Here is a 72089-nt window from a genome sequence, read left to right as displayed (position 1 = left end):
ACTCAAGTGTTGCTGCAGCGCTGCTTAAAACGACGTAACATCTCACTGACTCAAATGTTGCTGCAGTGCCACTTAAATCCTCGTCCTAACTCACTCAAGTGTTGCTGTAGTGCTGCTTAAAACGTCGTCACACCTCACTCACTCATGTCTTCCTGCAGTGCCACTTACAACCTCGTCCTACCTCACTCAGTTGTTCCTGCAGCGCTGCTTAAAACGACGTCGCACCTCACTCACTCAATTGTTCCTGCAGCGCTGCTTAAAACGACGTAACACCTCACTCACTCAAGTGTTGCTGCAGCGCTGCTTAAAACAACGTCACATCTCACTCACTCAAGTGTTGCTGCAGCGCTGCTTAAAACGACGTCGCACCTCACTCACTCAAGTGTTGCTGCAGCGCTGCTTAAAACAACGTCACATCTCACTCACTCAAGTGTTGCTGCAGCGCTGCTTAAAACGACGTCGCACCTCACTCACTCAAGTGTTGCTGCAGCGCTGCTTAAAACGACGAAACACCTCACTCACTCAAGTGTTCCTGCAGTGTTGCTTTAAACGACATCACACTTCACTCACTAACTCACGTCGGCACCATGTATCAAAATGATGATGCGTGTCATGTACGATGTTCGGCGTATCACAGTGCAATTATTACGAAGACTTTGAACCAAGTTTCTTTACGGCATGTTCGTCACGAACACTCAGAAGATGTGTGTGTTCCATATACTGGACCCGAACATCAGTCACATCAAGACGTTCACACAAACACACTTCAGCTGCATTTCGCGGCCATCATTTTGCTTCTGGCACTTTGTCCTTGGTTCTTTTCCACCTCACACCTGGGGGGCTGGGGGTGGGGTGGGGTTAGGAGATTGATGATGGTGTGTACAGACCCTCCAATCCCATCAAACACCACCCCTTTTAATTCATACGTCGCTGCAATTTATCAGTAAATTAGGACATTTTTTTCAGTTTTAGTTTTATTAACGTGTCATGCATTGTATGCAAAAATTTGCTTCGTAGCTCGGGTAGATGTATACAGTGCCCGGCAGTATGACCTATGAGACACTAAAGTCACTAAAATGCGTAAAACATTTATAGATTAAAAGAAAACACTATAAGTGAGTAAAAGATGAAACAAAAATCCCGTCGGTTTGTGAACAAACGATTCCTGGTCAGGAAAACGAGTGATCGACAGCATGGACAACGCACTATGAGGACAACACTGTAACACTCAGATCCTCGTCAATCAGCTCTTCCGCCTCTGGGAATTGAGGTCCTAACTTGTAAAGACATCCCCACTGAAGAATATTTTTGGTGGTGAGTCGGTGGGGTAGCCTAGTGGTTAAAGCGTTCGATCGTCACGCCGAAGACCCGGGTTCGATTCCCAACATGGGTACAATGTGTGAAGCCCTTTTCTGATATCCCCCTCCGTGAATTTGCTGGAATATTGCTAACAGCAGCGTAAAACCATACTCACTCACTAACCTATCCTGCAACGACATCCCCACGGAAGATGTTTATTTTTATCAAAAAGGGATTCTTGGAGGTGAGTCGGTGTGGTAGCCTAGTGGTTAAAGCGTTTGCTCGTCACGCCGAAGACCCGAGTTCAGGTTCCATCATGAGTGCATATTAGTCGTCATGTTTTATAGAAACACATGTGCGGCATATAGCCGCCAATATCAGTCACAGATGTTGACTAAATCTTTACACACGTTTCCGTCGTCATGTTTTATAGGAAAAACAAGTGCGGAATATGAACCTCTATATCAGTCACAGCGATTACAGTCAGACGGGCTGCACTGGAACAATATTTACCCGTTTGTTCGCGTATATAGCGAACTATATTCAGTCCGTCCAATCACCGGCTTCCTATTGAAACTGACACGTGGTACAATGTTGTAAAGGGACAAACCAAGTGTACATTTATACTAAATTTACAACAAGCACAACAAACGTCCTAACTTTAACAACCTGCACCAATGCTATGACAACGGTACATATTCACTACATCGTCAAATTACGGGGGGAACCGCCAACATGTGAACACACGGACTGAGCAAATGAGATGGGATTATGATGTTGGCGAATCAGGAATTCGAACTTATGACCAACCGTTCCTGCACAGCTGAAGAACGTTGCTCTCACAGCGAGTGTTTGTGACTTTAGCATCTCCAGTGATGCTATAACATTTGAAATTAAATAATCTAAATTAAGTATCTCTCAGACAACTGGTTTGATTCATCAGTGACCAAAGTTATGTCCGATGCTATTCCCTATTTAACTTGTACTACATGTTCCCTTTGTTTTTTAGACGAAAACTTGACTTGTCTACGCATGTGTTTGTGACAGGTGCCACCGATGGGCAGGATACGCTCACCATTTTGATAACACCAGGTATCATCGCTGTTTTGTTGTGATTCAAAAAACACATCTCATGATGTAGTCAGAATCGTACAATAGACTCTGCTTTCAGAGAGATTTCTTCTCATTATGGAAATGGTTCTGTCGCTTTTAGTCACCTACACGTGTTATACACCTTGCAATAGTTAACGCTTCCTAGTCACTGCAAAATGCAAACAGGTCTATTCTGTTACGAATATTGAAGACCAGCTGCTGCATCAGGAATCAAGAAACATATATAACGTGTCATATATATATTACACATGTCTCCCGTCAGTATATAACCGGGTATATATGTTACATCAAGGATACAATATCCTATTTATTATTTTTTCACATATTTTCGGCGAAGGATGTCCACAAAATAGTGAAACGCGGATCAGATGATCAACATGGCATTATGGTATGGAAATCACCTGTAAACACTACATAAAAGACATCCGGTAGGTTTAAACATGGCTGTTTTAGCGTGGCGTCATTCTCGAGGCTTGGGTCGAATCTCCTACTGATGGTGTCTTCCATCCAAACCAGTCTCACGCAGGTGTCATTTAGTAGATTTATTGACTGAATATGGCGTCCAAATATATAATCCTAGGTAAGTACGGATTATTTTGCTTAATCCACCCTCTTACCACTAACCGACTGGTATGACACTTGAAATGGCGCGCACCGAAAAGTGGCCCCTTCACTAAGCGCTTCAGGCGACAAGACACGCCCTAAGATGACAAGGGCCTCAATTGAGCTCTTCCAGTCAATGGCGCAGATGTGTGCATTTAGAAAGCACTTTTAGGTTTATAAAAGTCTGCGAGAACAAACAGTCTAACTATGTGTGTAACATATTCGTCTCACCAGTAAACTAAGAAACACAGAGACAATGGAAACTAAAATGGCGCTGTCCAGTACGTGGAATGAACATGTCGCCATTTTGAAGTTTCTTTTGCTTTCTCAGTGTGCGAGATCTTCCGAGATTCTGCGTTGTTTCGCTTTCTGGTCTAAAAAGTGCTTGTAACGAATGGTTGTCTCTACATTTCTTGATAATATATGTTTAGTGGGAATAAAATAAAGTAACAGACGAGAAAAAAGGTTTACCTCCTCAGTCAATAACAGAAGTTTGAAATGTATTGAGCGAAATGCTGCACTTTGAGAAACAACGGACGGACTCAACATCGTGTCAAATATACTTCCTTTACTGTATGTTCCCTTTTTTCTTTCCCTCAGTATTTACTACTCAAACGATTTTTTAAAAACAACGAATGTTTCATATGACTAGAGTTAATCTATCATGACGAAACAGATTTGCTTAAGTCATATGACAACATCAGGATTTCTTTAACTTGTTTTGAGTAATATTTATAAATGTATATATGTATGAGCATATTCTAGTAGTGTGACCATGCAACACAAGAACTTACTTACTTAAGATAATTTGAGAAACATCTCACAGAAGTTAACAGTCGGTAGTACACAAGGACTTTCTTAACACAACTTGAGAAACATCCCACAGAACTTAACAGTCGGTAGTACACAAGGACTTACTTAACACAACTTGAGAAACATTCCACAGAACTTAACAGTCGTTAGTTAACAAGGACTTACTTAACACAACTTGAGAAACATTCCACAGAACGTAACAGTCGGTAGTACACAAAGCTTACTTAACTTAACACAACTTGAGAAACATCCCACAGAATTTAACAGTCGGTAGTACACAAAGACTTACTTAACACAACTTGAGAAACATCCGACAGAACTTGACAGTCGGTAGTACACAAAGACTTACTTAACACAACTTGAGAAACATCCCACAGAACTTAACAGTCGGTAGTACACAAGGACTTACTTAACACAACTTGAGAAACATCCCACAGAACTTAACAGTCGTTAGTTAACAAGGACCTACTTAACACAACTTGAGAAACATTCGACAGAACTTAACAGTCGGTAGTACACAAAGCTTACTTAACTTAACACAACTTGAGAAACATCCCACAGAACTTAACAGTCGGTAGTACACAAAGACTTACTTAACACAACTTGAGAAACATCCCACAGAACTTAACAGTCGGTAGTACACAAGGACTTTCTTAACACAACTTGAGAAACATCCCACAGAACTTAACAGTCGGTAGTACACAAAGACTTACTTAACACAACTTGAGAAACATCCCACAGCACTTAACAGTCGGTAGTACACAAGGCTTACTTAACACAACTTGAGAAACATCAAATCAAAACAACAAAAAATCCTCAAAACAGTCGGTTGAAGGTCAAACCCTATTGTATGTCGATGTGACGAGGCAGGGGTGTGTGTGTGTGTGTGTGGGGGGGGGGGGGGGGGGGGGGGGTAGATGGTGTTGGGTCTGGAAGGGGATAGAGACAGATTAGCGCGGTGTCATCAAACACCTGTCCACTTGACCCGAGGCGACTTATGGCCGTCAAATTGTTGGCGACACGCGTCCTCCGGGGTTCCAGCTGGCGACGCGGAGACATTTGGCGGTCTGCACCCTCAGATAAATACATAGATAATTGCAATCATTGTCATCTGTTATGCGGGCTTAACACATGTTGCGTTTGAAACCGGGCCGCTCATTGATTAACTACTGACGCTGTTGAATTTCGTAATTTCCACGCCGTACAACTAACAGGCGGCGGATGAAACAAGTCTTCATCATCAGCATAGAAACGGACAAGGCATCTTTTGTAAAGTTATGCCGACTGATATTTGTATTTCTTGAGATATTTAATTCGTAGGCGTTGCGATCACATGCTTTCCTTGCTATTTCATCAACTTTAGAATTTTCATATATAATCAAATGAAAAATATATACGAAAATTCAGACAAATAATATATAGCGTCTACACCAGAGGATAATCAGTGTGGATTATTTGCCGAGGCGGATTTCATTGGGCGTAAAAGGCAAAGTAAGGGTGAAAATTATATGAATGGATCACATTGATGACGCCAGGTGTTCGCGAAAAGGGGTACATTAAGTCAAGGGAAATATGAAGACGGGCCATGAGATATCGTTCATATGAGGCTTCATGTCTGTAATGTAGCCAGAATGAATGGGGTCTTTGTGTCGGATATTGGCGTGTAGGCTTCGAGTGATATACTTTACCGTCGTTCAACAAGTCCATGGTAAAAAGATGGCAATAAAAAGTAGACTTGCACGCGTATTTAAGGCAATAATTATTAGTTTAAATCATAATTTCTAGATTATATAAACAATTGTATATGTCCACATAAAAGGCTGACGTCCTTGTACTTTATCTAGACTAGTATAATGATGGAGTGAGTGAGTGAGTATGGTTTTACGCCGCTTTTAGCAATATTCCAGCAATATCACGGCGGGGGACACCAGAAATGGACTTCACACATTGTACCCATGTCGGGAATCGAACCCGGATCTTCGGCGTGACGAGCGAACGCTTTAACCACTAGGCTGTCCCACCGCCCTTTATAAGGATGGAATTAAATGTACATAGACTAAATGTCCAAGGACTTATCTTTCAGAGCAGTCTTGGAACAAGGGTAAATAAAAGGTTGTAGACGTTTCAAGATGTGATATTATATTACTAATAATCAGGAATGCAACGATAAAGCTATTGTGAGGGGTCGACGTGTGGGTGGAGTTAAAAGGTGAAGCATTAGGTTGGGGGATGTATGTAAGGGGTGGGGGTGTCAGATAGAGCAGAGGTCAGATCAGGTGCAGGGGCGCTTGGAGTGAGTTGGGTATAACGCCGCTTTTAACAGTATTCCAGTTATATCACGGCGTGTCAGCTTAATGTGGGAGGAAAACCCGAAGTGATGCAGGTCTCAGACGTTTACCACTTCTTTGAAACCCACTAGCACGGGTATGGTGCTGACAAACTTAGAACATAATTGGGGCGAACGGGGATTCGAAGGGGCGATTGGAAGAAAAGTTACAAGAAAAAAGTTGCAGAAAGAAATTAGAGATATGGGTAGGAGAATAAGATTCAGGAAAAAATGTACAGGAAAAAGGTTACAAACTCAAATTATTTAAGGCATTGATACACATTCTTTTATTTACAAAGCACCGTATAGCCTGCCAAGCAAAGTTTGGCACCGCCCCTGTTGGTAGTGAGGATCACCGTGATTACTATGACTTCCATTTTTACTGAAAACATATATAGAAAAGCGGATTCAATGCAGAAACTACCCAAATATATGAATTAGGTGAGAGGGTTCTCTAGTTGTCTCCGGCGACCATACTGTCCCTTAAAGTCACAGAGGGGCGGTTGGGTAGCCTAGTGGTTAAAGCGTTTGCGCGTCACGCCAAAGACCCGGGTTCGAATCCCGACATGGGTACAATGTGTGAAGCCCATTTCTGGTGTCCTCCGCCGTGATATTGTTGGAATATTGCTAAAAGCGGCGTAAAATCAAACTCACTCACTCACTAAAGTCATACATTAACTGGGTGAGAGGCTTCCCTTGTTATTTATTTCATACATTTATCAATACAATTATTATTTTCTGTAACCTTTTTTCCTGTGTCGGTGCAGGCGTCAGATGGGGCGAATGTGTTGGTGAATTCGCTGGGTTAGTTGAAGATGAAGATTATTGTTGTTTAACGCCGCACTCAGCAATACTCCAGCTGTATGACGGCGTTCTGTAAATAGATCACACAACCCAGTGATTAATATCATGAACATCGGTCTACACAATAGGGATACGGTGATATGCATCAACCAAGTCAGCGAGCCTGACCACCCGATCCCGTTTAGTCGCCTCTTCCGACATGCATAGTTGCCTTTTACGGTAAGTTTGGTTTGCTGAAGACCTATTCTAACCCGGATTTTCACGGGTCAAAACCGGCAGTAGTTCGGACTGGTAGACAAGACCACGCTCCAGCCGGGGTTCGGTTTAAACAAGAATTGCAGTTAGATCCGCTGTCTATCGTAGATCGCCTAAAGCCAAGAGATGCAATAGTGAAGGCCAAACCTACTCTATTTCTGAGCGATGGACAGATACTCGAACGTATATAAACAGAGCAGCCAAAATATAATATGAAATCATATCAATATATAAAAAGAGAAATTTTATCAAAGCTCACAATAAGACAGAAGGCGACCTATTAAACACTTAAAGCAACAACACGACTGGTACAAGCAGCCACACACGCGCACACACGTGCATGCACGTCGCTTTATAAGTGCAAAAAAAACTGAAAGCGACGTTAAACCCCATTTCTCCTCAGCTCACAAAAGAACATTATGAAATTTAGAAATTTAAATGGTGCCATTCGTTCAAAACTATATTAACGAAAACAAGAGACACTTCAGTAAATAATGGAATTTATTTTCTCGCCCAGACTATTTACATGCAAAGCTGAACCGATGTTCAGCATCCTCAAATTGCAAACGCCAGTGCACTTAGACCACGCGAGATCTCGATGTCCTTAAGGTGTAATAATCTACCCATAATGTTGGCGTGTGTATATTAACACCGTTACCGTACAGCCTTGCGTACACAATATACAAGCCACAACGCTCTCATCTCAAGGCGCCAGGGTTATACACGTCGGTTTGTCGGGGCATAAATCTAGCACTAACCCCCCGACAGCTAGGCGAGTAATCTTATAATTTATAGGCTCTTGGTTAAAGTTAAAAACTTTAAAAAGGGTGAAATAATATTCAAAATCCGCAAGGCGCCAACTAATCCTAGTTTTCGACTGTTGATGGCTTTCTGGGATCTTCAAAACGAGAACTCTAATTAACAGCGAAAAGAATAAATCGGTATAGAGGAGACGGATTAAGACCTATTGTTTTTGGTTAATTATTTTCATTGCTAATTAACCTCCTGTCTCGAGCATAGGTCAAACAGAACCTGAAGAGACGAGCATGGAAACTTGTCTGCTGCGTGGAGACTTTTGTCTGGAACATTTATTTAGCTAACATTTGTGGAGTCGGAAACCGATCGCTGTTAATCATGAAAGTAATAATTTTCTGCGCAATGGATTATTAAAAAAATGGAAGGAAGTATCATTTCAAATCATTCGGAAAACACACATTGGAATTACAGACCGCCTATTAATTTTGGTGATATAAATGACTAGCGTGGAGCTAGAATATGGAGAGTATCATTAACAGAAACAATAGCATCAATACAGGTTGACATGTTAGCAATGGACAGTTTTTGAGTTATATTAGGACGCATGGTACTGACAAAGCTAGAAACATTATCAGGGGAAATCGGGATTCGAACCCCCGGTCACAGGATTCCCCTCACGCAGAAGCGGTAGTCGTACGTGGTTGTGCTGGCTTTTGTAGTTGTCCATTTAGAAGTCGTGTTTGTTGGGTTTTTGTTTAACGCCGCCAGCTATATTCGAGTTTGGACCAGAAAATCCGGTGATCGATATTGTGAGCATCGATCCACGTAGGGGTAGGATGCATAGGTTGCAGGGAAACTTTTACATGAGGGATTCTCACGTGTAATTCGTACGAAGGATACATAGACCAAGCTTGGCAATAATCTGGTTTAAATAATGGTCAATTCGATCTTGATACAGAACAGTAAGTAGGGGATTGTCATGGGATTTACGCCACTTTTAGAGTTAAAGAAGAAGAAGAAGAAGAAGAAAAGAAGAAGATTATGATGATGATGATGATTATTATTATTATTATTATTATTATTACTGTATATTAATCTTTTGGGCATGTTATTTTTGCTCTGACAGATATATATATTTTGGGCCAAAGTCTTTTTACTGAGTGAATTGTTTGTCTGACAATATGACATAAAAAGAACTGATGGAATAACATTACAAAACTTATGCTATCACTGTGAGAAAGCGGATTGACCAGCAGTCCCGGCCTTTATGAATACCTCTTCACGTGTTAAGATGTTACTTTAACAAAATAATTCTTTACCTTTCGTTACACGTGTGGAAAAGAGTGAATTAAGGCCATAATCAATATTCCAACTATATCCAATGGCCTGTAAGTAATCGTGTCTGACCAGACAAACCAGTGACTGACAGCATGAACAACGATCAACACCCTCGGTATACACTGACAGATCCGAGCAAGGACCTGGCCCTTCTGTCCCCGATAGCGTCGCCCCTTACGACAAGCATGAGATACTGGGGACCACTTCTGACCCGGGATTTTTATTGAGATTAGATATTGCTCAGCTACAGCTACAAAACCACATGTTTTATTTAAAACTAAGAGCCTGATTTTTTTAAAGATAAACACCAGCAATGAAATTTTTATGGCATGCATTTTTTTCTTCAACAGTCCGAACCGTTATTATTTTGGGGAACAATTTATTTTTTTCGACATGAAAAAGTGCAACTTAGGTATGGAAATAACACTTAAAGTGCGGGAATAGATCAAGATTTAGCATGCCATACAATCTATAAACGAATGCGACAGAGCCATTTCCTTATTCATAAGAAATCTCTGCCAGATTGTGTTTATGACGTAACATATACCAGGTTATATACTGACGGGAGACATGTATAATATATGTATGACACGTTATATATGTTTCTTGATTCCTGATGCAGCAGCTGGTCTTCAATATTCGTAACAGAATAGACCTTTTTGTATTTTGCAGTGACTAGGAAGCGTTAACTATTGCAAGGTGTATAACACGTGTAGGTGACTCAAAGCGACAGAACCATTTCCATAATGAGAAGAAATCTCTCTGAAAGCAGAGTCTAGTGTACGATTCTGACATCATCATGAGATGTGTTTATGAATCACAACAAAACAGTGATGATACCTGGTGTTATCGAAATGGTGAGCGTATCCTGCCCACCGGTGGCACCTGTCACAAACACACGCGTAGACAGGTCAATTATTCACATGAAAACACCCCACACAGGAACATATAGGACAAGTCAAGATAGGGAACGGACATAATTTTGGTCAGTGTTGCGTCATATTTGGAAATGTCCCCTACATGTCTACTATAAAACCTTTGGAAGCTTTACTGAGGCCCTGTTACTAGAATGTCAAGACCATGCCCCAGCCCGGGCTAGGTTAAAACAAGAATTGCAGTTAGATCCGCTATCTGTCATAGATCTCCTAAAGCCAAGAGATGCAATAGCGAAGGCCAAACTAACTCTATTTCTGAGAGATGGACAGCTGCTCGAACGTATATAAACAGAGCAGCCAAGGATAAAAATGAAATCATGTCAATAAAAGAAAATAGAAATCATATCAATGCAAAAACAGAAATTATGTGAACACCGAACTCACAATAGATATGTGAACCCTTCTCACACACAGGAGTCCCAAAGAGGGACAGGTCAGCCGAAATTGCCTAGGCAGAAGGCGACCTCTTAAACACCTAATGCAACAACAACTGAGGCCTTGAATGTTGTAACTTTGTTCTGCTTGTCGTACGGGGCGATTAACAGGATCGGGTGGTCAGGCTCGCTGACTTGGTTGATGCATGTCATCGTAACCCAATTGCGTGGATCAATGCTCATGATATCAGTCACTGGATTGTCTGGTCCAGACTGAATTATGTACAGACCGCCGTCGTATAGCTGGAATATTGCTGACTGCGGCGTTAAACAACAAACACACGATATAATCTTAATCAAACATCTTTTGAGCAAGAGTTGTATGTTACTTTTCCAAATATTGATAGAAAGAGCATGCTCGTCTGCACTTCAAAAGTAGACACCGAGACTAGAGGTGCAGGAATATTGCTCGACGTGAAGGGAAAGTTGGCAATTGGAAGTCATCCCTCTTGTCATACAGTCTTGTGGAGAGTGTTTTGTCACTCTGAATCTTTATTCATACATGCAAACATGAAACAGATGAAACAGCCTCACTGGTCTCCTTCACAAGCCAATGTTGTGCAATTCAACCCTTATAATCGGCATCTTCCTTCACACTCGTTACGATCAACTGAGGGGAACTATACAATTTATCAACATATACATAACTTAATTCAGTTAACTCATAACAGTTATTCTTCCTTAAGCATATGAAGGCTTCGTACGTCATTTTCTATGTCTATATATTTTGACGTATGTTTTGATAAAGGGTGCTGCAACTGTTTCCATATCTACACGAATGCAGCCACAACAGTATGGTTATATTCAATAAATATACGAATACTGCAAAAGAGTAAATAAGTAAAATCGTTGAAGTATATCATTGAGTTATCAGATGAGTATAAGTTCCAAGCACACGAATTAAAAAAAAATAAGCATAAAGCAACGATACACCATGAATAGCAACAATGTCCATCGCAATCGTTCATTAAAACTCGTTTGAAACACAATTTATTTTCTTTAAAGTATCTGTTTTTAAATGTAAACACATTTAGAAAAAAAAACTACGCGTCTTGTTATAATGGCGCCGCCATGACCTGGGATCACGTCGTAAAAAGTTAGACAAAACATTAGCTCTCCTTTAAACAGCAGGTACGCAAACAAGCAAGCACCGTCCCCCCAGCACCTAAGTAGGTTAATGAACACAACAACACGATAAAGGTAATTGATAAACACACTAATTAAAAAGTCGATCAAGTGATCTTTCGTCAGTGAAGCTTTCTGTCTATACTGTCTCGCTCACTGAGATCACAACAGCTTTGTCTAGCCATGCGTTTAAGTAATAATTAGTATACTGTGAAGGATCATTTAACAATTAACCCGAAGGAATGAACTTGAGGGAGCCTGACTGTTACGGCGACTTGTGCAAGCTTGAAAGAGAACAAACAATCAGATTAACAGTAACAACAACGAATGATAGCAACACATTTGACAAACATTAAAAGAACCCACTAAAGTAAATTTCCCCTTCGTAATCAAATAAAATAATAAACGAAGTTTTAACTAAAATTTTAATTTCTAATTTAAATATGAAAACCGCCATTATCAATTAAGACGGAATAGAAAAATATGATGATATCATCGTATATTACTCTGACGAACACATACGCGATAGCAACAGCGACATTTATACACCCTTTTTTCACCGGTGGTGTCACATGAGCAATACAATTAATTCACAATTATTTATCAAACATATGACACTGAAAGATGACAAATCTATGAACACTATGGATCTATCTTCAACAAAAATGAGTATTCAGGAATACGATGAACTATAGTGTCTCGATGACGGATATATGTTTGGTGTTCAATAGTTTTGTAAACTTAAACAATGTTTGTCCAATTGCAAGTTTTAAAAGATTGCTCGTTTTATTGGATATAATGTTATTGCATGTCAAACATTTATGTAAAGTCAAACAGTCATAGAAAGACGCTGAAATCATAATGTTCTGCTATAGAGCAAAATTACGTGAAGGCAAAACTCATTATTTGTATGTACCGCTAATGAAAACAGGGACAGTTGAAAGTGACACCAGAACGGCGATCACTTCAGACAAAAAGTCACCTATTGATCACCTAACCGTTAATCAAGTTCTATCATCTACACGCGGTACTATTATCTTTTCAAGCCTGCCTTTCTGGCCCTATCTCGGACACAATGGAACAAAGGCAAGCCATGGCCGATATGCATCTACCAACATCGCCGCAACCACTAACATTACATGTGTTCCTAGAGAAGGATAACTTCGCTTATCTAAACATCTTTTTTTAATAAAACCGGTCTGGGATTTAACCGTCGTCTGTATGTCGCTTGAAGTCATTCATTTCCCTCTCACAATAACAGGCGCGAGACACAGGCCGCATCTGACAGCTCGTTTGAGTGTCTGGCTCGCTGATTGTCAGAAAACTTGGCGCCGAATCGGCCGTCTGGCTGTCTGGCGCGCCGGCGACCACGAGCAGCGCTCGCCTATTTATCTAACCCGAATGGCGCCGCATGCAGAGTCGAGCCCAACTCACTTCGATTTTCGGCTTGAAGCATATCAGATAAACGCTTCGAGGTCGGCAATAGTTGACAAGGGTCTGGAGAAAGGAATAAAATTTCATTCAGACGGGACTTGGATCACATCTAAACAAGTTGCCAGCGACAGTGTGCTGTGCAGCGATCTATATATATTCAGTGTCGCTACCAACTCCATATCGCCCCAGTCACTACAGGAGATACTCTAGGATATACACTTGTGTCACTTCACCAGAGGATATTCATATACTGGTAAGTACAACCGCGAAGAAAATCTCAGATCTTTCGCTTCATCTTATCTCAATCACCAGGTTGCTGTCTGTTCAGCAAGACAACGTTCTCTTATGTCTTGCATTGATATATGACATCTTTATTGAATTCCTTTCAAACATGTATTGATATATGTTGAAATGGATTAATAGTGAAATAATAACTCAGATATATATTGTGTACTTACATTCATTCATAATTCACGTCAATCGCGATGGTGTATTCACTTGACGATTGATATATTGGACTCATAAAGTGAGCGTTACCGTATATTTGAGCTGACTTGTTGCATTCAAACAATCTGCACTCGTGTTGCATCACTGTTGCAAATTGATCGATGCAACGAGCGCCAACATTTTATCGGTTTTACCACGCTTGTTCGCTTCCTACTTTTTTACCACTTTAACTGAAAAAGCAACTGGAATTTATTTATATTCATCAGTTTTCCCGGATTGAATTTCATTTACTTGATCGACAAGTGTGCTGTCGAAGCGAATTGTATGTTTGTATGCGGAAAGAGTTGAGATAATATTTGCGATTTGTCAGTTTCGTGAGTATATTGTGGAAACATGTAATCAGCTTGAAGAAAACAACATCTACGGAAACATCGTGGTGTTGTAGATATATCGATCTGTATTGTAATGAAAGATGAAATATATATTTCTGCTAACAAGAAACCACGTTAATTCACCCCGGATATTTAACAGATTGATTCCTGTTGATAGGTTGTGTATATGTTTTGTTATCTTCATTTATCAAAAATGAAAAATATTTAAACATAAATTTGACAAATGTACATCCGAGAGATCTAATTCAATGCAATTAGACTGGTTCTTAAATTAAGTATGGGATGACATATATCAATATAGGTATACATATTGTACATATGTTGGTCGCATGGAGCATCACATTAGACATGCAGTTCTGATTTGTTCTCAGCAGCTCCTCTGACAAAAGCTCAAGGCCTGTCTATCAAATGTCTATTTCTACTCGGAGTTACTTCCGCACGCTCGAGACACCTGCTTCGGATAACAAAGAAAACCCCTAGGGACAATCGCCAGCAGGGTAGCGGGTCAACAAATGGGGGTACGGGACAGACGCTTACAGCGGGGGATAATACACACCCACAGCGTGGGGGCATATCAAAGGAGAGGACAGCATTCTCAGAAAATTGGATCTGTGATTTATTTTTATGTTCACCGAATTCATTCAATAGTTATATTTGGTATCGTAAATAGGTTGTTGGTTTCGTGTGTCTAACCCAATATTCGTTGATATAAGTTATAATATAAGTTTCGTGTGTCTAACCCAATATTCGTTGATATAAGTTATAATATTAGTTTCGTGTATATAACCCGATATTCGTTGATATAAGTTATAATATTAGTTTCGTGTATATAACCCGATATTCGTTGATATTAGTTATAATATTAGTTTCGTATATCTGACCCAATATTCGTTGATATAAGTTATAATATAAGTTTCGAGTATTAAACCCAATACTGGTTGACAGGTTTCGTGTTTTTCATCCAATACTGGTTGATACGTTTCAAGCATTCAACCAAACACTGGATGATCTGATTGACAGTTATATATATTTGCTAATATATCTGTAAACAAAGCAAGTGTCCCATGGTTACGCTTATGGTATTGATCAAAACAGGTGCCCCGGGTCAGTGTAGCCTCTTAGGCTCATACTGCAGGTGCCATTAAATGTATGTAAAAGAGGACACACCAACAAAGGGACTTAACCCATTCCCTTGGTTTCCACCACTGCCCTGTTTGAGCTGATCTCCATACAATGAATGTGTATGAATGTAACTCACATTGACCCCACTGCTCGCTGCTTATAACGTCGACGTAAAGAATAATAACTACATTACTCCTCCAATATTACCAAGACGCAACGAAACACATAGATTCGTCTTTGCAGGATATGTTTTATATAACCTCATTTATACCGCACAACATGATATTTTTGTTATGAAAACAATGAATACACTTGTATAACTACATCAGCTCTTAATATTATTTTTCTTTCAATTCGCAGACTGACTGTCACCAGGCGAGACTAAACCGTTGCCTGAAATCTATTAAAGGTGTTCGGTGCTATGTGGGATATTTAGTGGAATCTTCACATTATTGAGATGATGTCAGACGCGATGGCCGGCATGTGCCAGACAGTCTGCAACTCCAGCCCGACGGACGTGGCTTACTCTGGCGCCAATACTCAAGCGAACCACGAACAGCGCTCCCCGAGCTCTAGCCAGGAACTATCGTGGAAGACGACGCCCATGAGGTCCGGGGCTGAGGAATCTGATAGTAGCGGTGAATCAAAAACATCAGATCTGTTTCCTGACGAGAGTATACTCGGAAACGACTTTAGGAGTTGTGAGGAAAATCTCATGCGGTTTGCCGAGATTCTGTACAAGTGTACCCTGTGTACTAGCTTGCCTTCAATATTGACTTCAAAAGGCAGTTTCCTCGCTCATGTCACCAGTCAACATCTGACGAAACAGGCAAGCTTTCAAGATTGTAGCCAGTGTGACTTGAAATTCGGTACTGATGAAGATCTACGGTCTCACATTGATTGCGCTCACGCTAAGCTCTGTGGGGAGAGGGTAGAGGCAGACAAACTCTCCGACACGGAGTCTGTGGACGAGGCTGCAACGCCGTCTTCAGGCATGGAGGAGCGTCTGTCAACCCCCAAGCCGCCGTTGTATGTTGCAAACTCCGGCAACAAACCCAGACTGGAGTCCCCGAACCAAAGCAAGAAAGACTTTCCTTGCAACAAGTATCAGCTTGTGAAACAGACAGCTCCCGTGGTTAAGGTGAATGACCTTCCAAAAAGTGAAAACATTTCCAAAATCCAGAAACTCACAGACCAGATCGTTCAAGCTCAAACGCCGGGAAGTCAAGCCAATTTGTTGCAATCTTGGTCTTCAATGTCCAGTTTTACTCCCGAGTTTGGACGATATACAAAGCTTGTGAGAGAAGGTGGGAACATTGTGTATTTCTGTCAGGTTTGTAATTGGAAATGTCAAGTCAAAGCTGCATTTCAAGCTCACTGCAATGGTCCTCATCACAACAACAAGGTCCGAATAGCAGATCAGAATAATCCACATCGCAAGAGAGGGGGTTCATCTAATGTGCCCGCGTCTACCTCCCCTGGTCTAGCTGGTGGATCACCAAGTAATTGTAGATCTCCCACAGGGCTGCTGACATTCGTCAACAAGCCAGAGGTCGAAGCGTTTAGAACAGACACTCCTTGTGATAGCCAGAATGGCGGTACTATGGACATGAAAAGGTCAGATGGCGTGCCTATGCCAGGCAATGGAGTACACATGGGGCAAGGCATGTCTGACATGCCATTCCTACAGGGCCTCTTGTCGAGTCACAGAACTGACGAGAAGAGGGAGTCCGGCTCTAACTTTGTGTTCCAGAAGCGATGGGAGAATGATTCCACTCATGAAAACAATCATCAAGATTCGCAGTTTGAGAGGACAACCAGAACTGGTTCACCTAGTTTTATGAATCCCGGCAGCGGAGAACATTCCCCAACAGAGAAAGACCCCAATTCCACACCAAGAAACAAGAGGAAGAGACCAGCTCCCGTGTGTCTCCGTAATCAGATTGGATCAGGGAACAGCTGGTCTGATTCCGATTCCGATGAATGTGCAGACAGGGAGAAGAATTGTGAATCTAGTTCCGATTCTGACCAACCAGACGCAAAGAAGCAAAAACATGCCGAGTCCTCACCGGTCCTTAGGGATGACTTTCACAGCCGACTGATGAAGAAAGCTTTGTCTGGCCATGCAAACGTAGAAAAAACATTGGTTAACGCTCACCCTCTTGTTCCAGCAGAACATACGACGCCGTATTTTCAAAATTCTTTCAGGAATAGATTATTCGCGAGTGCTTTTGGTGCTAGCTTTGGACCGATGTATGGGTGGTTTGGACAACCCAATCCTTTGTTTCAGTCCCCAGTGTGTTCAAATGATGAAAACGTTTCGAGGGAGAAAGGACCCATTGACCCTTATGACAATCTCGTTCACTATGGATCCAAATTATTCCAAAACTGTTTCACCCCGTTCAACTACACTGGGAAACATCGTCAGGTGAGCGAGGCTCTTGCTTCTCGAAATGACACTCGCCCTCAAAGTGACACTTCCGATAAGGGGGACAACTCTCCAAAATCGGACGACGCATCTTGTGACAACAGGACAGTGTTTAAGCAGGAACCGGGTGATGGAGATGAGGCAGTGTTTCGTTGTTCAATGTGCGAGTTCACGTGTCAAGACATTGTTGACTATCGCCATCATTTCATGGCGGAACATGGTGTAGACGGGGCAGACAGTCTACTGGGAGAGAGTCAGTTTAGTACTATGAATGAGGGCTGGAAGATGTCCAAGATCAGGGACACTTTGCCAGGTGAGCTTTCCATCCAAATACCCGGTAGCAACACATTTCACTACCGAGCGTACCAGTGCTTCTAACATTAAAACATCCCGGTGGGTTTACCCATGGACAATAAGACATTACTAGTCGAAAATATTCCCAAAATGTAGTACATTACAAGTATTAATGGTCTCTCAGAGGGATATTTTGACCGGGTGCTACTTCGACATAGAAAGGTCGAGTAAACGATAGGGTTTTTTAGTATTTTCGTCTTTCACGATTTCCCGGTTGTAAATGTCCTGGAAGCTCTGGTATTTCGGAGTTCTTAGAATGAAATGTGATATATGTGTGTGTGTACATGCTTAATGTGTTGTCTACGCTTAGAAACTATCAACCCAACAACGTTTGAACTCTGTCTCCCGCGATCTCATGTATAATTGTTTTGTATATAGAGCTATGGATACGTCCATGTGAGTCCGCATGTATTGTGTTGTGTTTACTCAAAACATTGTCCAACATTATTATTTATTTCTTGTACCCAAAGCGACCATTATTACCGAGTGCTTGTCACCTCAATGTATGTTATGAAATATTCATATCTCAGACGTTACCAATATGCATATGTTCTACACACAACCCATAATAATTTCCTATCAGTTTGTATTATTTTATTGCTATTTATTTTTATCATTTGTCATTTTGCCATTTATGATACTCACGAATAAACTATTTAAATCTAACATTCTTTTATAATTTGTATAAAATTTCATTTATTCGTAAATGACATTCTCTTTGAGAATTCTTCGTGTCTTTTTGTTCGAGTTTCGGCCTGGGACATGAACAATAACAGACAGGGCATATGGTTAGAATTTGTCGATGGGGAGGGGTTGGTCGGGGATGGGGGAAGGGTGTGCATTCAATAAAAGGGTTAGTTTGTGTGTCGTATACCTGGTCGTATTATAGGGTATCCGATTTCTCTGTCATTTTAAATTGGAACATATTCTGGCTGAGAATAGAGAGAGAGAATGCATTGTTCGACGACACAGTTATATCTGATTGCGAGTTAACGTTATGCTATATGACCCTCGATGAAACAGTATATTCACCATGTCGAACTGATGTGACAAAAGGTCACCCATTATTTGTTCTAACTGAATTCTGATTAAAAAAAGTGTTCATAATGTTCAGTATTTAGACATAACCAGATGGTATGAATCACCAACTTCTATATTGCAATTGTAGAAACGTTTCGGTGTAGATCGTAATGGCCTGGTCACACTACAACGAATAGCAGTAACCATGGTCTCTGCAGTAACGTATGGCGACGTATGAGACTTTTGCCAAAACGCCGACAACGCTGAAATACGCTATGGATAAGTTAGGTGTAAGTTGTATACGTTAAAAGCACGCCGGTATATGTTGTAGGTAGTACGCCGAGGCTTAAAAACATTTTTGTGTATGCACAACATTTTCGGCGTATGGGAACGTATAAACTTTTTACATATCTAGACTGCTTTCGCTTTTGGTGGTAATTTGATGAATGGGTGTACACTACCAGTTACTCGTATACTACCGCAGGGCCCGTGTTGGCACCTTTCCCCTACGCTGAGCGCGCTAGTCATATGTATAAGTCAGTGATACGCTACTATTTCTTTAGACATGCGTTACATATACGATGAACTCGTTATCTATACGCTATGAATACACCCAAATCATGTTTTTTTCGATGAAAGCTCGACGTATGACAGCACACTAACTGTCTTTTACACGCTAGGTGCAAGTTACTCTAAAACGTTGTAGTGTGACAGGGCCATAACGCCGTCATCAACCAAGCGCTGCTGTACATACGCCTCAATCGTGTCATGGGTTCTGTATCCATCCTGTCAGTGCCACTAAACGATCTGGGACCATTATTTTAGCCAATTTAATATTGTCGACAGGAATATCCTCGTGTCATGTGATCAATATCTGCCAACTCCACCAGTGTTTTCCGAAATCATTCAAATCATGATAATAATGTGCGACAGGAAATCAACGGACTGTGATCATGAGTATTACGTGAAGGTGCTTGTAGTTTAGCTTTGCGTGTTCATATACAGGTGCATGGGTGTTGACGTGGCGAGTTGGCAATTAACAAGTGTTGCGAGTCATTCAGTCGCGGGCGTTTAGTGGGTGTCGTATGTGCCCGCCTTTTTGTGCGTGCGTGCGTGCGTGCGTGCGTGCGTGCGTGCGTGCGTGCGTGCGTGCGTGCGTGTGTGTGTGTGTGTGTGTGTGTGTGTGTGAGGAAACCTTGTATATCACACTGTAGCACGGCCTTACACATCTCAACACACAAGTGTACACAACGCCACATACTTGTGCACACACTATTGCACATATAGCCACATTCTATTGCACACACTGCCACACACTATTGCACACAGTGCCACACACTATTGCAAACACTGCCGCACACAGCCACACACAGCCACACACTATTGCACGCACTGCCACACACTATTGCACACACAGTCACACACTATTGCACGCACAGCCACACACTATAGCACGCACTGCCACACACTATTGCACGCACAGCCACACACTATTGCACGCACAGCCACACACTATTGCACGCACAGCCACACACTATAGCACGCACTGCCACACACTATTGCACGCACAGCCACACACTATTGCACGCACAGCCACACACTATTGCACGCACAGCCACACACTATAGCACGCACTGCCACACACTATTGCACGCACAGCCACACACTATTGCACGCACAGCCACACACTATTGCACGCACTGCCACACACTATTGCACACACAGTCACACACTATTGCACGCACAGCCACACACTATAGCACGCACTGCCACACACTATTGCACGCACAGCCACACACTATTGCACGCACAGCCACACACTATTGCTCGCACTGCCACACACTATTGCACGCAATGTCACACACTATTGCACACACTGGCACACACTATTGCACACACTGGCACACACTATTGCACGCCCTGCCATACACTATTGCACACACTGGCACACACTATTGCACGCCCTGCCATACACTATAGCACACACTGCCACACACTTGTGTTTACTGTATAACGCACCCCAAATGCAGTGGGGTGTTGGGGTAGCCTTGTGGTTACAGTGTTCGCTTGTCACGCCGAAGGCCAGGGTTCGCTTCCCCACAGAAGAATATGTGAAGCCCATGATGGTGTCAAGCGTCGTGTTATTGCTGGAAGACACTCCAATGAAAGACCCAGTGTCAGTCATTATGACGTACAATGACGTACACCGCACACGATGACGTACACCATACACAATGATGTACACCATATACGATGACGTACACAAAACACAATGACGTACACCACACACAATGACGTACACCATACACAATGACGTACGTCACAAATGATGACGTACACCACACACGATGACCTATACTCCACAGTAATCTATATCAAAACATAATGACCTATACAACATACATCAATCTATAGCAACAAACGATGATGTATACCAACAAACACTTGCCTGGTCCTTATCCATCTGTGCTAACACAATGGCATATTCCAGCACACAATGACCTATGTCAACACATGACGTATTCCAACATACAAAGACTAAATTCCAACACACAGTGACTTAATCCAACACACAATGACGTATTCCGACACACAATGACGAATTCCGACACACAGTGACGTATTCCAACACTCAAAGACGTATTCCAACACACAATGACTAAATCAAAAACACAGTGACGTATTCCAACACACAATGACGTATGCTAACGCACAATAACGTATTCTAACACATAATGGCGTATTCCAACACACAGTGACTTGTGGCATCACAACGGCGTATTCCAACACACAGTGACTTGTGGCATCACAACGGCGTTTTCCAAAACACAATGACGTATTCCAACACACAATGGCGTATGTTAACACACACTTATTCCATCACACAATAAACTATTCCAACGCACAATGATGTATTCCAACACACAATGCCTTTTAAGAAGACACAACGCAATGAGATACTATCGCAAACGCTGATCTATGACTTACATATTTATTTGCGCTCACTGACCTATACCAGAATACACAGCATGACCTGTACTGAAAATGAGAAAGACCTGAATACATGCACACAAATACCTTTAATGGCGCACCTAGTGGCATACATACACATTTACAGTAACCCATATTAACACATCATACAATGTCATGTGTAGTACCCAATGTAAAACGCCATCACACACAATGCCAGACGCTTTCAGGGAATTACACAATGTAATACAATATCACAAACACTGCCATACGCCATCTCAAACAATGCCATACACTTTCACCGAATTTCACAATGTAATACAATATCACAAACACTTCCATACGCCATCACACAGCTGCATTATGTATTGTCTTGTTGTGCACATTGTCAAACACTATAACCAAACATACACAGCTACGCATTCACTGTCACACAGTCATTCTCTGTCACATAATGCCATACACTGTCACACAAAGCCATACAATGTCACACAGTCATTCACTGTCACACCCCCCATTCACTGTCACACACTCATTCACTGTCACACAGTCTTCTCTGTCACATAATGCCATACACTGTCACACAAAGCCGTACACTGTCACACAGTCATTCACTGTCACACACTCATTCACTGTCACACAGTCTTTCTGTGTCACATAATGCCATACACTGTCACACAAAGCCATACACTGTCACATAATGCCATACACTGTCACACAGTCATTCACTGTCACACAGTCATTCACTGTCACACAAAGCCATACACTGTCACACACTCATTCACTGTCACACACTCATTCTCTGTCACATAATGCCATACACTGTCACACAAAGCCATACACTGTCACACAGTCATTCACTGTCACACACTCATTCACTGTCACACACTCATTCTCTGTCACACAAAGCCATACACTGTCACACAGTCATTCACTGTCACACAGTCTTTCTGTGTCACATAATGCCATACACTGTCACACAAAGCCATACACTGTCACACACTCATTCACTGTCACACACTCATTCACTGTCACATAATGCCATACACTGTCACACAGTCATTCACTGTCACACACTCATTCACTGTCACACAGTCTTTCTGTGTCACATAATGCCATACACTGTCACACAAAGCCATACACTGTCACACACTCATTCACTGTCACACACTCATTCACTGTCACATAATGCCATACACTGTCACACAGTCATTCACTGTCACACACTCATTCACTGTCACACACTCATTCTCTGTCACATAATGCCATACACTGTCACACAAAGCCGTACCATGTCACACAGTCATTCACTGCCACACAGTCATTTACTGTCACACAGTCTTTCTGTGTCACACACTCATTCACTGTCACACAGTCATTCACTGTCACACAGTCTTTCTGTGTCACATAATGTCATACACTATCACACACTCATTCACTGTCACACACTCATTCACTCTCACACACTCATTCACTCTCACACAAAGCCATACACTGTCACACAGTCATTCACTGTCACACACTCATTCACTCTCACACACTCATTCACTGTCACACAGTCATTCACTGTCACACAGTCTTTCTGTGTCACATAATGCCATACACTGTCACACAAAGCCCTACACTGTCACACAAAGCCATACACTATCACACACTCATTCACTGTCACACAGTCATTCACTGTCACACAGTCATTCACTGTCACACAAAGCCATACACTGTCACACACTCATTCACTGTCACACACTCATTCACTGTCACACAAAGCCATACACTGTCACACACTCATTCACTGTCACACAGTCATTCACTCTCACACAAAGCCATACACTGTCACACACTCATTCACTGTCACACAGTCATTCCCTGTCACACAAAGCCATACACTGTCACACACTCATTCACTGTCACACAGTCATTCCCTGTCACACAAAGCCATACACTGTCACACACTCATTCACTCTCACACAAAGCCATACACTGTCACACACTCATTCACTCTCACACAGTCATTCCCTGTCACACAAAGCCATACACTATCACACACTCATTCACTGTCACGCAGTCATTCACTGTCACACAGTCATTCACTGTCACACAGTCTTTCTGTGTCACATAATGTCATACACTGTCATACAAAGCCATACACTGTCACACACTCATTCACTGTCACACAGTCATTCCCTGTCACACAAAGCCATACACTGTCACACACTCATTCACTGTCACACATTCATTCCCTGTCACACAAAGCCATACACTGTCACACACTCATTCACTCTCACACACTCATTCACTGTCACACAAAGCCATACACTGTCACACACTCATTCACTGTCACACAGTCATTCACTCTCACACAAAGCCATACACTGTCACACACTCATTCACTGTCACACAGTCATTCCCTGTCACACAAAGCCATACACTGTCACACACTCATTCACTCTCACACACTCATTCACTGTCACACAAAGCCATACACTGTCACACACTCATTCTTTCTCACAAAAAGCCATACACTGTCTCACAATGCCATTCACTGTCACACAGTCATTCACTGTCACACAGTCATTCACTTTCTCACAATACCATTCACTGTCACACAAAGGCATACACTGTCACACAAAGCCATATAATCAATCACTGACTCACAGCTACTCAATGCAAAGCAGTTTCACATCAATTCCCTACACCATCACACACAATGTCACACAAGGCCACTCACTGCCACGCATTATACAATATTACACAATTTTACCCACAAGGGTAGAGAGGTCAGCGTAACTGCCTTCCGATATTTGCACATGCCTTCTAGCGATTTTAGCTGATGTGTTTCATTGTTAAGACCAATACGATATGACTTCATCCACTTTACGCGACGACACAAATTAATGATACTACGCCACCCGAACAATTGAAGATGCTCTGCAGCGTTGTAATGTCGTACAGTTTTGTTCATCTTCTTCCTTACACTGATATACACGTATTTATGTAGATTACTTCAATATAAGTATTCTCACTGCTGTCAACAACAAAATAATGTTGCATATCTCTTCAGTGTTTATCTTTCTGGCGATGGTTTCAGGGTGATGGTGTGTACACTTTTTGAACCTTTTTAACAAATCAGAAAGAAGAAAAGAATGGCATTTAGAACACAGCGTCGCCAAGCTGAAGAATGTACACACACCCTGAGTTGCAGTTCAATGCTCTGCTTACGCAGGCAGCAGATATATACATACCACTAAAGCTCAACGCTCTGCTATCATAGGCAGCACATATATACATACCATTAAAGCTCAACGCTCTGCTATCATAGGCAACACATATATACATACCATTGAAGCTCATCGCTCTGCTTCCATAGGCAGCACATATATACATACCATTAAAGCTCAACGCTCTGCTATCATAGGCAGCACATATATACATACCATTAAAGCTCAACGCTCTGCTATCATAGGCAGCACATATATACATACCATTAAAGCTCAACGCTCTGCTATCATAGGCAGCACATATATACATACCATTAAAGCTCAACGCTCTGCTTCCATAGGCAGCACATATATACATACCATTGAAGTTCAACGCTCTGCTTCCATAGGCAGCACATATATACATACCATTGAAGCTCAACGCTCTGCTTTCATAGGCAGCCCATATATACATACCATTGAAGCTCAACGCTCTGCTTACATAGGCAGCAGATATATACATACCATTGAAGCTCAAAGCTCTGCTTCCATAGGCAGCACATACGTAGTAAGATTGACATAACAACTCAACGCTCTGTTTACAGAGGCAGCACATACTGTAAGGAATGGCATATCAACTCAACGTTCTGTTTACAAAGTCAGCACGTGCTATAAGGAATGACATAGCAGCTCAACGCTCTGTTACATAGGCAACACATGCAATGTGGAATGACAAAGCAGCTCAACGCTCTGTTTACAAAGGTAGCACATACTATAGGAATGACACAGCAGCCCAACGCTCTGCACATGCTATAAGGAATGACTCAGCAGCCAAACGCTCTGTTTACATAGGTAGCACATACTATAGGAATGACACAGCAGCCCAACGCTCTGCACATGCTATAAGGAATGACATAGCAGCACAACGCTCTGTTTACATAGGTAGCAAATACTATAAGGAATGACATAGCAACTCAACGCTCTGCACATGCTATAAGGAATGACATAGCAGCTCAACGCTCTGTTTACATTGGTAGCACATACTATAAGGAATGACAAAGCAGCTCAACGCTCTGTTTACATTGGTAGCACATACTATAAGGAATGACAAAGCAGCTCAACGCTCTGTTTACATTGGTAGCACATACTATGAGGAATGACATAGCAGCTCAACGCTCTGTTTACATAGGTAGCACATACTATAGGAATGACACAGCAGCCCAACGCTCTGCACATGCTATAAGGAATGACATAGCAGCTTAACGCTCTGTTTACATAGGTAGCAAATACTATAAGGAATGACATAGCAATTCAACGCTCTGCACATGCTATAAGGAATGACTCAGCAGCCAAACGCTCTGCACATGCTATAAGGAATGACTCAGCAGCCAAACGCTCTGCACATGCTATAAGGAATGACATAGCAGCACAACGCTGTTTACATAGGTAGCAAATACTATAAGGAATGACATAGCAACTCAACGCTCTGCACATGCTATAAGGAATGACATAGCAGCTCAACGCTCTGTTTACATTGGTAGCACATACTATAAGGAATGACATAGCAGCTCAACGCTCTGTTTACATTGGTAGCACATACTATAAGGAATGACATAGCAGCTCAACGCTCTGTTTACATTGGTAGCACATACTATAAGGAATGACATAGCAGCTCAACGCTCTGTTTACATTGGTAGCACATACTATAAGGAATGACATAGCAGCTCAACGCTCTGTTTACATTGGTAGCACATACTATAAGGAATGACATAGCAGCTCAACGCTCTGTTTACATTGGTAGCACATACTATAAGGAATGACATATCAGCTCAACGCTCTGTTTACATTGGTAGCACATACTATAAGGAATGACATAGCAGCTCAACGCTCTGTTTACATAGGTAGCACATACTATAAGGAATGACATAGCAGCTCAACGCTCTGTTTACATAGGTAGCACATACTATAAGGAATGACATAGCAGCTCAACGCTCCGCTTACGTAGGAGGCACATACTATAAGGAATGACATAGCAGCTCAACGTTCTGTTTACATTGGTAGCACATACTATAAGGAATGACATAGCAGCTCAACGCTCCGCTTACGTAGGAGGCACATACTAGAAGGAATGACACAGCAACTCAACGCTCTGTTTACATAGGTAGCACATACTATAAGGAATGACATAGCAGAATGAGCGAGTATGGTTTTACGCCTCTTTTAGCAAAGAGATTGGCTTAACTCTTTGTACCCATGAGGGGGGTCGAACCCGGGTCTTCGGCGTAACAAAAGAACGCTTTTATCACTGGGCTACTCTATGGCCCATATATGACAAGAAGTATCATGGCCCACGCCGCTCTGCTTACAACGCCAGAGAATAATTTGTCTACATTATCCGCCGATTATCCATTCGGCATAAAAGGCAGAATCGCACTGAAACTTTTATGAATGGAACACTAAAATTAGTGAGGTGAGGTGAGGTGAAATGGGCTGAACGTCGCGTCCAAGATTATTGCACTTTTATAGTGAAGTGCATGCACGTGTGTGTGTGGCTGCTTGTACTAGTCCGGACCGATGCCGATTTTATAGTGCTAGCACACTGAGATACCATGCCGCATTTTAACACGAATATCCCACTCAGACACAGTATAATGACTCCGAGCCCCACTCCTTGTTTAAGCCCCTTAATGCTGAGCGCCAGGCAGGGTAAAAACAAGTACCATCTTTTAACGCCTTTTGGTATGACCATTCTCCGGGCGGACGCTCTACCATTAGACCACGGAGGCGGTGAAAATAAATGATAACACCGGGTGTTCGTGAAAAGGGAAAGCAAGTCCTGCCCTACCGGTAGCACCCGCCACTCACATAATTTGCATAAAAATGGGAGTTGCTTGTTGCCTGACCCCGCCCAACACCACTCCTCAATTTATGGAGCCAGCGCCACCATAGCGCATTTACTGAATTTGTTGAAACTAAACACGAGATTGTTTTGAACATTCGGTGAGAATGAACACTCTTTACATAAGGGAGAGTCTCGTCCAATATACACCCGCATGACTGTGGCATCCATTTGTGTAATCTAAAACCTGTGTGAAATGTCAGGCACTTTTTAAAGTATTTGATGTGCGGTTCCGCCGATCCAAATTTTCACAAATGTTGAATTAAATTAAAATTGTGAGCATTTTTGTTCTCTTCATGGCAAATCTGTTAACTAATTTCATGAAAATAAAAGCGACAAATCTATTTCGACATTCATAAGAAAAAACACCTTTTAAAGGTCATGTAGGTAAAAAGGGAAGCGAAGTAACAATTTGATTGTCATTGTTTTCCATTATTTTTCCTTTCCTTTTCCTTTTATTTCCCTTCTTCATTTCGTCTGACCGACAATTATTATCTTGTTTTGAAAAACATTTGAAAGTGTATTATATTTTTCCAACGACCATCGACATTTCGGTTTAAAAGATTTTCCATCAACACGAGAACACAGGCCTGTGATGACAATGTACACATGTGCAGACAGTCAGCCTGAGAGTAATCTAGGTTGGACTTGCTGACCACACCATCACCAAGTGCACATTGCAGCATCCAGCATCCCACTTGGAACGTTATGTCTGTGGTGGATGGTATTGTGCACTAATTGTAGTCAGAGAATCTGCAATGAATGAGGTGATTGAAGTATTTTGAAGTTCCACTCATTGTAAGAGTTAGATGTGATGTTAACTGTACATGTGTGTTACATTCCATTCTAATCCAACTTTTGACCCCAGGCTCGGTTCACAGTCCTTCAAACGGGCACGTACATCATTGATTGTACATAATGTGATACTCACTCATTCACTCACTCACTCACCCACACACTCACTCACTCACTCACTCACTCACTCACTCACTCACTCACACCCACCCACCCACGGGCACGTACATCATTGATTGTACATAATGTGATACTCACTCACTCACTCACTCACTCACTCACTCACTCACTCACTCAGGACATAAGGGATCTCGCTGTCAATACTGGGAAGACAAGGGGACATTGAGGATCAGTGCCCACATAGGGACGCTACACAACGAGGATGTCATCGGATGTCATCGTATCCCAATTGCAAGGATCGATGCTCATGATATCAATCACTGGATCGCCTGTACTATCACGATCATTTACAAACCGCCGTTACATAGCTGCAATATTGCTGAGAGCGGCGCCAAACAACAAACAAGCGGACAAAACAAAAAGTAAGGACACGAACTACCCAGACACCAAGAAGCCATCCCGTCGAGGGGGGGGGGGGGGGGGGGGGGGGGGAGAGAGAGAGGGGGACTCTTGGAGATAATGGCCATTTGTACCGGGAAAATGGCAGACACATGTAACCAGGGAGGCAGCGATGTAGATGCTGATGGACACCATCTTGTTAGACGGATCACCACGGGTAACCTGAGTTGTACCTGCGGGTCGAAATCGCTCCAACTCTTGTCAGTGATTACCAAGAATTTGCACGTTGAATTCAGGTCTAGACACTGTCTAGACGGCGTGCGGCGCGGAACAGACACAATTCTCCCGACACAAATGAAGTGAGTTCGCGGTCAGTTCAATGTCGACCTAAACCAAACTCTATCACGTATATCCCCTGGTCCTTGTACATTCTACAGAATATTGTTAACTGCATTTGAAACGGCGTCAGCTAACCGATGTGTCGCCCACTCCTGCATTTATGACATGACCTGCGCAGAGCGAGAGTGTCAGCCATTGTGTGGAATTGTCCCTTGGGATACACGACTTGCCGCAGAAACCAGAGTGGCGTCGTTTAAGATATACATTGTGCTGAAGTAAATTGTATTCGTATGGGTATTACTCGTGCAAATCGTCACTCTACAATCTGACATTCACCCACGCGGAGCGGTTGTCGTTATTCGGAAACACGGAAATATCTCCGCATTACATAACAAAGCTAATCTTCCCATGTTCAATCTGTTGTGCTGTCGCCGCGCCACGTCACGTGACTGATCGTAGCGAAGGAGACATGTGTTCTTATGACGTCATAGAGAAAGTGCAGCGGCGTGTGCCGAAAAAATCACTCTTCGCTTTATGTGTCGGTGAATATCATTGTTCGGATTTAGATTTGTATGGTAAACTGTTGAACATTGTCATGAATGTGCAGACCACACTTTTGTTTCTGTGGCTGCCACTGCCACAACTACAGCTGCTGCTACCAATACAACAGTTTATAATAATAATAGAATTGCTGCTACTACCACTACTACAGTTTATAATAATAATAGTATTGCTGCTACTACCACTACTACAGTTTATAATAATAATAGTATTGCTGCTACCAATACTACAGTTTATAATAATAATAATATTGCTGCTACCAATACTACAGTTTATAATAATAATAATATTGCTGCTACTACCACTACTACAGTTTATAATAATAATAGTATTGCTGCTACCAATACTACAGTTTATAATAATAATAGTATTACTGCTACTACCACTACTACAGTTTATAATAATAATAGTATGGCTGCTACCAATACTACAGTTTATAATAATAATAGTATTACTGCTGCTACCACTACTACAGTTTATAATAATAATAGTATGGCTGCTACCAATACTACAGTTTATAATAATAATAGTATTACTGCTACTACCACTACTACAGTTTATAATAATAATAGTATTGCTGCTACCAATACTACAGTTTATAATAATAATAGTATTACTGCTACTACCACTACTACAGTTTATAATAATAATAGTATTGCTGCTACCAATACTACAGTTTATAATAATAATAGTATTGCTGCTACCAATACTACAGTTTATAATAATAATAGTATTGCTGCTACCAATACTACAGTTTATAATAATAATAGTATTAATGCTTCTACAACTACAACAGTTTATAATAATAATAGTATTGCTGCTGCTACCACTACTACAGTTTATAATAATAATAGTATTGCTGCTACCAATACTACAGTTTATAATAATAATAGTATTAATGCTACTACCACTACTACAGTTTATAATAATAATAGTATTGCTGCTACCAATACTACAGTTTATAATAATAAAAGTATTACTGCTGCTGCTACCACTACTACAGTTTATAATGATAATAAAAGTATTGCTGCTACTACCACAACTACAGTTTATAATAATAATAGTATTGCTGCTACTACCACTACTACAGTTAATAATAATAATAGTATTGCTGCTACCAATACTACAGTTTATAATAATAATAGTATTGCTGCTACTACCACTACTACAGTTTATAATAATAATAGTATTGCTGCTACCAATACTACAGTTTATAATAATAATAATAGTATTACTGCTGCTACCAATACTACAGCTTATAAGAACAAAAATGTTACTACTGCTACTACAACTACAGCTTATAATAATAATATTAGTAGTATTGCTACCACCAGCTATCGGACATAAGAACTACCTTTATAACGACCATGTCAATACACCGTGTCACAAACGCCCAGCTATCGGACGTAAGAACTACTTTTCGTCCTTCTTACCCCATGTCAAAACACTGTGTCACAAACACCCAACTATTGGACGTAAGAACTACTTTTCGTCCCACTAACCCCTATTTAAGTACACGGAAGCACAAACACCTAACTTTCGGACATAAGAACTATTTTTTGTCCTATTAACCTTATATCAGAACAGTGTCCCAAACACCCAACTATCGGACATTGGAACTACTTTTCGTCCTACTAACCTCCAAACGTCCTACGAAGCACCACTTCACAGCTACCAGTGTGCACGAGCGACCAAAGACACGTGACCGTCCATCCTTACATGACTTTCCTCAATAACCTTTCTTCATCGGTTTTAAAAGATTAAAGAGCTCGTGACCGAACAAAATCAATCGTGGTACCTACAAATATTTGATTTGTCGTGATCTTAATGTTTTCTACGAGATTAAGTTCCTGTAATCGGGACGCTTGTCATGATGTACTGGCCCTGCTTGGCGGTGAACTCCAACAATTAAAACTGTATTTGACATGACAAGATGCACCGTGATTTAAACCCATAGGCCATGTCGATTAGTTCAACGGGCAGATGAACTACCGTTCCTATCTTCACGTACGAGATCATATTGCATTCTTTAGTTCTTATCTACACAATATTAATCACAATATTAAAGTGAAAAAACAGAGGGAGGGAAGAAACGAGATATAATATAATAATGCAAAATTTGGAAAAACACATAGATACTGTCTCTTTCCTGTCTGGTATTTTCAGCCCCCGACTTCGTTTTGTCTATAATAAAGCTTATCCGAATTATATGCTCAGTCAATGAATTGTCTGTTGTCCTCCGTTGTCTGATTTGCCACAATGATACTTTGTTGTATCCTGGTTAGCCTTTGCATGGAGGGGGAGGGGGATGTGGTAGGGGAGGGGATGTGGGACGGGGAGGAGGGAAGGCCCCTTGATAACGACCAACGGACAGACTCGCAATTTCCGACAGTTTGTGAAGATAATGATTGTTCAAGAGACAAGATTATATATATTCTCTTTCATCCGCATGCCAATGTCAGACTGACATAGTTCGAACTATCATGAGAATGCGGAGTTTAGGTTTTATTGAAGAGTTGTAGGACGTATTGCGTGGATAAAACAGCAGTATTGGATAAGATATGCAAGATACCAGTTTAATGGCTTAACTGCAATTGTATGGAAATTCAGCGGTTGCTATTTACTTTACGTGCGCGTTTTGTTTTCATTTAAGCGCTTCCAGAATGGATTTATAACACTAAGCAGATAAGATATTCTATTAATCAGTTGGAACAGCCTGGGTTCTCAACCAGACCGACAAATAAAAACATTTACGAGAAGGACAGATGAGGAGAATGGTTAATTGTACACACGAAAGCAAATTCCTGTCCATGGGCTTCCTGTGCGGTTCACCATACAGACATCACAGTTTGAAACACATCATAGGAGGATCCAGAGGCGGATCTAGAGGGGGGTCCAGGGAGGTCGGGCCCCCTTTTGAAAACCAATTGTAGCATGTTGTAGGCAGTAAAATTAGATGAGAGAGGATTTTGATATTTTGGACCCTCCCTTTTCAAAATGCTGGATCCGCCATTGCACATTATGTGATCCGTATGACATACAATGTACCTCCTTAAACTGGAAACTCGTTAATACGGACTGTTTCTTAGAAAACAGAACATTCTTCATCAAAGTGATTTTTCAGCCGACGGGAGTGGCTGAGTACCCTGTTTGTGTTGCTACCCACCGTGGGCACAATGCGTGAAGCCCGTTCTTGGTGGCCTCGCACTTATATGGCTAGACCCGTGAAGATTCCGGGGTAGAATAGGTCTTCAGCAACCCATGCTTGCCGTAAAAGGTGACTATGCTTGTCGTAAAAGGCGACTAACGGGATCGGGTGGTCAGGCTCGCTGACTTGGTTGATACATGTCATCGATCCCAATTGCGTGGATCGATGCTCATGATAGCAATCACTGGATTGTCTGGTCCAGACTCGATTATTTACAGACCGCCGTCATATAGCTGGAATATTGCTGAGTGCGGCGTTAAAACAACAAACCAACCAACCAACCAACTTATATGGCTGAATACTCGTAAACGTGGCGCGTACCGCTTTAACTAAATCCAGCATCAATGCCAGGCCATCAGGCAACGAACCATCGTCGGCTATCAAGGATAAACTCCATTCTCTCACTGACATTAGGTAATCGAGAATATCCGTGGTCTCAATGGACAAAGAGATCATGACATTCCGTTTGACCGGAACCCGTTAGTCCTTAAAGGAGGAGGCAAATAACGGCTCTTTTTTGCTCACTGGAAAGGTCAAATAAAGTTGCAAAAAACTATTGGTATGAAAAATATCCTGTTCATGACTGACAACTGGCCTTTGTTCTTTCTTACACGGGGCGGTCTGGTAGCCAATTTGTTAAAGCGTTCGCTCATCTCGCCGAAGACCCGGGTTCGATTCCCGACATGGGTACAATGTGTGAAGACCATTACTGGTGTCCCTCGCCGTGATATTGCTGGAATATTGCTAAAAGCGGCGTAAAATCAAACTCACTCACTCACACTTTCTTACACGTTCAAATGAGTAAAAATGAGCGATATACGTCTAAGTATGAACATAGTTCTAGTTCTCATTCATATGAACATATCTGATAACTTTCATAACAATGTCTAATAGTTTTGCTCAATTCTTAAATTATGCTTATTTTGTGTTTAAAATGGCCTTTATCCTACTTTGTTCTTTCGTCTCGAACGGGATTGTCACTGAAGTCATTTGAAATATTCATAGGAATAAGGAAATTAGTTTTTCTTTTAGCGTACATGGAGCATGGCTTAAGAAGCTTGGATATCTTCGATACATCATCGGCTTACACACTATGCGAACATGGTCAGAACACAAGGCGGGCCGCACGCATAGATATGTAGACTTTCACGACAGAAGTCCTGCCACACATACTGACTGTGAAACTGGTTGATGATATGCACGTGTTGCACATGCGTCACATGTATCACGTGTGCATAATGTTGAATGTGTAATGTTCATTGGGTGACGTGTTTGTCACCCGGATGTCCGATTTGGAAGGTGATGATATATGTAGCAGTTTTCCATTTTTTACAGAATTTAATGTTTTCTATACACAATGGTGTGTTTTGCATATTTTCGAAAAAGAAAGCTATTCCGGGAACAATTGAAGAATATGTTGTAATATTGCCCACATATATACGGAATGGGGTCAATATGTCAAGATTAGTTTCAAAATTAGAATCGTTTTTAGCGAGAGCTGTTGAGATGACGTAATGTATTGTATCATTTTTTGTTCCAGATCTGTTGGTCGAGTGCAGCAAGGGAAACGTGTCACGTGACCTGTTGTTACAAAAGATCAGCCTGCTTCTCGGCCTGCCCGAGGTCATTCACTGGGGCCCAGCGTGTAACAAGGCTGTGAGGGAGGTGTTTCAGAACAGTCTAGCCCAGAGAAAAGGCAAATATAAGAAATATCCTTTTTGCGGTATATCCATTCTATAAACAGTTATGAGTTACTTGGGCGCCAGAAACCGATGATTGTGGGTTCGATCCCGGTTCACCCCGAATATGTTTCTAGGTTCGTCAGCACCATACCATGTTCTTGGGTTTCACCAAAGTGGTTAACGTCTGAGACCTGCATCACTTCGGGGGTTTTTCCACATCAAGCTGACACACCATGATATAACTGTACTTTTGTTCAAAGCGGCATTAAATCCAACTCGTTAAGAACGGCATTGTTGTTAAGTGATCCGTGTTCCGCCAAAGTCGATTCCCAAAATGGGTACAATGTATGAAGCCCATTTCTGGGCCCCGCCGTGATATTACTGGAATATTGCTAAAAGCAACCAATGCTTGCAGTAAAAGGCGACTATATGCCGTCCCATACTTTAACACAGGTTTACGACAGTCATAGCACTAAGATCGCTTTGTGGAACAGGCCCCAGGTGTTCAGGCTCGCCGAGTTGGTTGATGCATGTCATCGTATCCCAATTGCGTGGTTCGATGCTCATGATGTCAATCTCTGGATTGTCTGGTCCAGATTCGATTATTTACAGACCGCCGTCATATAGCCGAAATACTGCTTAGTGCGGCGTTAAACAACAAACCAACAGGTCAGAATATTCCCCAGGTTCCACATGCCTGTCGTTAGATCCCACTAAACGTGATGGGGTTGTCAGACTTTTTGACTTGGCTGTTTACCTGACCGCGGAGTTAAACAATATTCACTCACTCGCTCACTCAAACACTCACCCATCCACTCATTTACCCCTTCACTCACTCACTCAAATGTGATATTGCCTCTATAGTACTGTAGACAACATACTCGACCCGAAAGCACCCATTCGCTTCAAGGTCGTTATTAGCTTTCTCAATTATGATGAACCATGTACTGAGCTTCTAGCGAGGATTAGAGGGATTTGTAAGATCAATCGGCAGTCCTCGCATGTTTGATTCAATTCATTAAACACTATCTTAGTCGATGTTGTGATCTTTATCAGTTAATGATAACCCTTATTACATAAACCAATGTCTCGGTTGGACACGTGGGACTAATTTCAGCGCCTAGACATGAATAGAAATTTGGCGTCAGACTGCGGAGCATTGTCTCTCCTAAGGCCACATTTTAACAAATAATTGGTTTTCAAAATTGAAACGTGAAAAAAGGAATAAGCAAAGTGTTGAAGAAACACTCATCTGCTGTCGCTTTCGATTTAAATAAATTATTAAAATACTATAATTAAAACCTCTTGAAAAATTGTCTTTAAACAATCAAAATACAACGAATTATGACACATCAACAGAGGAAACTGGATTTTATCTTTTAAACAATACCGTCCTGAATGTTTGGTCAAAAGTCCGTGAACAAAAACAAAGTGTAGCCTAAATACTACTATCTGACACGGGAACCAACCGCCGGCCTAAATTGTACTGTCTGAGACATAGGAACCCGAAGCACCTATTCTTCTGCAACCTGTGAAGATGCGGGTGAGAATTGGTCTTCAGCAACCCATGTCGTGAGAGGCGACTGACGGGTTCGGGTGGTCAGGCTCGCTGACTTGGTTGATGCATGTCATCCTTTTCCTATTGAGTGGATCGATGCTCATGATGTCAATCACGGAATTGTCTGGTCCAGGCTCATCTATTTACAGACCACCGTCATAGAGCTGGAATATTGGAAGTGCGGCGTTAAACAACAAACAAACCAAACCATTCTTCTTCACATGCCGAGCGTTGTCACAGGACATTATTATTTTAAACTATTTGGCTTAAGGATCCACCAACACTAAAAATCACATTTTTTCTCAGCCTGAATGAGTGAGTTGGGTTTAACGCCGCTTTTAACAATATTCCAGTTATATCGCGGCCTGTCAGCTTAATGTGGGAGGAAAGCCCGAAGTGATGCAGGTCTTAGACGTTTACCACTTCGGTGAAACCCACGAGCACGGGTATGGTGCTGACAAACCTAGAAACATAATCGGGGCGAACCGGGATTCGAACCCACAATCATAGGTTTCTGGCTTGCCCAAGAGACGCAACTCTGCAAAGCGAATCGCGGCGCCTTAGACGACTGGGCCACCCGTGCCCCCAGCCTGAATGAGACAAGGGATAATTCCGGGTTAGAATCGGCCCCCAGCAACCTATGCTTGTCGTGAGAGGCGATTTAGTGGTTCCGGTGGTGAGGCTCGGTGGCCTGGTTGGTTGTATGTCATTGCATCCTATTTCACCTACGACAGGCACGTCAGCCATAACGCTAAGGTCGCTTTATGAAATGGGCCCCCAGGGTCATATCTAAAACGATTGTTTATAGTCTGAAAGGGTGCTTCGTTCAGACATTCTCTTCTATATATGCTCGTGTGCAAACAGTAAATGTACATTTCACATTGTAGGGTGTCACGTGACGTCATGACATCACATTTCCTCCGGTCGTTGCGACAAGTCGCGTTGTAACCCTCTTGACAGTGGTCGCTCGAAAGCGATTGAAAATACAGATAGCTTACATGCACAGACGTTTCACGTGATCAATAATTATATATCTATTTATGTAAAGGTATATATTAGACCCATGCAAGGTTTGAAGAGTGTGTATGAATAATAAGTACCACAGCACTTATTTACCTGTTACCGTGAAGAGCTTGGTAGATGCATGTCATCGTGTCTCAATCGCTTAGATCGATGCTCATGATGTCAATCACTGGATGGTCTGGTCCAGATTATTTACAGACCACCGTCATGTAGCTGGTATATTGCTGAGTGCGGCGTTAAAAAACAACAAACATAGTAAGTATTATGAGGACGGTGGGGTAGGCTAGTGGTTAAAGCGTCGGCTCGTCAGACAGAAGGCCCGGGTTCGATTCCCCACATGGGTACAATATGTGAAGCCATTTTTCCGATGTTCCCCGCCGAGATATTGCTGGAAGCGGCGTTAAACCATACTCACTCACTACTATTATGTATTAGGATGAATCTTGAGTGTAAAACCTCTATTGTGCCTTAACTCCATCACGACCTACTTCTTCGGCGTGGCCCTGATCGAGCAGCTTCAGGAACAGGAGGAGCTGAGTGACTCGGAGAATGTCACGTACCAACCACTGCGTGACATGTCCCAGGACCTGGAGCGGATACTCGAGCACCTGCCGGGTAGGTGGGTGTGCTGGGTAGATAGGGGCACTCATGTCGGGTAGGTGGTGTGTTGGGTAGATAGGGCCCTCATTCCGGGTAGGTGGTGCGTTGGGTAGATAGGGCCCTCATTCCGGGTAGGTAGTGTGTTGGGCAGATAGGGGCACTCATGTCGGGTAGGGTGTGTGCTGGGTAGATAGGGCACTCATTCCGGGTAGGTGGTGTGTTGGGTAGATAGGGCCCTCATTCCGGGTAGGTAGTGTGTTGGGCAGATAGGGGCACTCATGTCGGATAGGGTGTGTGCTGGGTAGATAGGGCACTCATTCCGGGTAGGTGGTGCGTTGGGTAGATAGGGGCACTCATGTCGGGTAGGGTGTGTGTTGGGTAGATAGGGCCCTCATTCCGGGTAGGTAGTGTGTTGGGCAGATAGGGGCACTCATTCCGGGTAGGGTGTGTGTTGGGTAGATAGGGCACTCATTCCGGGTAGGTGGTGTGTTGGGTAGATAGGGCCCTCATTCCGGGTAGGGTGTGTGTTTGGCAGATAGGGCACTCATTCCGGGTAGGGTGTGTGCTGGGTAGATAGGGGCACTCATGTCGGGTAGGTGGTGTGTTGGGTAGATAGGGCCCTCATTCCGGGTAGGTGGTGTGTTGGGCAGATGGGGCACTCATTCCGGGTAGGTGGTGTGTTGGGTAGATAGGGGCACTCATTCCGGGTAGGTGGTGTGTTGGGTAGATAGGGCACTCATTCCGGGTAGGTGGTATGTTGGGTAGATAGGGGAACACATTCTGGGTAGGGTGTGTGTTGGGCAGATAGGACACTCATTCCGGGTAGGTGGTGTGTTGGGCAGATATGGCACTCATTCCGGGTAGGGTGTGTGTTGGGTAGATAGGGCACTCATTCCGGATAGGGTGTGTGTTGGGTAGACAGGGCACTTATTCCGGGTAGGTGGTGTGTTGGGCAGATAGGGCGCTCATTCCGGATAGGGTGTGTGTTGGGTAGACAGGGCACTCATTCCGGGTAGGTGGTGTGTTGGGTAGATAGGGGCACTTATTCCGGGTAGGTGGTGTGTTGGGCAGATGGGGCACTCATTCCGGGTAGGTGGTGTGTTGGGTAAGTCGGGTTCTTATTCCGGGTAGGTGGTGTGTTGGGCAGATAGGGCACTCATTCCGGATAGGGTGTGTGTTGGGTAGACAGGGCACTCATTCCGGGTAGGTGGTGTATTGGGTAGATAGGGGCACTCATTCCGGGTAGATGATGGGTTGGGCAGATAGGGCACTCATTCCGGGTAGGTGGTGTGTTGGGCAGATAGGGCACTCATTCCGGGTAGGTGGTGTGTTGGGTAAGTCGGGTACATATTCCGGGTAGGTGGTGTGTTGGGTAGATAGGGCACTCAATCCGGGTAGGTAGTGTGTTGGGTAAGTCGGGTACTTATTCCGGGTAGGGTGTGTGTTGGGTAGATAGGGCACTCATTCCGGGTAGGTAGTGTGTTGTGACATGGGGTTTATCTGTGTTACAGACCTGGTATACTGGACGGGGGAGTGTGACACGGGGGTGTCTCGGGACGAGCTGCTGGAACTGCTGGCCGAGAAGATCGAGGAAAAGGATGTCCAGCACTGGGGGGTCCAATGTAACAGAGCGATGAGGATGTTGTTTCCGGAAGTACAGATGAAGCGGAAGGGAAAATACAAAACATATCCTTTGCCAAATTTAGAACACATCCTTCAGGCTGAGAATCTGACGGGTCAGTCCCACGTCAGTAAACACCCTTACAAGTATCACCGACAAGTAAGATCATGACGTCATAACGTTTGACGTGACGTCTCTTGTTAGTCACGTCACAATTGACCCTGTTACCATTCTGACAATCCAATGACGGCCACGCATGATTGTCACACACTAATACTGCACCGAAAAAGTCTTTGTAACATGTCACTAAAAATGCATACATTACATGTGTCAGTAACTAGAATACTAAAAGACCTTGACACAAATATATCCAATACAGACCTTTCAAGTCTATAATAGTTAGCAAGTCTAGATTACTGCAGTTTCTGAAAATGAAGAGAGTCTCTGGGCTCCCTTCTTCTCTTTTTTTAATGAAGTTATTTTAACTGTTAAGCGACTAGATGTTAGTACACCTCGCTACCGACATATGCAAGGCACTATCTCGCCCCTGGTCAGCTATGACAGGGAGGCTTGACCAGTTTATACCGACCGTAAAGGAAGAACTGTGAGAAGTAATTTGGACGACCTGTTGCCTGTCTAGACTAGTTACTTATATACCTCCGAGTGTGAATGTGGCGACTTTGTGTTATTAATAAGGCCGTGCGGCTATTTTTGTACTCAAACTAAAATAGAAAAATTTCGTTGACTAGAACAATATTATGTGAGTAAACTGCCCGACTAAAGAAAGTATATACCTATGTTTCATGGTGGCCAAAAATGAAACAAACAAGAAATGGTTATTATATTGATGACACATCTGATACGGGTATCATGGTGGTGTTTTGGCCTTAAGTTTGCCTGTGACTGTTTTCAGCGTAGTAATGTTTTGATAACGTTTGTAATGAATTGGTCAAGCCCCAATTTTCAAGTGTATGCAGTTTTTTAACGGCAATAATGCAGTATAAACTGTTTGTCACTTCAAGTATGTTGTTGTCAGTATAGCAACTATATGTGTTTGTATCGTCATTTATTCTTGACCATGAATGAACTTGCGTCCCTTAGGCATCCCAGGATCCGATGACCGTGAGTTGGAATCCAATATGATTTTGATCATTGATGTGTCTGCACTATTCGTTGCTTGTGGGTTTAACCAAAAAACAAAATTACCTGCAACACTTCGGGCTTTCCCCCAACATTAATCTGATGTATAATGCTACATATATAAAGCAGTACTTGTATGGAACTAGTCTTCCTTAATTCTCACACTACAGTATTCTTTGGTGTTGATTACTCCAAGAATCTTCAGAAACAGGTAAGAATTCCAGATCTTTTAGTTATCAAATTTTATTATTTTCAAAAACAGTGCTTGTGTGAACACTTACCAAGCCCACGTTCAATGCTTGGTGTATTAAAGTTTCTGGAATGTTGTTAAAATCATATTCACTAATAAAGTGCGCGAAACCCACCACAATGTCAACAAATTATCCTTTTCAACTTCTGTAATTGGTTGGTTCATTTCCCATCTTCCAATTTGTAAATTTGTCCTTACAGTGTTGTCACTACCCCTAGTGTACAGTACATACACCCTGTGCACTCAAAGACCCTACCCATCCGACGGTAGATGGCTACATGGTGGAAACCCGAATACGTACATACACCCGAAACACAAATTGTCAAAACATGTGGTGTCACCCAGGACAAGTGACTTACTTCAAACGTGCCTCTGTTCACCCAGTGGGGAATGGGTACCCGATATGTGAGGTGGATGTAAAAACGTTCTAGCGCCCCTGTGAAGGTTAGGTTGTATACTCCCCAGGGAGTTGAGAATGATAGCTGGAATGCAAACGGATCCACTGGTCGGGGATCAAATAAAACCGCATTTGAGCAGATACTAGTACCTGGATACGTACGGTTTAAAAATGTATAGTTTTTAAAAAAACAACGCTTGTGTTGACAAGTACCTCCAATGGCGCTCGAATCCATTTTGAAATCTCAAACATATATTTCCATCCTTATTTTCCTTCCAGAGTTTCATCCCCACCAAGCGAGGTCGGCCCCGGAAGCTGAACGACGACGAGGACGACCAACCCTACTCCGCCGTCTCCAACTCCCCCTTCGACAAGAGTATGTTGGCCTGGAGAGCGCAGGTACCCATTTCCGACCCCCGTCAGATTCCCGGTCAGAATAGAGAGATTTTGACCGCCTCCGTGGTCTAGTGGTAGAGCGTCGGCCCGGAGAGCGGAAGGTCCAGGGTTCGATCCCCGGCCGCGTCATACCAAAAAGACGTTAAAAGATGGTACTTGTTGTTACCCTGTCTGGCGCTCGGCATTAAGGGACTAAAACGAGGACTGGCCGGCTTGGAGTCAGTATACTGTGTCTGAGTGGGGTATTCATGTTAAACTGCGGCATGGTATCTCAGTGAGCTAGCACTATAAATCGGCATCAGTCCGGACTAGTACAAGCAGCCACACAAATACACACACGTACATGCATGTCGCTATATAAGTGCAATAATCTTAGACGCGATGTTAAACCCAATTTAACTCAAATCTTTCTTGATTTCCACTTAAACTCACTGAGAAGATGAGTGAAATCGACTTTGGATCCATTCCGCTGTTGCTGTATGGCTGTTTAAAGAGAGTGTAGACGACACAGTCTGGTGCACGTTTTCTGATTAGATCTAGACGCTTTAATTAATGCCCTGCGTGAAACCGAGACATCGTCCCTATATAATTAGGGCTATCGGTGAATGCTAATTGAACTAAGTCATAAAACTTGAGATTGTAGCCAAGTACAGTGTTTAAGGGGGCATTCGTTGAACATAATATCAAACTAATAGCAGTTTTCAGTCATTGTAACCTGCAGAGGGGTAAGATTTGGTTGTTTGTTTGTTGTTTAACGCCGCACTCAGCAATATTCCAGCTATATAACGGCGGTCTGTAAAATAATCGAGTCTGGACCAGACAATCCAGTGATTGACATCATGAGCATCGACCCACGCAATTGGGATCGACGACATGCATCAACCAAGTCAGCGAGCCTGACCACCCGATCCCGTTAGTCGCCTCTTACGTAGAAACGAAACCGGACTTGTGTGGGGGACCGAAACTTGTGTCCGGTTTATACAGAGATCCGGATTAGTGAGATAACTGCAATGATTTGCTGATACACTAATAACACGCAAGAACGAGAGTGTTTGGTTTAACGCCGCTATGAACAGTATTTCAGTTATAACATGTGTCGTGTCAAAACAGCCCGAGTTAGACATTTAGCTTTGGAGAAACCCACAGGACGGTTTTGGTGCTGTCATACCTGGAGACATTGTCCGGGATTCGAACCCAAGATAAAAGGTTCGGTCATGCACAGCGGCACCTTTCGCCACTGGGCCATCGTGACCAGCGAAATCAATGAGTCGTCATGGACATGGGCACTAAACACTAATTACACCACCGCATCCTCCTGCCGTTATACAGGCCGTGTGAGAAGAGGCTTATTTCATGGAAAGGGGATTACCCTCCTCAGATATACTTTTTTTTCTATTTTGTGTATGCCCCTTCTAAAGTCGCTAAATTGCCTAAGCGGGTTCTTATAAACAAGGCATCAATAATGTCAATATTAAGCAGTAAAGTTAGACGAGGCTTCGTGGTCTGGCGCCAGTTTTCTCGACCTAGATATGTGAATGACGCTTGGGTTGACTGAGACTTTGTATGTAGATTAGTAAGATTGAGATAATATGTTATAACGTGCCTTTCCCCTAAACTTGTAATATTTCCCTCTCTCTCTCTCTCTCTCTCTCTCTCTCTCTCTCTCTCTCTCTGCGACTGTCTCCCTCCCTCCTTTCCTTTCAATCTCTGCGACTGCTCTCTCCTCTCTCTCCCACTCCATTTCTCTCCCCTCTATCTCCGCGACTGTCCAACTCCACCCCACCCCACCCCTCCTCTCTCTCTCTCTCTCTCTCTCTGCGACTGTCTCCCTCCCTCCTTTCCTTTCAATCTCTGCGACTGCTCTCTCCTCTCTCTCCCACTCCATTTCTCTCCCCTCTATCTCCGCGACTGTCCAACTCCACCCCACCCCACCCCTCTCTCTCTCTCTCTCTCTCTCTCTCTCTCTCTCTGCGTCTGTGTCTGTTTCTCGTTTGTTCTCTCCTACTGAATAACAAACAAACCGTTTAATAACCCCGTCCATTTCAGATGCAGCACATGAAATACCTCTCCCAGCCTCGTTTCCAGCACCACTGGAAGGGAGAGGACGGCACCCCCCTCCTGCCCCAGCTACCCCCTAGGGAGGGTGCAACTGAGATATCTAAGGACTATAACTTCCTAGCAGCGGAACTGAGAGGTTCTTACACGAACTACCACCCGCCCACCTTCGGGTATAACCACGGGTACTCTGCCACTGTGCAGCACAAACCACCGGAAACAGAGGTTGAAACGGACGCCAGTGCACCCAGCATTATAGACGATACTGATCCACGAGGGGACAAGAATGAACGCGAATCTCCCAAAGAGGAGGAATGTGTTGGGAAGTAACCGTGCGTTCCACTAAGGGATATATATTCAACGTGTGTTCTCTGTGAAATCGATTCGGCCAAGGAGGTGGTGAAAACGTCAAGAATGATTGCGTTGGGTGGAGAGTGTGGCCTAATAACCGAGTTGGAGAAGATTTGCTGCAGGGTTTTGAACATCTTGATGGAAGTTTTCTGAGAGATATATATGAAGAGTTACGCGGGCACTGACAGCTGACGGGCATGTCGGTCAGGACATGCAGTAAGGATGTGTGTGATTGACGATGAGTCTTATACTGTCGCGCCACCACTGATCATCTGACTCCTGACGAACACAAGGAAAACTATATAGCCATGTTTCTTTCTGGTATCCATTCAGGAAGCAGATCATATACGATATGAAACGTGTACATCTGTGTAAAGCGGCACCTCGTTAATCCAGATTCTTCCGTTTCCGGAGAAATCGTCAGGACTGGTACATGGAGTGATCTCTCTTTATATATGACATACACCTATAGTCTGTAGATACCGTTCCTGATTGAGAAGGTCTGGAGAACGGGGTTTCCGGACTAAACAGGTTCTGTATAATGCACTCGTTACCAGTGCCAGAATATTGTCGTCATGGAGTCTTTAGAAGACTGGTAGTGTTGCCATGGTTACAGAAGCTGCTGATATTTGCAGCAAGAGCTCTTACCTATTCCCTGCAGGCATGTAACATGTATTTTACCATTTAAACACAGAACTAGTTTCGGGGGAATAGTATTCACGTGTTGTTCATTCATGTCAACTTTCAGCGTGGTATTACTTAGCGCAGCATACCCAGGGAACCAGTCTGGTCCAATCGTGTCATTCCGGGACAAGCCGAATGGCGAATTTACGGAAAGTGCCGAATGGTGAAGAATGTACACCTCGTCAACTTGAAATCTTGAGGACCATTGAAATAAGAGTTATCCGCTGTTCGAGACAAACGAATGCCATTATTGGATTATCACAGCGATAAGTATTCTACCTGGACCATAAGTATCGCCTTAAACGATGTATCATGTTACTGGATATCGCGTTAACTAAGGTTTACTGTAATTCAATATCACACGAGACAGCTTATTATTTATTGACCGTTTATCTAATGAATGAGAAATGTATTGTTTTACATTGTTTTCCGAAATTCTGGTTAATATTTTAGCCTTCATTTGCATTTTATCAATTTCTTTGTTAGAACTGCAATACTCATCAATCAAGTTATTTTAAATGTTCTCAGCTCTTTATGAAGAATTTGTGGGCAATATTTATGTTTATGTTGTGTTGGGGATATTACAATACTGGACCAACGTTTCATATTCGTCAGGGCGGTCGGGTAGCCTAGTGGTTAAAGCGTTCGCTTGTCACGCCAAAGACCCGGGTTCGATTCCCGACATCGGTACAATGTGTGAAGCCCATTTCTGGTGTCCCCCGCCGTGATATTGCTGGAATATTGCTAAAAGCGGCGTAAAACCATACTCACTCACTCACTCATATTTGTCAAACACCAGTGGTGCTTACTGCAATAGCGTAATGACGTGCAATGCAACTTTCCTCCTGATCCTCGTGGTACTGTGGCGAGTGTGGTCTAAGGGAGACAATTCATAGTGCAAAATGGACGTCTCTATAACACCCCTACTACCACCACTACTACCAGCATTTTGTATTTTGCCCAAGATTGTTATTTAATTCTGGAAAACCATTTGGCCAGTCTCAGTCAAGTGTATTCACAAAAATGGTTTTCAGGGGTATATTCTAAGAAAGGAAAAACAATAATTTTAATCCATGTTGCCCTTGGCCCAGCAAATTCTCCTTTGCTCCAAACTTATATTTTTTTGCATTTTTAAAACACAAAGTTATATGCAGAAGTATCATGACACATCATTAAACGAAGTTGTAACATAATATACCCACATCTGGCCAATGGGCCACCAAAGTTTCTTTTGCTCAAAACTCATTATTTTTAGTTCAGCAAAATCACAAATTTGTTACAAGTATTATCGTATTAACTAATTTATAACATAATTGTCTAAACCAATGCTTAGCCTTATTGAAACATTTGGCCCATTAGAGAAAACGTTTATATTAGTTTTAATTATAGGTCGAATCTGCGGCTCCAGATCAAAACACGCAATGAAATCAACCCAAGCATGAAATATGGGTTGCACGTGCAATATCTTCCGGGTCAACGCATTGTGACGAACAAGAGTGTTAAACGAAAAAGGCATATGATCTGAATGCTTGTATCAATTTTGTGCAATATTTGTGATATAGGCTTTCCTCCTATTGCGGTAAAAATAGTTCTTTTCAACTATTGAGCGTTAACTTTGTTACGCGTGACAAGTCTGCTCAAACAGCTCTTTAGTATATTGACGTTTACTGGAGGTGGAGGCGATATCTTTTGAAGCGTCAGTACAATCCTGAACTTGTCACAGTTCGGTGGTTGTATGTATCTTACAATAATTACCCTAGTTTTTAAAAAAAAAAGGATTATTCAAGACTATACATTGAGAATTCAAGGGCTTAGATATTTTGGTCCTTATACGAAAATAAGGTCTTGAAAATGGAGGCTTTGATTGCGACGAACACGATCAGTTTATTTTGGCCTCATGATTCCGTTCTGGCATAGTTCAAACAAAATAGCCTTAAGCGAACCACTTTATCTTAGAAATATACTTGTTTTCAATTTATTTTCCTCTGGTCACAGACAGCACACACCGTACGTTGGTGTATTCGTGACCACATGGCTGTGGACAGGCATTCGGAAATGCTCGATCTGTTCCGGTATAAAAGGCGAACATTCGTCACCACTCGCCCCTTTCCGTTACCTGCAAGAAGACTCGTCCCCGTATCGATGAATTTTATGTGCGAAAATACGACAAACCAATCAGAATGCGCGTATGATTTCAAGTTCTTCGTCAAAGAATCCCTCAGAAATATAGCCAAGACACAGTTAAATGTGTTCAATCATACTGTATAATTCCGCATGTCACGAGGTGCTTTAAATTGCATCTGAAATATGGGAAAATACATGTGAACCATTACGCAACGAGTTGACAATTGTTTTAGGTATGCCCGTTTGCGCTAAGACGGAACCCGGTCGCAATAATGGCCATGAGAGGGGCACGAGTCGCTATTCGGCTTGTCCCGGAATAACACGAGTTGGTCACGAACGAAAGGCGAAGTGCCGATAACGGAAATAGTCGAGTGGTTGCGAATCAGGGCGAGATATGATATAACAGAAGACACATTTTGTAACGGTGAAATGACAACCATTATTGTGCGATTGTTTCAATGGTTGTAAATATATTATTATATATTGTTTTTGTGCAATACTGATCTCACGTGTCTTGGACACATTGCATAATGTATTTATTTACAGTTTATATATGTGCGGTATATCACAAAGTTCTTGTTATATACATTTAACTGACCGCGGAGCAAGGTATGTTATGCTTATACCATTTATATCATCATTGCAGGATATAAACACAAATTGCAAGATTTTACGAATCCATGATTTGAAAAGAAAGTTGAAGACACTTTTAATTGACATATGGCAACTAAAAGGCAATTTTTTTCTTTTTCATTTTTTTGTGCTGAAATATTAATTGAAGCATTTTTACCATAACAAATACGTGTATGGCCTGCTTTTGTAGAAAAAAGAGTTTCTACGTACGAATATTTAAGATGGGACAATATCATTTTGGCGCATGACATATTAATATTAGATTTTTCAACTGGCAATTTTCTCTTTTTCCACGATAACCGTGAACCGAAAATGGCAGTTGTTTCCCTGAAATAATTAAAACACAAACCGAAAAAATGTGTTCGGTCTTTACAGGTGTGAAATAAGGGAATTTAATATATATGTTACATGGTTTATTATTGAAGTAACGTATCGGATATAGACTGTATTGTTCTCATGTGTTATACATATTGTTCTCGAGTTGAATATGACGCTTTATCAGGTTGCATTTCTGTGATTTTGACGATTCGATATAAACTTGGGAGAAATGAATTAAAAGTGATTCTTTGAACTACACATCTCATTGTTTTTTGCCTTCTCGCCATCTCGCTTGGTCTGTTCCTGGCAAAGTTGCGTCCCTTTGTTGTGCCAGGATCTGAGGCAAACGTTTTGGCTCTACGACATTTAGCGTCCCATAAAACAGCTACGAGGCAGCAACATATTCGACAGACAATAAACTGCTTAATATAAAGGGAAGGGGAGACCCCTATATTTATGTTTTTGTTTTCAGTCACTCCATCAAGTCATTGAAATATATCCCCTGAAAAAAAAGATCGAAAGAATTATTTGCTTTATCTATGTTCATTAATTTCTGGAACAAAGAAAGTGCCATTTGATTAGTGGCAGAATGACGGGTTTTTCAGGTGAATGCATTTATGCAAATACAAATGTATTGTGGTCGAAGTGCCTGACGTTTGCATGCGGCGCTTATGAAATGAAGCGTACGTAAAATCAATTCATCCCTTCCTACAGGTTACACACAACCAAATGTTTTCCCATAGACTTCTATAGTAACGTTATATATTTTTTTTAAAATAACTAAGCATTCAACAGCTATTACCTGTACGTGTGTGCACAGTTTGGCCTTAGAGCAGCAATAAAAAAATAAAAAATGACTAGCTTAGCCAGCTCCTTTTCCGAGTACAGGAAGCTAAACACACCACCCCCAGTTTCGCACCTAATGTCACCTACTTGAAAATAGCTGTGGTCACATTCAGCATAAGTCATCATGTTGAAAAAGAAAAAATATAGAAAAACATGGTCAGTTTTAATAACTGGATGGATGTACATTTGAAAGACATAAAAATCTTACAGAATATATCCTCCAATCACTGCCTGCGGATATCTCTCGATCTGCACTGAAGGCTGTGAAGCGAAAACCGCACTGTCCAAACTGGTTCTGATTTTGTGTAGTAGAACCTCCAAGGCTGACATAAACCAACATATCATCACTTGTGACCGTCAGCGTGCATAACGAGCATCAGTCAAACAATGATACCCAGTTAAATCCGAACCCCGGAAGACCAGAAACTCCATACCGATAATGCACATGATAAAGTACGCATGATCCATTAATCTGGGGCCCTGAAGATCTGGGTTAGAATAGGTCTTGAGCAAACCATGCTTGTCGTTAGAGGCGACAAATGGGATCGGGTGGTCAGGCTCGCTTACTTGGTTGATGCATGTCATCCTATCCCTATTGCGTGGATCGATGCTCATGATGTCAATCACTGGATTGTCTGGTCCAGACTCGATTATTTACAGACCGCCGTCAAATATCTGGAATATTGCTGAGTGCGGCGTTAAACAACAAACATTAATCTGGACACATGATAATCCGGATAGTGTACAGATACACACATCTTAAAGTCATAGCCTCGTGATGAAAGCGTTCGCTCACCAAGCATCAAGATCTAGGTTAGGGTACACGGGGTAGGATTGGTCTTCAGCAACCCATGCTTGCCGTAAAAGGCGACTATGCTTGTCGTAAGAGGCGACTAACGTGATCGGGTGGTCAGGCTCGCTGACTTGATTGAAACATGTGATCGATCCCAATTGCGTGGACCGATGCTCATGATATCAATCACTGGATTGTCTGGCCCACACTCGATTATTTACAAACCGCCGTCATATAGCTGGAATACTGCTGAGTGCGGCGTAAAACAACAAACCAACCAACCCTAAGGGTACAATGTGTGAAGACTTTTCTTTGCGCTCTGATCGTGTTACTGGGTTATTGATAACCTCGGCGTAGATTTCATGAAAACATGAAATCTATTTCTAAATTTACGTATACCAGGATACACAAGAGTGGATACATATTTTTGGAAAAGGGTGGTGCGTTTTACGATTTTACAATTCTTGTTGAGTTAACGTGTAATTTTATGGACAATCAATCTGTTTAATGTTTACGTTTAGTTTACCTGATAATATTTTCGAATGTGTACATGTTAAAGTACTCCACACTCACGCACGCACACGCACACACACGCGCGCACACACGAACGCACACCCACACTCACTACACACCACCCATCTGGAGTGAGTGAGTATGGTATTACGCCGCTTTTAGCAATATTCCAGCAATATCACGAAATGGTTTTCACACATTGCACCCATGTCGGGATTCGAACCCGGGTATTCCGCGTGACGAGCGAACGCTTTAACCACTAGGCTACCCGACCGCCCCCATCCCATGTGTATGCGCGTATTGTAAAGTTTGAATTGTTCCGACACTTTCCACTATTCTGCAATTATCGAAATATATCAAAGTAGAAAAACAAACACATTTTCCTTAATATGAAAAATACAATCAAGGAGCAGTAGTAATGCCGGTAGGCTGGTTCCGTTATGCGCCCTCCACACCCATTCAGACGCTACCGTTTCTGTGTTGAAGTATTCAAGTGATTCAAATTAACTCCCTTTTTTCATTTTGACTTAAACCTAATCTGATTATGTAAATCACAGCGCTACTGCCAACTAAAGCCGTAGTGATTGATGTATACACGAAACATAGACACCATTCGTATATGTTTGGGCTAAATCCGGATTATCAACAAACCGGCGGATTAATTACCTCATTAGCGTTAATCCCTTATCCCTGGCAACCGTGACGACATACAGCACTGTGGACACAGCGTATGGTCAGTCAGTTCTGTCCATCGCTTCACACTGGTCAGCACCTTCTGGACAGGTAGGTCATTGCGGTTTCGCGTGGATATTTCACATTTCGATTCGTCCTGATTATCAAGTCTTTGAAAGGCATTTAGAATTGATATACACATGAGGAAGAGAATTTATGGATGTCAACTTCTTTATTATGAGGAACACAACGTTTCGGAGTATATGCTTACTCCTCCCTCAGGTGAATAAATGCAATGAGGCAGAGAACATATTCGTTGTTCTTACAGGCACATTTACATGTTCTCTGTCTTATAGCATTTATTCACCTGAGGGAGGGAGTAAGTAAATATTCTATTCTCTTCCTCGCCCTGATTATGTTTCTTGTTTCTAAGGCGCCGCGATTCGCTGTGCAGAGTTGCGTCCCTTAAGCACGCCAGAAACCTGATTGTGGGTTCGAATCCCGGTTCGCCCCGATTATGTTTCTTGGTTTGTCAGCATCATACCCGTGCTCGAGGGTTTCACCAAAGTGGAAAACCTGCATCACTTCGCGCGTTCCCCCACATCAAGCTGGCATGCCGTTATATGAATGAAATAGTGTTCAAAGTTGAGTTAAAACCCGTATCACCTATTTTAATGGATGGTGTTTACAATATGACAATGGGAAACATTTGTAACCCAAGATCAATATTTTCCAATTAAAATTTGTACTTAATCACTGGCTGTATGTCTCTCATGATTAGCTAATAAACTTTAAAATATCTATGCCATGGAGGCATTACAGATGTAGGTTGTCGATAAGATGCAATGTTGCCTAGGGATTGCTCACTTGATCTTAAACCAGGTTGGGATTTATCGCCTTAGTGACCAAAGGGAGGTAACTCAATAACACTACGGAGATTAGCACATACAGTTCGCCCAATGCCACAACACACACCGAGCGATGGAGAGATGTTTGTGTTACAGCCAATGTCTGAAATTATTAATTTTTAATTATGCAATTTACAAAATGCCAAAATATTTCAGTCAATTTACAACAAAAAATCCATTTATAATATTATGATAAATTAAAATGAAATCTTATTCTTATTTCGTCACCGAGTTACTAAAAATGATAGGATTAAAAGAAAACGAAAGTCAATGTATATATTTATATTATTTGGGTTTCTAATCCAAGTATAATTAGTGTACTGTGATGTTTTTCAGCCCTTTTGAACTTCTTACTAACTTTAGTCAATATGAAGAAATAATAATTGTAAAATGATTGAATTGAAGCTGAGATAGAAACCCGGTCCTCGGCGGGACGAGCCAACGCTTAAACCTCTCGGCTACGTTGCTACTCCCTTTATTATTAGGAAAGCAACTTATAACATCCATGCCTTTAATAATATTACATAACGAAGCTGCAGGTGTAATATTTGTTTTAATCTTGTCTATTCTTTAAACAAACGAAGTATGACCTATTTGAAGTCGGTCAAATAAAATGGAGCTAATTTCGTGCCGTTATGGCCACTAGATAAAAGTATTACAGTTATATCGCGGCGTGTCAGCTTAATATGGGAGGAAAGCCCGAAGTGATGCAGGTCTCAGACGTTTACCACTTCGGTGAAACCCACGAGCACGGGTATGGTGCTGACAAATCTAGAAACATAATCGGGGCGAACCGGGATTCGAACCCACAATCATAGGTCTCGGCGTGCTCAAGGGACGCAACTCTGCACAGCGAATCGCGGCGCCTTAGACGACTGGGCCACCCGTGCCCCCGGCCAGTAGATAAGGCGTGATGTGATGGCATGAGGCTTTCTGAATATATCGCTGAACCATAGGTCCCCTCAGTTGTACTTCACTCTGTCTGGGGTTCCGGACAAGGATCCCACGTAACAACACAATGCTTGGTACCCGTGAAGATCCGGTTTCGAACAGGTCTTCAGCAACCCATGCTTGATGTGAAAGGCGACTATGGTTGTCGTAAGAGACGACTAACGGGATCGGGTGGTCAGGCTCGCTGACTTGGTTGATGCATGTCATCGATCCCAATTGCGTGGATCGATGCTCATGATGTCAATCACTGGATTGTCTGGACCACACTCGATTATTTACAGACCGCCGTCATATAGCTTTATTTTCCAGAGCACGAACTTCAAATTAGCTTTGATTATAATCATTGATTTGTCAACGCAAAACACGTGTTCCTGGGTTTAAAAGGGTAAATGCCCACTGTAAATGACACTACTACAACTGGTAAAAGACACTATAGCTGATAAATGATAATACAGTTGCAAATGATACGACTGCAGCTGGTGAATCACACACACACTCGTACACACACACACACACACTCGTACACACACACACACACACACACACACACACACACACACACACACACACACACACACACACACACACACACACACACACACGCACACACACACATGCACACACACACAAACATATCTAGTGTCCGTTAAGACTAACGAGTGTGTTCCTCTGTTGCAGTTATCTAGTGGCATAGCGTGTCCTCTTTGCTACACAATGGACGGGGGCTGGCATCAGAAGTACCTGGAGACCCTGTCGGAAGGAATCAAGTACCTATGGACAAGCGGTCACTTCAGCGACGCCAGTATTGTGGTGCAGAACAAACGCTTCCGATGTCACCGAGCGGTCCTGTCCGCCATGTCACCTCATTTCGACGCAACCTTCTCATCGGGCATGCGCGATAACCCCGACGGAACCTTGACCTTGCTGAACATCGACGTCACGACCTTCGACAGCGTCTTGATCTTCATGTACACCGGTCGTGATGTGGTATGCCAGGAAAATGCCGAGAGTTTGCTTCGTGCTGCGACGACGCTCCAAGTCAAAGGTTTGATTGACAGGTGCGAGGAGTTCCTGTGTGAGAACCTCACCAAGGAGAACTCCATACGCATGTGGCGGTTAGGTCGCACCCATAATTGCCAGGACCTGGAGGAAACAGCATGGCCACTGATTCTGGACAATTTCCTAGACTTGACAAAGACGGAAGACTTCAACGATCTATCGGTCGACGAACTGGCAGCAATAATCAAAGATGACGACTTGGTTGTCTCAAATGAGGAAATGGTATGCGAGGCTGTTTTCAAGTGGATCGCAGTGGACTCAGACAACCGGAATATGCATTTAGCTTCTATCATCGAACATCTCCGTCTTCCCCTGGTGAGTCCTGAGTATCTTCTCAACATCAGCACCTCCCAGGGCCTGCTTCGTGACGACATGGTGTGCCGTGTGATGCTGGAGGAGGCAAAGAGGTACCACATGCTGCCCGCACGTCGTCAGGAGTTTACGTCCAAGAGGGCTGTCTTCAGGAACAGCTTTGATCCGGAAGAGGTTCTAGTTGTTCTTACTGGAGGCTCCACACAGACAAAACCTACTGACGTCCTCTGCTACAGCTTCAAACAATTCAAGTGGTTCTTCCTTGCTCCACTACCGTACGACCCAGGTGTAGAATTTGCAGCATGCACTTACGCCAGTAATATTTACATTTCCGGAGGGAGCCGGAAATGGCCGAAGTTGTTCAAGTATAATAGCGAGAGTAACGACTGGCGGGAGTGTGAGCAGATGGCGCAAGGTCGGTCCCGACACGGGATGGTGGCAGTTCGGGACTGTCTGTATGTTATTGGTGGATACAATAGGAACCTCCCCGCCGGAAACAAGGTCATTTCTTCCATCGAGAAGTACAGCATTAACACAGGGAAATGGTCCAGTGCCGGCGAACTGCCTGTTCCGGTTGAGATGGTATCAGCTTCTGTGATTGGTGAAAAGATCTTTTGCTTCGGAGGCGCTCAGAGGAACAACCGGAACACACCAGCGATACAGTGTTTCGACACTCGGATAGGCCAGTCCTCCCATTTCGCTGATCTTCCATTTGCTTGTCGTCTGACTCGTACAGTTGTCTGTGACGACTGTCTCTTCATCATCACCACCGACGGCGACGTCATAGAGTTCTCAGAAGACAGCGGGTGTCGTACGATTGGGAAGATTGAAAACTTCGGCCGAGTTCACTTCGGAGGAATTCAGTACCGAGGTAATGTCATCCTTCTCGGAGGTAAAAGAAGAAACGACAAAGCTTGCGATACCATGCTGAGCTTTGACCCGCTTAAAGCTGGTGCGGAAACCCTCCCAGATAAGCTTCCGTTTCCGAATGTCATCGACGCATGCGTGAAGTCTATCATCAATGGCCACCATCTGAGACAAGAGTACATCCCGCGCACCAAGTCTCAGCTAAACAGTGTCAGCTAATTAGGTATTGACATTTCACAGCATCGTTTTGTAAAGATGGAAGATACAGAATCAGATTCATCACTGCATGCTTCAGCAAAAACGTTGTCATTGTCCGAATATGACCGGTAAAAGAAGGCCTTTGTCAGGCAATTTCGCCATATCGGCTACCCAAACTGTTATGATGATTATTGAAAATAAATACCATAGCATGTCTTCAATAGCATGTGATGCCCAAATGCTCCCTTTGTCGTTACCACTAACTATATCACAATATTTAACACAGGACTGGTCTCCTGAATTTAGTTGAATGTTAATATGCTATTCACATGGGGCCCCATGCGAGAATTGAAACGTGTTTACCATTATTTATTTCTAATTTATTTATTTGTACATAGAAGTATGTGAGTGAAAAGAAGTGTGACAGTTAAACTTAGTATCTGAACTTTGTACATATCATAAATCTTGTTAAATAAAATTACTCATTAAGTAAAGCAAAGTCACCTGTTGTTTATACCCTGGCCACAAGACCCGTGAGGATCCGGTTTAGAATTCGTGTTCAGCAATCCATTCTTGCCTTTAGAGGCGAATGTGCTTGTCGTAAGAATCGAAACCATGACACCCGTATCAAATACGTCACTATCACAAAACCATTTCATGTTTGTTTCATTTTTAGACACCATCAAACTTTGGGGTATAATTTCTTTTCCCTGGTAGCTTAGTATGTAGGTGTGTCGCTGATTTCAGTGTACACGCTGGTCAATCATGTATAAAATGGATTGGATTGGTTCACTGGGTGTCGTGGGGTGATTGCAGCGGGTAAAACATTGCCCCGGTCACACTCAGCAATATGCCAGCTACATGACGACGGCCTGTGTATATTTTGAGTTTGGACCAGACAAACTAGTGATTGATATCATGAGCAAAGTCACACGCCGTCGGGATAGAATGGAGTGCAACCAACAACGCCGTACCTGACCTCCCGCCCCACGACATCCCCTTTTAGGACAATCATACCACGAAAACAAATAATACATTTATAATAAGCATACATGGCAAAACAGAAAAGTAAACAGATCACAGATACAGCATTGTGATGCAATTTCATCGCAGCGATATCTACAATGTAGATATCGCTTCATCTCACCCATGCGATGCTTCCCGTGAGAGCCATTTTTGGATGATAAACAAATGTCAACAATTTCTATATGAACTGCAACCAACTATATGAACTGCAATAAACTCGTTAAAACATCTAATAAAACACATATTCACAATTGATGATACAGATATCTCTAAGATAGCGGGAAATCAGAGTAAAAAACAAGTGGTAAAACAATTTCAAAAACCTACATTCACAAACCGTTGTGCAGCTCCAGCGAGGGCGACAGGTGTTCGCAAATCTGGCTTGCATGACTTCAACTAAAGGCAGACAGACAGATTGTTTATTTAACTCTAACCTTAGCTACAGTCAGGATGGTAGACATAATGTGGAAAACCGACGGGCCACTCCATACAGGGTTATGGGAGACTGAGAAAAGTAAACTTTATATGTTTAAAGTAAGACGAGTTCTATGAATGACCAATTTCTTTATTACAATTAGTGCGACGTTTCGGTGTTAGGATCTACACCGAAACGTCGCACTTATTGTAATAAAGAAGTTGTTCATCCATAGAACTCGTCTTACTTCATCACACCAACTTCTAAATGCCATTGAAAGAAGTTATATCTGTTTATATACTTTGTACACACTTTTAAAACTATTTTCATAACAAGCAATAACTACACATTAATGCTTATTATATGAAAGAACGATTATGTGGGACTGACCTCCTCTGTTTTAGATTAGCACAGCAGGCTTTGACATGATGATAAAATAAAACAAACTTTTTGAATATCACAGAGATCATTAAAATTATTAATTACCTAGTGGCATTTTTTAATCAGAGTGGCATCGTCACTACTTCCCGGGTTTGTGTACACCGCTCTCCTTCATCACCCGTCAGGTGGCCCAGTCGTCTAAGGTGCCGCGATTCGCTGTGCAGAGTTGCGTCCGTTGGACACGCCAGAAACCTATGATTGTGGGTTCGAATCCCGGTTCACCCCGATTATGTTTCTAGGTTTGTCAGCACCATACCTGTGCTCGTGGGTTTCACCGAAGTGGTAAACGTCTGAGACCTGCATCACTTCGGGCTTTCCTCCCACATTAAGCTGATACGCCGCGATATAACTGGAATATTGGTAAAAGCGGCGTTAAACCCAACTCACTCACCCACTCACTCACTCACTGATCACCCGCGAATACCTACGGCGGTATAGCAGAGACGCGTGTCTATTAAGTGAGGTTATGATTTGTTTGTTTGTCGTTTAACGCCGCACTCATCAATATTCCAGCTATATGACGGCGGTGTTACGACGTAAATTGTAATAAAAAGGTAAATTGTATCACTTGCAACAAATTGTTATAATTTTGACGTAAATTGTAATAACAACGTAAATTGTAATAATATTTGACGTAAATTGTAAAACGCAAATTGTAATAAAAATTGACGTAAATTGTAATAATCTCTACTTGCGGTAAAATGTAATAAATTCTTACGTAAATTGTAATAACCTTACTACCGTAGTGTCCAAGACGCCAATTGACTAGAAATGATCTTTGTCAGTTGAGCTTGCGTTTCACATGTACAATTCGAGAAATACTGTGTATGATGACAAACGTACAAAACTGTTAAGTTAGGGATGGTTGGTATAGGCTTTATCGAACAATCATCATTAAAGGGTGATGTCAACATAGTGAAAGACATTTATTGGAAGTGATGTAATGTTTGTGGCATGCTATCATCTACGTAGAAGATACTACCATCTGCGTAGAAAATACTATCATCTACGTAGAAGATACTATCATCTACGTAGAAGATACTCTCATCTACGTAGAAGATACTTTCATCTACGTAGATGATAGTATGCCATCTAGATACTATCGTCCACTTACATACTTTCATCTACGTACATGATACTGTCATCTAGAGTATGTAGAAGTGCAGTCATATATGTGATACCAATGACATAGAGCTCACATTTACTGTCATTACATACACACCTACATGCGCGCACACACACACACACACACACACATACATACATACATACATACATACGTACGTACGTAATTACTTACTTACTTACACACACACACACACACACACACACACACACACACACACACACACACACACACACACGCACGCACACACACGCACACACACGCACACACACGCACACACACGCACACACGCACACAAGCATGAATGCATGCGTGCAAACATACATACACACATATAGTGTTTGTGTGTGTGTGTGTTTTTGTATGGGTATGTAGTGTGTGCAACACGTGTTTGTGTCTGTATCTGTGTGTGTGTGTGTATGTGTGAATGTATGTGTGTGCGTGCGTGCGTGCGTGCGTGCGTGCGTGTGTGTGTGTGTTTGTGTTTGTGTTTGTGTGTCTATGCTGATAAGGCCCAATCTGAGGTTTCTTAGATAGTTACTAGTCTTTTCATCAGAATTTTAACAAAGTATGTTGTAATTTCGTTACAGTGCTTGTTGTTTGTTGGAATTACTTTAATCCTCTTAAACCCCCAGAGGAGGTTATGCTTTCAGGGGATTATTGTCCGTCTCAAATTAGTGATAAAAAATGAAAAACGTATTATCTACGAAGAATATACTTATGTCTTCGTTGGACATACTTTTATCTACGTAGAAGATACGTTTATCTAATAAATGTATTTGCTACATTCTAATTCGTATATATACAGGTTTGTGTTTTTATTTTATCTTTTAAAATGTCTTACTTTGTTCATTTGTTACATTTTGCATAACCTTTAATTGCTCATATCAGCATTTTTGTGGGACCTCTCACAAAAGAGGTGTCACTCATCTTTCACTTGGAACTATATGTAGAAGTGCAGTCATAGATCTGATACCAATGACATATAGAGGTCGTATTTACTGGCATACATACATACATACATAGATACATACATACATACATACATACATACATACATACATACATACATACATACATACATACATACATACATACATACATACATACATACATACATACATACATACATACATGCATAAACACATACACAAACAAACACATACATACATACCTATGTGTATGTGTTTGTATGTATGTGTGTATGTATGTGTGTGTATACTGATGAGGCCATAGTATCGGAGATAAATATAATTTGGTTTCTTAGTTAGTCACTATTCTTTTCATTGGAATGTTAAGATGGTATGCTATAATTTCAATATTTTATTACAGTGCTTGCTGTTAGCTGGAATTATTTTAATCCTCTTAAACCCCCAGAGAAGATTATCCTCTGAGGTAATTTTTGTCCGTATATATGTCACAAATTAGTGATAACTTATGAAAAACGTAATTATCTGTTTCGAAAATTATGTACCGCATTATACGTGAGGTACCAAAGTATCAACCTTGGTATCAAGGTTGCTTGGCGCAATCAATCAACGATTGTCGAGTTTAATGATCTTAGAATACTCTTCGTATAAGGTCAAAGAGAATATTTACGTTAGTGACAAAACCCTTTTCATTATAGATTTTCCATACTTTCAATTTTGATCAAAACAGATTATTTCAGCAATAATTGATTGCAACAAATTTATTATACATTCTGATGCTCTTTGAAACTCAACAAGACATGCCCGAAGATACCGGATATTATTTGTGTATGCTTTGAATTATGATTTCGTGCCGTTATCATGATGGATTCTGTTTTTGTTGTTGGGGCAAGGAGTTATTATCCCAGCAAATGTTGTCAGTAAGCTGTTGTTAGTTCTTCATGACATATGAAAGGAATCCAGACAGTTACATTTATTCATTTATTTCATTACATATACTTCTTGTTATGAAAGGAAATAGTTTATGTTATATTAATTATCCATATGTAAATCATACATTGCTACAAATATTGCATAAGTTAACATGGTTTGCATTTATTTATTATTATTTCTTTATCTGTGAGAAGTTCACAGAGATCGAGAATACACAATATCTAATAGTATATGCAATGTAGGTAAAGAATATCCACGCTCTCTTTTGATATTAATAAAAACATTGTATATAATGTTATGTATTAAGTATTCTCCTTTCCCATGCATGGGAAATCTATGCTGCATTTGCTGACGACTGTTTTTTTTTCATTTGACATTGCACAGGAGATCTGTCACTCATTTGCTGTATTTGAATTCTTCGTGAAAATATAATACAAAACACACAGAGTATTTCTCAAATAAATAAGAAAACTAAGTTCATTCTAGTAATTAATCCTCTTCTGGACAACCATAGAAATGAAAATCCAATTCGTTTATATATACATATAATTATACAACAATGCACGATAACGACCTCAATCCTCCCCCACACCCATACTTTAATGACAATTGTACGATAAACCCTGTACCAACCCTGACAAGGATATTAGGTTCTAGTCATTTAACGCCTTTGACACTAAACTTATAAGGTTATTACAATTTACGTAAAAAGTTATTACATTTTACCGCAAGTTGAGATTATTACAATTTACGTCAAATTTTATTACAATTTACGTTGTTATTACAATTTACGTCAAAATTATTACAATTTGCTGCAAGTATTACAATTTACCTTTTTATTACAATTTACGTCGTAACAGGCGGCCTGAAAATAATCGAGTCTGGACCAGAAAATCCAGTGATTGATATCATGAGCATCGGTCCACGGAATTAGGATACGATGGCATGCATCAACCAAGTCAGCGAGCCTGACCACCCGACCCTGTTAGTCGCCTCTCAAGACAAGCATATTCGTCTTTCACATGGGTTGCTGAAGACCTATTCTACCCCGGATCTACACGGGTAGTGAGGTTATTAAAGGAGGCCGTTGGAAATTATTGACGTCTGAAGAACACTGTGAGAACCTAACAATTGTCTGACAGTAGGGCTGTTGACCACGAAAGTGTAAGTAAGTCTACTATTTTCCACGTTTTGACTAACCAAATGGTTCCTCTATTGTTTTATACTTCAATAGTATTAGTAATTGTACCTTTCAAAAGAGCTTTTCATTTGATAGCAAAGTTACATATAATAGTAAAATCTTAACACCATTCCTGAACTGATGAAGGGTACTGAAGGTAAGTAAGATCTTAGTTCTCGCCACCGCTACACAAAGATCTGAGGACATCCCATTTCAGGTCACGCTAGAACGACCTTTCATCCGACCAATCACAGCGTCGCTTACAAGATCGCAAAAGTGAAAGTCCGAACGTGTTTTCTAATCATGCAACCTCGACAAGATTAGCATGGGGCATTCCGAACGACACGTACGATTGATTCCGAATGCACATGACATGCCAGACATTTGAAATGGAAGAGCCTTTCCATAGCCTCTGGGGAGTACTGCCAAACTATCTCGGAAATCATTTACACATTTCCGAATTGTCTTTTGTAAGTTTTACATTTTTAATCAAGAACTTCGTCAAAATATTTTTCAAAGCAAAGTCTGGAATGGAAATCGACATTTTGAAACTAGTGTCGTAAAAGTGTTTTCCGATTGGCTGATGTCGACTTCCTCTTTGTCATTTCATTGGTCAGTCAAACATCGCGAGAGTTCGTTCTGACGTGCACTGTAATGGGATGTCCTCAGATCTTTGGTTGGGATTCTAACCAATGATTATAGGTTTCTTGCTTGTCCAATGGAGGTGTCTACATTTGGACTTTGTTTGGTGCAAATTTATATTTTGTGAAAGGTGGAGATGCGAGACACAGCATCAATAATATAAACTAGTAGTAGCCTAACAGAAGGAACTGCGTAATCGTGAAATCTTTTGTTATCCACAAAACTTTGCCATATGAGTAAGTTGGTTTGCTGTGACAAGTCAGTAAAACAAGCAGAAGATCTTTGGAAAATGGATTCACTTGAGGAATGTGCAGTAATCAAGTACTTTCAGTGAAGGGATTAACAATAAAAAAGCTACAAAACTCTTTCCATATTCATAATAAATCTCTGAAAGCAGAGACGATTGTGCAATTCTGAGCATGTCATGAGCATATGTTTACGAGATACTGTCAAACAGTGATGATACCAGGTGTTCGCGAAAAGGCGAGCGTATCCTGCCCCACCGGTGGCACCCGTCACAAACACATGCAAAAACAAGTCAATTGTTCACCATATGGCTCACGTCAAAATAGGGAATTGCATCGGGCATTGTTTTTATCACTGATAACCAAGTTGGAAATGTCCTTCTGAGGCCTTGAATGTTGTAACCTTGATCAAACGACGAGCAAGAGTCGTATGACGCTCTTTGAAATCTTTGTAGAAAAGGCATGCTCAACAATGTAGACTCCAAAGGTTGTAGCTGCTGGAATACTGGTCGACATAAAGTTTAGGCCTTGAAGTGGACTTCGTTGTCACATTATGAGTTTGCAAAAGGCCACGGAGCCCCGAAACTGAAGGTTCACTCAAATTGACATCTTAGGTCGGTTGAGATGTAATTTCTTTAGTGATGTTTGACCTTTTACCCTGTCTCACTTCATTTATCGTATATTCCCAATACACAAGCTTCCTTTTGATGTATTGGCGCTTGACTCGATTCAGATCGCTATGGTTCTCCATTCGTTTCCTGACCTTCAGTGCCTCAACAGTTGCATCCCATTTATTTGATTTTTGCTGATGTATTTTTTTTTATTTCATCATTAGTTTTTTGCAAGGGCCTGACAACTGAAGTCACGAATTGAGCCATAGCGGTCAACAAAACCAGGGACATGGTAAACCAAACAGTGAATATATGGCATTATTCGCATCTTTTGGTACAAATTCATTTTTCAGCCAAATTGAAACGAATAACTGAACCTAGCTTTTCGACAATTCAAAAACCTCCATTGCTGAGGTTCCTGGAGTACAAATTTTGGAATAGATTTCCGAAAAGTTTTTCCAAAGGTTGATGATGATGCTCTCGGTGTCAGGATTTAATTTGCCTCTCAGCTTTGAAGGTAGATAATTCAAAAAATTCTTTTCCTGACGTGAGAGACTTGTCCAATTTAGTTTTTTGCTCTCTTCCCAAACAGAATATGAAATCACAGGACCTGATACACTGTACTATCTCGTCAACATGTCTAGCCTTCTCTTTCTTTTCAACTAGACACTTATCCATGTCGCATGCCTCCACTATCAAATTCCTTTCTAGCACATCTGTTATCCTAAGTAGTAGAGGCAACTCATCCCCAATGTAGTTCTGAACCTCAAGTTTTATAAGCGGGGCATGGAGAGCACCATGGGAACATTTGTCTGCACATTGTGTAATGTCCTCTACTGTACGCCTGAGTTCCCCTGTGTCATAGTAATCCCAGGTTGGTTGGTGGGTTTGTATATATTCCAGCTATATGACGGCGGTCTGTAAATAATCGAGTCTGGACCAGACAATCCAGTGATTAATAACATGAGCATCGATCCACGCAAATGAGATCGATGACATGCATCAACCAAGTCAGCGAGCCTGACCACCCGATCCCGTTAGTCGCCTCTTACGACAAGCATAGTCACCTTTTACGGCAAGCATGGGTTGCTGAAGACCTATTCTACCCCGGAATCTTCACGGGTCAGTAATCCCAGGTCTTAGTCACGTCATGTCTATCATTCTTTTGCACTTTGCACCAGGGACAAGAATAATTGCCAGTAGCGCCACCTAGGCCACCTTCACATTGTTGAAATCATTTTCATGTCTGACGGAAAAAGAATGTCAATGCCAATACCTCTGCAACCTACTTGGATATGACCCACAGTTACAATATCATTGATGTCATTAAACATAGGATAAAGACAGGATTTTAAACTATGGTAATCTTCTTTACATTGTACAATGGCATGGGTATTTAAATTTAAAGATGATGGTGTCTTGCCAGGCTTGATAATGTGGAATGTAAAGATGATCAAATTAGAAATCCTACTAACTTTGGTGCCATCCCCGCCAATATTAACACACACCTTATCTACGTCAGGATTATCTTTGATATGCTGTGCTACCTTCTTCCTGAGCTCATCCTTAAAGCTAAGCATTGCTCCCGGCACATTACCTGGCACACGTTGAATGACTACAGAAGACGACATATCATTACGTGCCCCTACCACTGTGTGAGTTCTTGGTAATTCTCTGTGAATTTGGGAAATGTCATGATGTGCTGAGTCGCTTACGCCAAAACGATCCAAAACATTGACAAGGAAGCGCAGCTTTAGCTTTTCAGATTCTGGCAAGTTGGAATAATGTTTTGGAGTTGACACCGGTAAACTGACTAAACTGTTTTTTGAACCGCTGGTGGTTGTTGTAGGTGTTAAACCGAATTCCTGAAGAAACGACAGAGTTTTATCAGACTTAGCTGCGTGTAGAGGTGTAGGCCCTTGACCAGAGAGCGTGTGCCAAACTTCTTGGCAGTGTGATTCCTGCTCTACTCTATCGCCTAAAAACTCAGTAACTGTAGCGTTACCATCCCCTTGAACACACAGTAGCTCACTTGAAAATACAGAAAAACAGTGTTTTTCACCCATAAAAGTTCCCTTTTTTTCTGCCAGATTTATATTTACTTTTCAATTTGGAGGACACTGAGCCACAAACACTTTCAATATGTGTTTCCATCCTGTCTGTCTGTCTGACATAACTGCATGTGCTTTAGTTGAGTATTTACAATGGCTATGTATTGCAGATCACAATAGCGACATTTTGCAGTATGGAGCTGTTTCAGAAATTTATGAGTAACATACAAAGATATAGCAATTTTGTAAGCCCGTTCTAAATGTTTCTTATTCAGAAACGGACTGACTTCAGTGGAAAATGATAAAGAGTCCTTGAATTTGAAGTTCTGTGCATACGTAATGTTGTCAGACATTTTGAACAAACAATTTAAGGTTATATAAACTGTGGAAAAACTATATACACTATATACAACAAGCATGAAATACTCACATCCCCCGCCAATATGACATGTCGGGTGTGTGCAATGCATTAGTTCCTGTGAACTATGTTCACTGGGCCTTTTAGTAAAGAAATATAGTACGTTTTTCAAGATCTGCTCCGGAAACAAGGACTACCGCCATTTTCAGTCTAAATCAAAGTCGTTGCCATGGACACTCGAAAAATAATTTTTTTAAAATCCCAAACTATCAAAAGGCACCAGTTCACCACTAGATCTATCTATGTGCTAAGTTTGGTGAAGAAATATGGTACGGTTTTCAAGATCTGCTCCGGAAACAAGGACTACCGCCATTTTCAGTCTAAATCAAAGTCGTTGCCATGGAAACTCGAATTTTTTATTTTTTTTTAAATCCCAAACTATCAAAAGGCACCAGTTCACCACTAGATCTATCTATGTGCTAAGTTTGGTGAAGAAATATGGTACCGTTTTCAAGATCTGCTCCGGAAACGAGGACTACCGCCATTTTCAGTCTAAATCAAAGTCGTTGCCATGGAAACTCGAAAAATAATTTTTTTTAAAATCCCAAACTATCAAAAGGCACCAGTTCACCACTAGATCTATCTATGTGCTAAGTTTGGTGAAGAAATATGGTACCGTTTTCAAGATCTGCTCCGGAAACGAGGACTACCGCCATTTTCAGTCTAAATCAAAGTCGTTGCCATGGAAACTCGAAAAATAATTTTTTTTAAAATCCCAAACTATCAAAAGGCACCAGTTCACCACTAGATCTATCTATGTGCTAAGTTTGGTGAAGAAATATGGTACCGTTTTCAAGATCTGCTCCGGAAACAAGGACTACCGCCATTTTCAGTCTAAATCAAAGTCGTTGCCATGGAAACTCGAAAAATAATTTTTTTTAAAATCCCAAACTATCAAAAGGCACCAGTTCACCTCTAGATCTATCTATGTGCCAAGTTTGGTGAAGAAATATGGTACCGTTTTCAAGATCTGCTCCGGAAACGAAATGGGACGGACGGACGGAAGGACGGCTGGACGGGAGGACGGCCGGACGGACGGACGGCACCCATTCCTATATCCCCCTTCCACTTCGTGGCGGGGGATAAAAAGCCATGAGTTGTTTTGAGTTCATTTTCACTTTGAAATGAAGGCTGCATCACAAGCTCGAGTGAGCACAGCAAACTGTACTGTCTCGACGGGGGTCTTCACGAGAAGCACACGACTATCACGGACCACCCAGGTGGAAGTCATACTCACACGCGGCGAGGCCCTCACAGGAAGTCCACAAACGTTCCCTCTCTGTGGAGGTTGACATGATACCACCAGCGGTCGGATAGAAAATCTTTGGTAAAATTAGCTTCTGGAGATGCACCTCGCCATCAGAACGGTACACAGACCTAAACACGTCCAAAGGACACGGTACAGAAAACCTGACTTCCCGGATTTTCAGGCGTGCCTGGAATCCTCTCTCTACATCTTTAAAAAATGCAGATATCAGCTGTGGACAGGCATCTGGTTGGTGGAAAGACTGAATAAAATGACTCGGCAGATGATGTTCAGGCTCCCAGGTGCAGTCCTCTGTTGAGTACCCCTGCCATTGCACAAGATAGAGTACACCATGAAAACAAATATAGACTATTGAACATGTCAATGACTTACATTGATGTTAGCCAATACCATTTCATTTGCAAATACATATTTGTTTAGATTATATCAGTTCGGCACAACGTCTAAAAATATATTTGGTTGTATTGCAAACCTTATGATCCTAGCCAGAATATAAAGCCTTATAAGTGACTGCTGTATCCATAAAAACGTTTCATCAGTAACATATTTCACAATTAGTATTGTTTTCGTTGATGATGGGCAAGAAATTGTTGCTTTACTCAACCATCACCAACAATCGTGCAGTCATATTCGCGTCGAAACTGAGTCTAGAGGATAATTAATGAGGCAATAAAACCGTGACGCTCTGAACGCAGTAAGTCAAATGCCACACAAAGACCGCTTCATTACTTATTTCCTTTTTCTATATATTATAGTTATACTAGGGCGACAGGTGTTCGCAAATCTGGCTTGCATGACTTCAACTAAAGGCAGTCAGACAGATTGTTTATTTTACTCTAATCTTAGCTACAGTCAGGATGGTAGACATAATGTGGAAAACCAACGGGCCACTCCATACAGGGTTATAGGAGACTGAGAAAAGTAAACTATATATGTTTATATACTATGTACACACTTTTAAAATTATTTTCATAACAAGCAATAAATACACATTAATGCTTATTATATAAAAGAACGATTATGTAGGACTGACCCCCTCTGTTTTAGATTAGCACAGCAGGCTTTGATATGATGATAAAATAAAACAAACATTTTGAATATCCCAGAGATCATTAAAATTATTAATTACCCAGTGGCATTTTTTAATCAGAGTGGCATCGTCACTACTTCCCGGGTTTGTGTACATCGCTCTCCTTCATCACCCGTGAGGTGGCCCAGTCGTCTAAGGTGCCGCGATTATGTGTTGCAGAGTTGCGTCCGTTGGACACGCCAGAAACCTATGATTGTGGGTTCGAATCCCGGTTCGCCCCGATTGTGTTTCTAGGTTTGTCAGCACCATGCCCGTGCTCGTGGGTTTCACCGAAGTGGTAAACGTCTGAGACCTGCATCACTTCGAGCTTTCCTCACATATTAAACTGACACGCCGCGATATAACTGGAATACTGTTAAAAGCGGCGTTAAACCCAACTCACTCACTCATTCATCACCCGTGAATCCATACGGCGGTATACAAGAGATGCGTGTCTATTAAGTGAGGTTATGATTTGTTTGTTTGTTGCTTAACGCTGCACTCAGCAATGTTTCAGCTATATGACGGCGGCCTGAAAATAATTGAGTCTGGACCAGAAAATCCAGTGATTGATATCATGAGCATCGGTCCACGGAATTAGGATACGATGGCATGCATCAACCAAGTCAGCGAGCCTGACCACCCGATCCCGTTAGTCGCCTCTTAAGACAAGTATACTCGTCTTTTACATGGGTTGCAGAAGATCTATTCAACCCCGGATCTACACGGGTAGTGAGGTTTTTATAGGAGGTCGTTGTAAATTATTGACGTCTGAAGAAGACTGTGAGAAGCTAACGTCTGAGTTCCCCTATGACATAGTAATCCCAGGTCTTAGTCACGTCATGTCTATCATTCTTATGCACTTTGCACCAGGAACAAGAATAATTGCCAGTAGCGCCACCTAGCGCCACCCAGCGCCACCTAGGCCACCTTCACATTGTTGAAATCATTTTCATGTCTGACGGAAAAAGAATGTCAATGCCAATACCTCTGCAACCTACTTGGATATGACCCACAGTTACAATATCATTGATGTCATTAAACATAGGATAAAGACAGGATTTTAAACTATGGTAATCTTCTTTACATTGTACAATTGCAAGGGTATTTAAATTTAAAGATAGTTCTTGCCAGGCTCGTCAATGTGGAATGTAAAGATGATAAAATTAGAAATCCTACTAACTTTGGTGCCATCCCCGCCAATATTAACACACACCTTATCTACGTCAGGATTATCTTTGATATGCTGTGCTACCTTCTTCCTGAGCTCATCCTTAAAGCTAAGCATTGCTCCCGGCACATTACCTGGCACACGTTGAATGACTACAGAAGACGACATTTCATTACGTGCCCCTACCACTGTGTGAGTTCTTGGTAATTCTCTGTGAATTTGGGAAATATCGTGATATGCTGAGATTTTACGCCAAAACGATCCAAAACATTGACAAGGGAGCGCAGCTTTAGCTTTTCAGATTCTTGCAAGTTGGAATTATGTTTTGGAGTTCACACCGGTAAACTGACTAAACTGTTTTGTGAACCGCTGCGTGAAGAGGTGTAGGTCCTTGACCAGAGAGCGTGTGCCAAACTTCTTGGCAGTGTGATTCCTGCTCTACTCTATCGCCTAAAAACTCAGTAACTGTAGCGTTACCATCCCCTTGAACACACAGTAGGTCACTTGAAAATACAGAAAACAATGTTTTTCACCCATAAAAAGTTCCCTTTTTCTGCCAGATTTATATTTACTTTTCACTTTGGAGGACACTGAGCCACAAACACGTCCAATGTGTGTTTCCATCCTGTCTGTCTGACATAACTGCATGTGCTTTAGTTGAGTATTTACAATGGCTATGTATGGCAGATTACCATAGTGACATTTTGCAGTATGGAGCTGTTTCAGAAATTTATGAGTAACAAACAAAAATATAGCAATTTTGTAAGCCCGTTCTAAATGTTTCTTATTCAGAAACGGACTGACCTCCCAAGCCCAAGACTGAAAGTGTGGTGTTTTAAATCCCGTATTATCAAGTTTCACTGCCCCTATCAAACAATATAAATTACGTAAACGCGACCCCATCTGGCGATATCCCCAAGGCGTGATATAAATGTATACAGTCCACTCGTAATACATCATCTGTTCGGTATGATGGGGTTGTTTTTATTTATTTCTTCTTGATAAGGTTGGGGATGGTCTTACTTATATTACATCTACATATTGCTTACAGTTGTCAGAGGAAAATGATAAAGAGTCCTTGAATTTCAAGTTCTGTGCATACTTAAAGTTGTCAGACATTTTGTACAAACAATTTAAGGTTATATACACTGTGGAAAAACTATATACACTAAAAACAAAAGACATGAGTTGTTATGAGTTCATTTTCACTTTGCAAACTGTACTGTCTCGACGGGGGTCTTTACGAGAAGCACACGACAATCACGGACCACCCAGGTGGAAGTCATACTCACAGGCGGCCAGGCCCTCACAGGGAAGTCCACACACGTTCCCTCTCTGTGGAGGTTGACATGATACCACCAGCGGTCGGATAGAAAATGCTTGGTAAAATCAGCTTGCTGGAGATGCACCTCGCCATAGGGCTGCAACGATACAGGAAGGTCACGATACGATACGCATCTCGATATTCTGGTCACGATACGATACGTATCTCGATACGCAATGATAAAAAAACAAGACATGTCAAGATTGAAACTTTCATAATTTTGGAACAGTCAAAATTATTTCATAATAACAAGACTACTGAAGTTGTTCAACTTTACTTCAAAACAATTCAAACACCAGAAAATAATTCATGTACTCCACCAGTGATACAACTTCAAAGAATTTTGATGCAATGGTCGAAGAAATTGTATCTGAAATTATTGTTTTATCAGGAATAATTTATTCCAATATCGTGATACCTTAGTTGCAGATTTTACTATATACTTATATATTTATAATTATAAGAACCACAAGTGTAGCATTTTGGTACTGGTGATTGCTGTTGCAGGATATTTTTACATATGGAACAATTTGACCAGTCACCCTAGGGACTTCCCGTGCTACATGTATTTCGATTGCGATAACGTTATGTTGACATATATAAGCCAAATTGCCACAAATATGACTTTTAAAGAGTCAAAGTATGGCATTTTTTATATATGTATCCATTCTCTAGCAACTAAAGTTCGTTTCAATGCGTCAAAAGCGGTAATCTGACCGTGGTTGCTGTATCTCTTCACACACGATTTCACATAACTTAATGAAAACAATATTAAATGAAATTTTGAATAAAATTAATAAAATATATTACGAACACAAGTCCAGATATACAATGAACACGTTTTAATAACAAGATAGTATAATAATGGTATTGAATTGCGTACTTCAGTTCGGATTTGCTGACTTGTATTTTCGGTGTTATGTGCTTGCGGTGATCAGCTGATAATGTTTTATGAGATGGGGAAAAAACATCTGTCGGTGTAAAACCTGAGCTTATTAAAAATGTAAGTACGTTTTTGGGAGCCATGCGTTAGCGCGCTATAACCAAGTTAGCGGTTTATTGAAAGGCACAATACCGAGGAAACGCTGTACTTGAGATTTGTGTTCCGTATCGTGGCGTATCGATAAATGGGCCCACGTTTATCGTGTATCGTATCGTGGGTCAAGTATCGCGATGCATCGGAATATCGGTGTATCGTTTCACCCTTACCTCGCCATCAGAATGGTACACAGACCTAAACACGTCCAAAGGACACGGTACAGAATACCTGACTTCCCAGGTTTTCAGGCGTGCCTGGAATCCTCTCTCTACATCTTTAAAAAATGCAGATATAAGCTGTGGACAGGCATCTGGTTGGTGGAAAGACTGAATCAAATGACTTGGCAGATGATGTTCAGGCTCCCAGGTGCAGTCCTCTGTTGAGTAACCCTGCCATTGCACAAGATAGAGTACACCATGAAAACAAAATATAGACTATTGAACATGTCAATGACTTACATTGATGTTCGCCAATACCATTTCATTTGCAAATACATATTTGTTTAAATTATATCAGTTCGGTACAACGTCTGAAACTATATTTGGTTGTATTGCAAACCTTATGATCCTAGCCAGAATATAAAGCCTTATAAGTGACTGCTGTATCCATAAACATGTTTCACCAGTGACATATTTCACAACTAGTATTGTTTTCGTTGATATTGAGCAAGAAATTGGCGCTTTACTCAACCATCACCAACAATCGTGCAGTCATATTCGCGTCGATACTGAGTCTAGAGGATAATAAATGAGGCAATAAAACCGT

At 41.7% G+C, this 72089-nt stretch overlaps 2 protein-coding genes across 3 annotated transcripts; both read left to right on the top strand.

Moving 5' to 3' along the window:
• The first annotated feature begins 13081 nt into the window (after positions 1-13081).
• LOC124151953 lies at positions 13082-47454 on the top strand. Of its 2 annotated transcripts, XM_048389338.1 has the most exons (8): positions 13082-13488; positions 15557-17937; positions 35027-35195; positions 38231-38364; positions 39861-40035; positions 41276-41321; positions 42037-42156; positions 44200-47454. In XM_048389338.1, exons 2-8 carry the CDS (start codon positions 15654-15656, stop codon positions 44536-44538), a joined length of 3267 nt encoding a protein of 1088 aa, XP_048245295.1. In that variant the 5' UTR covers positions 13082-13488; positions 15557-15653; the 3' UTR covers positions 44539-47454. The 2 variants fall into 2 exon arrangements, with proteins under 2 accessions (XP_048245295.1, XP_048245296.1); XM_048389339.1 differs by lacking the exons at positions 41276-41321; positions 42037-42156; positions 44200-47454 and having other exon boundaries at positions 13086-13488; positions 38231-38368; positions 39861-40022.
• Positions 47455-51186: 3732 nt separating this feature from the next.
• Positions 51187-55931, top strand: LOC124151928 (kelch-like protein 24). The gene is made up of 2 exons (XM_046524626.2): positions 51187-51253; positions 53680-55931. Exon 2 carries the CDS (start codon positions 53716-53718, stop codon positions 55456-55458), a length of 1743 nt encoding a protein of 580 aa, XP_046380582.2. The 5' UTR covers positions 51187-51253; positions 53680-53715; the 3' UTR covers positions 55459-55931.
• The last annotated feature ends 16158 nt before the right edge of the window (positions 55932-72089 follow it).

Source organism: Haliotis rufescens, unplaced genomic scaffold, assembly GCF_023055435.1.
Source record: "Haliotis rufescens isolate VD_foot unplaced genomic scaffold, xgHalRufe1.0.p SCAF_8, whole genome shotgun sequence".
Taxonomy (NCBI): Eukaryota; Metazoa; Mollusca; class Gastropoda; order Lepetellida; family Haliotidae; genus Haliotis; species Haliotis rufescens.
This window is presented reverse-complemented; position numbering and strand designations above follow the sequence as displayed.

Excerpts from the sequence above, each read along its gene's own strand:
- LOC124151953 (XM_048389338.1), top strand. The coding sequence starts at position 15,654 with ATGATGTCAGACGCGATGGCCGGCATGTGCCAGACAGTCTGCAACTCC. Across the intron at positions 38,365-39,860 it reads GATACTCGAGCACCTGCCGG|ACCTGGTATACTGGACGGGG; the intron begins GTAGGTGGGTGT and ends TCTGTGTTACAG. Across the intron at positions 40,036-41,275 it reads CGGAAGGGAAAATACAAAAC|TACAGTATTCTTTGGTGTTG; the intron begins ATATCCTTTGCC and ends TAATTCTCACAC.
- LOC124151928 (XM_046524626.2), top strand. The coding sequence starts at position 53,716 with ATGGACGGGGGCTGGCATCAGAAGTACCTGGAGACCCTGTCGGAAGGA.